This window comes from Schistocerca nitens, chromosome 2 (genome assembly GCF_023898315.1).
Source record: "Schistocerca nitens isolate TAMUIC-IGC-003100 chromosome 2, iqSchNite1.1, whole genome shotgun sequence".
Lineage (NCBI taxonomy): Eukaryota > Metazoa > Arthropoda > Insecta > Orthoptera > Acrididae > Schistocerca > Schistocerca nitens.
Genome location: NC_064615.1, coordinates 39,400,638 through 39,472,726, shown reverse-complemented (window position 1 = coordinate 39,472,726; position 72,089 = coordinate 39,400,638). Strand labels below are relative to the sequence as shown.

The following is a 72,089-nucleotide window of genomic DNA, read 5'->3' as shown; positions in this document are numbered from 1 at the left end:
GCCAAACACGGATGTGACCATCATGATGCTGTAAACAGAACCTGGATTCATCCGAAAAAAATGACGTTTTGCCATACGTGTACCCAGGTTCGTCGTCGAGTACACCATCGCAGGCGCTCCTGCCTGTGATGCAGCGTCAAGGGTAACCGTAGCCATGGTCTCCAAGCTGATAGTCCTTGCTGCTGCAAACGTCGTCGAACTGTTCATGCAGATGGTTGTTGTTCTGCAACCGTCCTCATCTGTTGACTCAGGGATCAGGACGTGGCTGCACGATCCGTTACAGCCATGTGGATAACATACCTGTCATCTCGACTGCTAGTGATGCGAGGCCGTTGGGATCCAGCAAGGCGTTCCGTATTAACCTCCTGAACCCACCGATTCCATGTTCTGCTAACAGTCATTGGATCTCGGCCAACGGGAGTAGCAATGTCGCGATACGATAAACTGGAATCGCGATAGGCTACAATCCAACCTTTATCATAGTCGGAAACGTGATGGTACTCATTTCTCCTCCTTACACGAGGCATCACAACAACCTTTCATCAGGCAACGCCGATCAACTGCTGTTTGTGTATGAGAAATCGATTGGAAACTTTCCTCATGTCAGCACGTTGTAGGTGTCTCCACCGGGGCCAACCTCGAGCGAATGCTCTGAAAAGCTAATCATTTGCATATCACAGCATCTTCTTCCTGTCGGTTAAATTTCGCGTCTGTAGCACGTCATCTTCGTGGTGTAGGAATTTTAATGGCCAGTAGTGTATTAATAGCGGTCGGTACATTTTATGCAGTACAGTAACCAGAACGTTCCGGAAGAAAGCCGTGTTTGTGCGACAAGACGATGGCTCGTTTGGTGAAAGAATAGCTAAACTGGAGGTATTACAGTAGTTGAACAACATAGTCCTGTTGGGTCGCTTGTCCTTGAATTCAGCATGGGTTGCTTGGAACTCAGGTCACCCGCCATTATTACCTGTTCGTTAAGTCTACCCAACACACTACCGACTTCAGCCAGTATCAGTTTTCTTTGAGGCAGCTGATACACTGATAAATACGTCGTAGGGGCCACGAGAGCTGCGTGAATATACCGGCCGACGGAGGAAGTCGCCGTATAGAAATGGGTAAACGTGCGGAGTCAACAGAGGCTGTGGTATAGGAAGGCGAATGCTTTAACGTGAGACATAAATGATTTTGACATCGCAAGCATTTTTAACGTCGTGACTAACCAGAAGGTGAGCTTGTTTCTTTGGAAACGCACCAATCTGTAAGGTGGCGCAAAATTACACTCCTGGAAATGGAAAAAAGAACACATTGACACCGGTGTGTCAGACCCACCATACTTGCTCCGGACACTGCGAGAGGGCTGTACAAGCAATGATCACACGCACGGCACAGCGGACACACCAGGAACCGCGGTGTTGGCCGTCGAATGGCGCTAGCTGCGCAGCATTTGTGCACCGCCGCCGTCAGTGTCAGCCAGTTTGCCGTGGCATACGGAGCTCCATCGCAGTCTTTAACACTGGTAGCATGCCGCGACAGCGTGGACGTGAACCGTATGTGCAGTTGACGGACTTTGAGCGAGGGCGTATAGTGGGCATGCGGGAGGCCGAGTGGACGTACCGCCGGATTGCTCAACACGTGGGGCGTGAGGTCTCCACAGTACATCGATGTTGTCGCCAGTGGTCGGCGGAAGGTGCACGTGCCCGTCGACCTGGGACCGGACCGCAGCGACGCACGGATGCACGCCAAGACCGTAGGATCCTACGCAGTGCCGTAGGGGACCGCACCGCCACTTCCCAGCAAATTAGGGACACTGTTGCTCCTGGGGTATCGGCGAGGACCATTCGCAACCGTCTCCATGAAGCTGGGCTACGGTCCCGCACACCGTTAGGCCGTCTTCCGCTCACGCCCCAACATCGTGCAGCCCGCCTCCAGTGGTGTCGCGACAGGCGTGAATGGAGGGACGAATGGAGACGTGTCGTCTTCAGCGATGAGAGTCGCTTCTGCCTTGGTGCCAATGATGGTCGTATGCGTGTTTGGCGCCGTGCAGGTGAGCGCCACAATCAGGACTGCATACGACCGAGGCACACAGGGCCAACACCCGGCATCATGGTGTGGGGAGCGATCTCCTACACTGGCCGTACTCCACTGGTGATCGTCGAGGGGACACTGAATAGTGCACGGTACATCCAAACCGTCATCGAACCCATCGTTCTACCATTCCTAGACCGGCAAGGGAACTTGCTGTTCCAACAGGACAATGCACGTCCGCATGTATCCCGTGCCACCCAACGTGCTCTAGAAGGTGTAAGTCAACTACCCTGGCCAGCAAGATCTCCGGATCTGTCCCCCATTGAGCATGTTTGGGACTGGATGAAGCGTCGTCTCACGCGGTCTGCACGTCCAGCACGAACGCTGGTCCAACTGAGGCGCCAGGTGGAAATGGCATGGCAAGCCGTTCCACAGGACTACATCCAGCATCTCTACGATCGTCTCCATGGGAGAATAGCAGCCTGCATTGCTGCGATAGGTGGATATACACTGTACTAGTGCCGACATTGTGCATGCTCTGTTGCCTGTGTCTATGTGCCTGTGGTTCTGTCAGTGTGATCATGTGATGTATCTGACCCCAGGAATGTGTCAATAAAGTTTCCCCTTCCTGGGACAATGAATTCACGGTGTTCTTATTTCAATTTCCAGGAGTGTATATTTCACATGGGAAATCCTGTGTGTAGAATATAAAATTATGCACCTTCACATAGAATGTACATTGTGATCAACGACAAGAGAGTATGCTGTCAACTGGTTAGAACACTGTGCTAGTCTGAGTCGCTGGATCCTGCTGCTCTACACAACCTGGGCGTGGTCCCGCCTGCAAAGGTCACTCAAGCTGCCGTAGTGTTTCAGAGAATCTAACAGACTCAGGAACACATTTATAACCTCATTTCTGAATTAATGTGATGGATAGCGGGCAGCCCCAGTCTTTGTGCGTCACTGGCAGGTCTGTTCGTATAGCGTCAAGTCCAGAGTGTGTAGGGTGACAAGTTCAGATCCGCCGAGGCACAGATGTGAAGAAAGAACGACACAATTGAAGATTTTTTTATTTTGTTACAGTGACTGGTCTTACATACTAAATCGATACTTATTAATACCGCACGCTTCTGTAGAGCAAATACACTTCTTTGACTCCAGCTGCTCTGCCCCAGAAGGGTATGCCACAGGACAGTATTGAGTGGAAGTATACAGGGTGTTACAAAAAGGAACGGCCAAACCTTCAGGAAACATTCCTCACACACAAAGAAAGAAAATATGTTATGTGGACATGTGTCCGGAAACGCTTACTTTCCATGTTAGAGCTCATTTTATTACTTCTCTTCAAATCACATTAATCATGAAATGGAAACACGCAGCAACAGAACGTACCAGCGTGACTTCAAACACTTTGTTGCAGGAAATCTTCAAAATGTCCTCCGTTAGCGAGGATACATGCATCCACCCTCCGTCGCATGGAATCCCTGATGCGCTGATGCAGCCCTGGAGAATGGCGTATTGTATCACAACCGTCCACAATACGAGCACGAAGAGTCTCTACATTTGGTACCGGGGTTGCGTAGACAAGAGCTTTCAAATACCCCCATAAATGAAAGTCAAGAGGGTTGAGGTCAGGAGAGCGTGGAGGCCATGGAATTGGTCCGCCTCTACCAATCCATCGGTCACCGAATCTGTTCTTGAGAAGCGTACGAACACTTCGACTCGTGCATCAACCACATGTTGTGTCGTACTTGTAAAGGCACATGTTCTAGCAGCACAGGTAGAGTATCCCGTATGAAATGATGATAACGTGCTCCATTGAGCGTAGGTGGAAGAACATGGGGCCCAATCAAAGCATCACCAACAATGCCTGCCCAAACGTTCACAGAAAATCTGTGTTGATGACGTGATTGCACTATTACGTGCGGATTCTCGTCAGTCCACACATGTTGATTGTGAAAATTTACAATTTGATCACGTTGGAATGAAGCCTCATCCGTAAAGAGAACATTTGCACTGAAATGAGAATTGACACATTGTCGGATGAACCATTCGCAGAAGTGTACCCGTGGAGGCCAATCAGCTGCTGATAGTGCCTGCACACCCTGTACATGGTACGGAAACAACTGGTTCTCCCTTAGCACTCTCAATACAGTGATGTGGTCAGCGTTACCTTGTACAGCAGCAACTTCTCTGACGCTGACATTAGGGTTATCGTCAACTGCACGAAGAATTGTCTCGTCCATTGCAGGTGTCCTCGTCGTTCTAGGTCTTCCCCAGTCGCGAGCCATAGGCTGGAATGTTCCGTGCTCCCTAAGACGCCGATCAATTGCTTCGAATGTCTTCCTGTAGGGACGCCTTCGTTCTGGAAATCTGTCTCGATACAAACGTACCGCGCCACGGCTGTTGCCCCGTGCTAATCCATACATCAAATGGGCATCTGCCGACTCCACATTTGTAAACATTGCACTGACTGCAAAACCACATTCGTGATGAACACTAACCTGTTGATGCTACGTACTGATGTGCTTGATGCTAGTACTGTAGAGCAATGAGTCGCATGTCAACACAAGCACCGAAGTCAACATTACCTTCCTTCAATTTGGCAACTGGCGGTGAATCGAGGAAGTACAGTACATACTGACGAAACTAAAATGAGCTCTAACATATAAATTAAGCGTTTCCGGACACATGTCCACACAACATCTTTTCTTTATTTGTGTGTGAGGAATGTATCCTGAAAGTTTGGCCGTACCTTTTTGTAACACGCTGTATATAGTTTTCCAGCAATCTTATTTGTAATTCAGTGCAAAGAGAGACATTCCTAAGTGCAAAGCAGGTGGAGTTGACGTTTTAGTTAACTTGTTCACATGCCGGTGACATCTCTGTTTAACCATCTGGATATCTCACAGTCTCACTGGTCTCTGTTTTTGCTGTTCTTTGATTTGGAATTGCATAATAAAAATGTTTGCAAGATTTGGAACAGGTAAGCCTTTTGACCTCTTCCATCGTTCGAGGGACACAAAGCCGTAATTTTATGTTGCCTGACGTAGTTGGCTCAGACAATGTATTCATTTTACGTTACCGACTTGGTGACATCCTATCCCACCATCAGAGGTATTTGAATACTCATGTACGCCAGTCGAAAATAATGTGCGAATAGTCTATAGTTATAGGTCAGACAGCACTGATAGTCCTCATCGACACCATCAGTGGATTATGCTTCGTGGTCTACTGGCAAGGCACGTGCTTGGAAAGGAAAGTTCGAAGTATCGAATTCCGGCCGGGTCACGGAGATTTTTCGTCTGCCTTTAACGTAGCCTTAAGTTTTCAACGAGGTGAACTGTAGCCAGAGGCAACTCGTTGCTCGGATGCCCAGTTTAAATATAGGTAATCATTTCTCTGTTGGATAACTGGGATGGATTAGGGACACACTATCGTCGAAGTGGCGTCCAATTGAAAGACTTACACTCAGCCATTGAGCCATATGCGGTTATTATACCAACAGACTGATAGCCCAGTGCAGGCAGAGACTTGTTCATTGTATTACTAGTTTAGGTACACCATCCACTTTTTGTATGCAGCCACTCTCCTCCCTATGTTATGCCTGGAGAATTGTGATGCAAATTTTTATTCTTTTTAGTGCATCTGTGCTGTTTCTATGACTTCCATTATATATATATATATATATATATATATATATATATATATATATATATATATATATATATATATATATACGAATGGAAAGACTGGTAGAAGCCGACCTCGGGGAAGATCAGTTTTGATTCCGTAGAAATATGGGGACACGTGAGGCAATACTGACCCTACGACTTATTTTAGAAGCTAGATTAAGAAAAGGCAAACCAACGTTTCTACCATTTGTAGACTTAGAGAAAGCTTTTGACAATGTTGTCTGGAATACTCTCTTTCAAATTCTGAAGGTGGCAGGGGTAAAATACAGGGAGCGAAAGGCTATTTACAATTTGTACAGAAACCAGATGGCAGTTGTAAGAGTCGAGGGACATGACAGGGGAGCAGTGGTTGGGAAGGGAGTGAGACAGGGTTGTAGCCTCTCCCCGATGTTGTTCGATCTGTATATTGAGCAAGCAGTAAAGGAAACAAAAGAAAAATTCGGAGTAGGTATTAAAATCCATGGAGAAGAATAAAAACTTTAAGGTTAGCCGACGACATTGTAATTCTGTCAGAGACAGCAAAGGACTTGGAAGAGCAGTTGAACGGAATGGACAGTGTCTTGAAAGGAGGGTATAAGATGAACATCAACAAAAGCAAAACGAGGATAATGGAATGTAGTCGAATTAAGTCGGGAGATGTTGAGGGAATTAGATTAGGAAATGAGACACTTAAAGTAGTAAAGAAGTTTTGCTATTTGTGGAGCAAAATAAGTAATGATGGTCGAAGTAGAGAGGATATGAAATGTAGACTGGCAATGGCACGGAAAGAGTTTCTGAAGAAGAGAAATTTGTTAACATCGAGTATAGATTTAAGTGTCAGGAAGTCGTTTCTGAAAGTATTTGTATGGAGTGTAGCCACGTATAGAAGTAAAACATGGACAATAAATAGTTTGGACAAGAAGAGGATAGAAGCTTTCGAAATGTGGTGCTACAGAAGAATTCTGATGATTAGATGGGTAGATCACATAACTAATGAGGAGGTACTGAACAGGATTGGGGAGAAGAGGAGTTTGTGGCACAACTTGACTAGAAGAAGGGATCGGTTGGTAGGACATGTTCTGAGGCATCAAGGGATCACCAATTCAGTATTGGAGGGAAGCGTGGAGGGTAAAAGTCGTAGAGGGAGACCAAGAGATGAATACACTAAACAGATTCAGAAGGATGTAGGCTGCAGTAGGTACTGGGAGATGAAGAAGCTTGCACAGGATTTAGTAGCATGGAGAGCTGCATCAAACCAGCCTGAGGACTGAAGACCATAACTATATATATATATATATATATATATATATATATATATATATATATATATATATATATATATATATATATGGCAACGAACTTGCCGCAGTGGATACACCGGTTCCATTGAGATCACCGAAGTTAAGCGCTGTTGTATATATACGCTCCTGGAAATGGAAAAAAGAACACATTGACACCGGTGTGTCAGACCCACCATACTTGCTCCGGACACTGCGAGAGGGCTGTACAAGCAATGATCACACGCACGGCACAGCGGACACACCAGGAACCGCGGTGTTGGCCGTCGAATGGCGCTAGCTGCGCAGCATTTGTGCACCGCCGCCGTCAGTGTCAGCCAGTTTGCCGTGGCATACGGAGCTCCATCGCAGTCTTTAACACTGGTAGCATGCCGCGACAGCGTGGACGTGAACCGTATGTGCAGTTGACGGACTTTGAGCGAGGGCGTATAGTGGGCATGCGGGAGGCCGGGTGGACGTACCGCCGAATTGCTCAACACGTGGGGCGTGAGGTCTCCACAGTACATCGATGTTGTCGCCAGTGATCGGCGGAAGGTGGACGTGCCCCCCGACCTGGGACCGGACCGCAGCGACGCACGGATGCACGCCAAGACCGTAGGATCCTACGCAGTGCCGTAGGGGACCGCACCGCCACTTCCCAGCAAATTAGGGACACTGTTGCTCCTGGGGTATCGGCGAGGACCATTCGCAACCGTCTCCATGAAGCTGGGCTACGGTCCCGAACACCGTTAGGCCGTCTTCCGCTCACGCCCCAACATCGTGCAGCCCGCCTCCAGTGGTGTCGCGACAGGCGTGAATGGAGGGACGAATGGAGACGTGTCGTCTTCAGCGATGAGAGTCGCTTCTGCCTTGGTGCCAATGATGGTCGTATGCGTGTTTGGCGCCGTGCAGGTGAGCGCCACAATCAGGACTGCATACGACCGAGGCACACAGGGCCAACACCCGGCATCATGGTGTGGGGAGCGATCTCCTACACTGGCCGTACACCACTGGTGATCGTCGAGGGGACACTGAATAGTGCACGGTACATCCAAACCGTCATCGAACCCATCGTTCTACCATTCCTAGACCGGCAAGGGAACTTGCTGTTCCAACAGGACAATGCACGTCCGCATGTATCCCGTGCCACCCAACGTGCTCTAGAAGGTGTAAGTCAACTACCCCGGCCAGCAAGATCTCCGGATCTGTCCCCCATTGAGCATGTTTGGGACTGGATGAAGCGTCGTCTCACGCGGTCTGCACGTCCAGCACGAACGCTGGTCCAACTGAGGCGCCAGGTGGAAATGGCATGGCAAGCCGTTCCACAGGACTACATCCAGCATCTCTACGATCGTCTCCATGGGAGAATAGCAGCCTGCATTGCTGCGAAAGGTGGATATACACTGTACTAGTGCCGACATTGTGCATGCTCTGTTGCCTGTGTCTATGTGCCTGTGGTTCTGTCAGTGTGATCATGTGATGTATCTGACCCCAGGAATGTGTCAATAAAGTTTCCGCTTCCTGGGACAATGAATTCACGGTGTTCTTATTTCAATTTCCAGGAGTATATATATATATATATATATATATATATAGGGCAACGACCTTGCCGCAGTGGATACACCGGTTCCATTGAGATCACCGAAGTTAAGCGCTGTTGGGCGTGGTCGGCACTTGGGTGGGTGACCATCCAGGCCGCCATGCGCTGTTACCATTTTTCGGGGTGCACTCAGCCTCTTGATGCCAAGTGAGGAACTACTCGACCGAATAGTAGCGGCTTCGGTCAAGAATACCATCTTACGACCGGGAGAGCGGTGTGCTGACCCCACGCCTCTCCTATCCGCATCTTCCACCGAGGACGACACGGCGGTCGGATGGTCACAACATGTTGTCTGAAGTCGCAGCACAGTACGTCTTAAGTGCGAGCTCATAACACCCTTTAGAAACCACAGAATCACTTACGCAGATGGAAAAGACCATTTTACAACATTAGCCCCTGATAATGATAAAGAATGGCAATACCTGCTATTGAAAATTGTGTAGGAGAAAGACACTATTACGTTTTGTGGGATGCTGGATACAGTTCTGTGATAACTGCTAGAGGACGTCCTTCAAAGTATAGGCATGGCCGTCAGAAAGGTGATACATGGCTAACATCGACTCCCGAATCTCGACTAGTTTGTTAAGGACAATGCCGATCGTAACTACAAAAAACGTTTTCATCGGTGAACAGTTTCAGAGAAGGAAAATAAAGGCTGCTAGGTGTCCTTCTCGACCGAATACATACCTGCAACTCATATTGCGATATCAGTCTTAGAATGGGGCTCGATAGCTTTACACAGACTTTGAATGAGTCACAGCAAAGATAGTTGGTTTGATAATTCCAAGTACACTGTTAAGATCCCATCACTACGACCGCTACGTGTGAGAGAGCAGTCTGTTCTCGTCACTACTACCCACGCTAACTATTGTGTAACAGTGCTTCGTATAATATAAACTTGGTATGTTACTGTTCTGGTTATTCTTCACTCCTGGTAATAAACGCGATAGAATTAAAAGAGTGTATTCTTTTACTGTACTTGATCTGGGTAATTTACGGAAACAATGCACATCACTTGTACAAGCTGTAAATTACTTCCGTTATCATTAATACACTTACTAAAATGACACCAATCGTGAAAGTATATGTTTAAGAAATTGAGTATTCTATTTCTTAATCTGAAAGTATATTCAGCATTTATCGAAACATAGCGTCAACGTGTAGCAGCACTACAGTACTGAAGGCATTCTTACCCACTTTGGATACCGAATTTGTTGCTCACAACTATTACAAATTTGTCATCTAGGATGTTGACTAACTCTAGGGAATGCAACATCAGAATTCTGACCTGTAGCCGATAGCGGATTAAGACAGTCGTTTATGTTCCCTGACAAACAGCTTGGACATGTTAGGGTCTCATGAGACAGTCTCCAACTACCCTCATGAACGTTACCATTGAAAGATATGGAACGAGAAACATGAATGTTCGCATATTAAGTGCCATTACCTCCAGCTGACTGTAAAATTCGAGTTTGGTACAGACCACCTGAATCTTTCTCGTTTGACAGTGACTTGAAACACTTACGTTTGAGTTTTGGATGTACAGGGCTACGTTTAGTACTGGTACAGTAGCCAATCATAACAAAACAAACGCAACACTACCGAGTAGAAACATGCATGGGACATACATAAACGCCATGATGCAGCTACTCATAACTCGTGATACATAGATGGAAAAAATACTGACAAAGAATATCCGCTCTCACCACAACCAAACAATATGTGTGGTATCTTTCCGATACTACGTCACCATACACAGGATTGAGTAGAATGTTCCAGTGGATTACGTGAGACAAAAATTACTGACTAGTTTAAGAGTGTCTTTGCTGCTAATTGGTGTTTGTGTGTTACATATACGGTACCGTACCGATTTCCAATTATTATCTGCTTTTTCCCACTTTTATTCCATACACGCAGTCGACATTCCACCTAAAGCAAATGTGGTCTCATCAAGTAATCTAAATTGTTTTGTGGTCAGTAGTACGAAATTACGAACGGTGACCCATTATATGTGTAGTCTGGAAAGAGTATTTGTACACTGTACCAAAGCAGGAGCCACGCCAGATTTTAATGTACCCTTCGGAAGTATCTTCCAGGTTGTAATATTGCAGATGCAAATATTTTCTAATGTCAAACATTTTGGGCTGCATATGAAAGAAAACGAACAAAAATGTGGATGTAACAGAAGTTCATCATTCTTACGATCATGTTCAAAAAAATAAGAAATCGATTATCTAGAAAGATGTATTCCATGGAAGGGTTATCGCTGACTTCCTGCCATTCGAAATTTAGTTGAACGCCGACACCTTACGTCGTGAAGTACAATAATTTAAAAGCACACCATTTCAGTCACGATAGTACGACTGTGACCTGATCACGGTTGGTGAATTACACCTTCATTTTCAGAGCCGGGGTGACCTTTGCGCGAGGAGTGAGAAAGTGAGTTTTTCCTGTTGACCTCTGCCGACACTAAGCACAACAGCTGACGTCAAGGGTCACCATTTCATAATACGGAACACCCCAAGGTTCACGGACGGCACACCCAGCAGCCTGAACGAAATGGAATACATTTTGTGGTTCCTGATGTTAATAAAGATAGAGAGTGCTTTTAACTAGTCCTAACGACTTATACGGTCAATGTACGATCGTAGACTATGCGCATTTATTGTCACTAAAAAGATTTTTCGGATATAATAATCATAACTAAAATTGGTTTCACACCTTTTTCATTGTCGCACATCATACGGCTGAAACGTTATCCTCGTAAAAGATAAAGCACTGTACCGAGTACCATTAATGTAGAAATAGCCTATGAATCAATAGTCAGTCAGGCTGTTAGACGTCGCTAACTACGATAGCATTCGCAACTGTCGCCTCTCATTGTCACAGCACCAACTCTTCTACTCGCAAATCAGCTTTATGATATCTACGGAGGTTCCAACTAGACGGCCGGGGTGGCCGAGCGGTTCTAGGCGCTACAGTCTGGAACCGCGTGACTGCTACGGTCGCAGGTTCGAATCCTGCCTCGGGCATGGATGTGTGTCATGTCCTTAGGTTAGTTAGGTTTAAGTAGTTCTACGTTCTAGGGGACTGATGACCTCAGATGTTAAGTCCCATAGTGCTCGGAGCCATTTGAACCATTTTTGAAAGGTTCCAACTACATAAAATTTTCGCTTTCATTGTTCTTTCACTTTCACACGAGGTGCTGGCTACCTGAGAGAAAAAAAAAACAGTCTTCATTCAGTATCGGATGCTGTTAAAATGGATGCATTAAAAAATAGCTGAGGTAGTAATTACGTCCTTAAAAGTTTGCATGGATGATAAATTTCCAATTTTTTAAAAATCTGGCAAGTCGTTGCACAACCCTTAAATCCTTCGATATGCTTCCAATCAACCATCATCAATTGTACCTAAATACTGGAATGGGAGTTAATTCCGAAGCAGATAAGCCGAAATGGGGTAGGAAAGCGTACAACTAATAGTTACTATGACACGTGAATATCTACCCTAATAATGGCTGTATAACCTGCGAAATTACGTACACTAATTTTGCTTAGTTAGTCGAATTTGTTACTGGTTAATAAATTGCAGTTTAGTGAAAGTACAATTATTGCGTGGACTAACTACGTAGTAGACAGTTCACTCTATTTTTTTTGTCTTCTGTGCAATTTTTTAATCCAAATTAATTGTATATTGTCAATACTAGAACACACCTGCAGCTAGAAAGATTGACACAAATATATTATCTGTAGTTGTAAAAATTTAGCCGACCATTGTGGCCGAGCGGTTCCAGGCGCTTCAGTCTGGCACCGCGCTGCTGCTACGGTCGCAGGTTCGAATCCTGTCTCGGGCATGGATGTGTGTGATGTCCTTAGGTTAGTTAGGTTTAAGTAGTTCTAAGTTCTAGGGGACTGATGACCTCAGATGTTAAGTCCCATAATGCTCGGAGCCATTTGTAACAATTTATTTTGTAATACACTGCATCTGAAGCCAAATATGATGATGTAGCAACGTGTTATATATATTGCGTACATATTATTTGCATTTACACCCAGTGTTTGCATTCTGTGAATAAGAGTGAAACCAAGCGCAGCTAAATACTGTACATATGTGTGTGTACACCTGATAATGCACTATAAGACGAGGGATTTGCTATTGATACCACGATGAAGTGCATTATAAGTACCCAAAATGTAACATCATTTCCGTTTCATAAACGTTTCCTAAACGATTACTAAATGTCCGTCATTTTTGCCAGCCCCATCGCCACCACTGGAAAAGGGCCGCCTTCCAACAAGACGCGATCTATAGCTACACTTGGTCCACGACATAATGTTCCTGTAACACCTCCAGCTGATGACGAGCCTGCAGGGCCTCGAAAACTAGTTAATGATACAATGAATCGTATCAGAGACCCAAAAAAGCGACTGGCTGCATATTTATGCCCAGATAAAAAGCCGACTTAAGAATTTCTGCTTTTGCTTTGTTACCCTCAGCTTCACTTCCTGCCTCCTCTGGACACTTAAGTTTCGTGAACTAACAGCGTACTTGTACGACAAGAATTTATTTGGGTTTTGTGAAAGATCATTTGAGAAAATTCCGCCACGGTAGTCATTGAAGTCTTCACGCATTGCTCTCTAAACAGCCCAGTGCGTCTCATTCAGCATCTCTCAATCTGCACCGCTATGATTTTTTTTCAGCTATTATGCAGTTGTCTCTGTTTCTTTTGAGTGACTATATGCCACGGAGTGTCCCTCGTAATACGAACTGTTCTACTGCGTACATACCTATCCAGTGCATGATCAACTATTCTTTTACATTTGAGCTCCCCTACATGTTTCTATCCTGTGCGAAGAGTGTCATTGGGATATGAACACTGCTGCTTTGTTATCTAGTTCACTGAACATATATAACTTTCTGCTAGTTTTAGTTGAACTTTGTACTTTAGTAATCATTGTTGCCAAAACCGTGTTATGGTCACCGGCACTAGTTTTGATGTGGACATCCTTAAAATAGGTCAGGTCTGTTTGTTGCCAATGTATCTAAAATATCTCCATCTTGAGTGGGGTTCCAATCCATTTGGCCTAGGTAGTCTTCAGAGAAGGCGCTTAGCAGTGTTTCACAGGTTGTATTGTCATTCCATGATAATTACAATAGATCATGACTGGCAAGGAAACAACGAAAATATTTACTTTCAAGATTAAACAACAACATTGAAAATAGAAAATAGAAGAGTGTACTGAAGGTGGCATAGTGTATGGTGTAGTGTTATGAGACGATATAGATACTGCTGTATTATAACTGCTGTGGTGGGGGTGAAGATGACCCTGCTTAAGATTGAGACGAAAGTTGGCGTGTCTTGATGCAGCCCTGAAAAACCAAAAAAGAGTGTAATGATTTGGGAAGTGACAGGGAAAGGGCGGGACGGTTGGGGGAGCGGGGTGGAGAATTAAGGAGATACGAGGATTCCCTGAAGTGGGCTCCTCTGAATGGGGTAGTCGTGTTCAGGTCTACTGCGATAAAAACATACTACCCTTTTTCGCAAGAGTGTGTTTTGCTTAGTTGTTGGTGCTTTTGTGATTTTCCATAGTCGAAAGGAAGAAAAGGATTGTTCACACCTTTGTAAGGACAGCAGGGACTAATGAGATAGCTTGTGATACATTTACGAGCTACTTCTGTGATGCCACGTTCTCCAGGGTTGGTGAACTATTATCGCCGCATCAGAATTTGATCAATTGGAGAATAACCAGTCCGTTACACTAGCAATGATATTCCTATTCCGCCGCTAAGAAAATATGCCACAGTCTACTGCCATTTGCCATCAGTAGACAGTATGTCTCTCGCTCGCTGTCAATTACGTCAATTAGATTTCACTGGTTATTTATGTGTGTGATTTTTCTTGACTGTCGCAGCGTTCTCTCGGCGCAGTGATAACTGTCTCGATTTCAGGCACCTTTTTATCTTGCTCAGTCGTTTGAGAATCATTATTAATGTACTGACGTCCACCTCATTTCCCCCAACCAAGGGCTTCTCCATCTATGTAAACCCAACCATCCTAAGGACATCACACACATCCATGCCCGAGGCAGGACTCGAACCTGCAGCCGTAGCTGTCGCACAGTTCCAGACTGTAGCGCCTAGAAACGCTCGGCCACCCCGGCCGGCATGCACTTTTTCTCTGTTCATCTTCTCCTCCCCTTCCTTCTGTCCACTTCCTTCTCCCCACTTCTCTGTCCATCTGCTACCACCTGTCTTTGTCCGTCACCTCCTCCAATCTCTTTCTGTCAATTTCCCTTCCTCCTCTCTCGTTGCATCTCCACTTCCCTCTCTCAGTCCATCTCCTCCTCCCTCTCTCTCTCTCTCTGTCCATCTCCTCCTTCTCCCTTTCTCTGTCTATCTCTTCCTCATCGCTCTTTCTCATCATGTCCTCTTCCACTATCTGTGCTTTCTCTCCTTCCCTCTCTCTGTCCATCTTCTCCCCCTCTTTCGGTCCATCTCATCCTGCTCCTCTCTCTGTCCATCTCCTCGTTCCGACTTTCTCTGTGCATCTCCTCCTCTTCTCTGTCTTTCTTTTCCCTCTCTTTTCTTATAATAGCATCTCTCTGTGCATCTCATATCTCCTTCCATTTCTCCCTCCCACCTCTGTCGTCCTCTCCCATGTCCATATCTTCTTCCCCCTCTACCAATGCATCTGCTCCTCTCCCACTCTTTGTCCATCTCCATCTTGTCTTTCCTCCCCCTCTCTCTGCCCATCTCCTTCTAATAACCATATCTTTCCATGTCCTGCTCTCCCCCCTCCTACATTCGTCCATCTCCTACTCCCACTCTTTGTCCATCTCCACTACGCTTACCCTGTCAGTATCCACCTATTACCCCCACCCCCCTCCTCCCCCGGCTCTGCTATGCCCTGCACTTATACCCTGTGGAACGATTCCATTACTACGAGCACAACATGCCATTTGTGCATGGCAATCTAGATGTCATGTGTTACCAACCCTTCCTATATCTTCTGATACGGAAATTGGACCGTTCCACAGTATTTCTTTCTAGGCAATAAGTAGTATATGTACCGAATTTGGTTAAAATCGATTCTGTGATTTAGGAGGAGGTATGGAACACACACAGTGACCCACACATGTGAGTGGGTCTGTTATCAAAATATACATGTTTAACTGACCCTGTATTCGATGCTGTGCTACACCCTTTCATCCTTAACATCTCATCATATCTAATTTCCTCCACTATGATAGTGAAGACAAGATCGTGGAATGTTTGTAGTAGAAGATGAATTCGATGCTTTAGACATATTCATTGTAGGGAATAGGGTAGTGAGTGATCGTTTCCCGGCCACACAACATGGAATGTGCTGTCACCTTCTCACACTTTCGCATGGTGTTCGATACAAGTCGCTCTGCACGTTGGCTCAGCCACTGTGGAGTCCCTGCCATGGCGACGAGGGGAAGAGACGTAGGTCTGTCAGTAATGAATAGGAATGGAGAATGAAATCAGCAGTTTTAGTTTCAAAGGAAACACCCCGGGTTTTGGCTTTGGCTTTCTAAGGAAACATAAATCTGGATCATCAGACGAGGATTTTAACCACACTTCTCACGAATACAAGTCTAATGACTTAACCATTGCTTCACCATGAACAGTACCCCTCATAAAGCAATCACGTCTGCTACGAATAACATTTGGAGGGATTAATATCGGAAGCTTCCTTACTGATTCATTGGAATCGGGATATAAGTGAAGTCACGCAGTGGTGAAGTCATTTATTTGTGCATGTTTTTCCGATATGTCTGGAACATGTAGTTCAGAAATGATGAATAATATCAGTCTGGATTTATTGCGGGAGACAATGTGCTTCTTTGAAGGAAATAAATAAGTCGTCAAGAAATAGACTGCACTGGAAGTGAGAAAGAAGTGGGCGGGGAATGTAACTAGACGAGTGGATAATAGGCGGAGCAATGAGTTCTGTACTGGATTTCAAGAAGTGAAAAGTCGAGGTGAAAACTTAATGGATGGTGGGTAGATGACAGCTTCAGACGAGGGGGAGGGTGACATGATTCTGTTTACCTCAATACCGTAAAGCTTGTAGAAGTCTGCAGGAAACCATTATCCTGTAGTGGATCTGAAATAGATGAGAGTGTGGCAATGACCCCTGCGTTATCAGAACGCTGGGGGTCTTTGTATGCATGTTATGGCACTGTTTGCAAAATTAACTATCACGTACAGTGATTACAAGCAAGATGTGATAAAAAGTCGGCTAAAATGACGATCATGGAGCGCGAGTTTAATTTAACGAAAGAAGAAGAGTTTCTCCCAATGTAGATGGAAAGTAAGCGATGTGTACGTTTGTAAGTTCACGGTGAGTTTCAGATAGGTGTGACATTACCTTTATCTGCAAGTAACCGACTACTTAGCGCTCCAGAATATCCAGACAAGTTATTTTAGATCATTTAGTTGATGTCCTTAGACATCACTGAGGTTGGCTCTTCGGGTTTCACTTCACGCTATTGTTCGAGCGTTGTCCTCCATACGTGCAAGGCCTCGTTGATCTAGCTGAAGGCCGACACGGCACTTTATCGGGTACACAGCACTTAATGTTTGCAAGCGGGCAGTAATCATTCCCCTTGTACTCTAGAGGCCACCTACCGTTCTGCATTTGGTTGTTTATGCAAACATTACATTTATGTCTTGTATGTGGGTCATTAGAGCCCTTACTTCTTAGGAAACAAACTGTGAAATTTGTTAGAATTTGCGTACGTGTAAAAAAAAGGCTATCAGTTTTTAATGTTTTGCGTTTCTTTACATATGATGAGGCTGAACAAGTTCAGGCGCAGGTAACAGGAGTGTACGAAACGCCAAAATATCTCTCTCAGGCCGGTTTTCAAGTCAGTGGTTGGCGGGTCGTGGCATGCCCGTCTCGCCTTCCAACTCTGGCTGCACTACACGTAGCAGCGGCAGTGAAGGCAGCAACTCCAGACATGCTCACTAAAATGTAGGACGACTTTGACTATCGGCTGGATTTTTGTCGCGCGAACGGCAGAGGCCGCTTTCAATATATGTGTGAGGTACTTCATACTAAACGTAGTTGTGAAATGTATACCATGGTTAAACGTGCATGCTTATAAAAGATCTACTAAAGCAAAATTGGGCGGTTCTTTGAGACTAAAATCTTTGTAGTAACGTATGTACTGTGTGTAAGTTACAATTAACGCCAAGTTACAGTCGCCATTCATGTAGGGAACAGACGGATTCCCAAGAGGAATGGTCAATGTTCAGGGATACGCACACCGAATACTTTACGAGACAGAACACATTTAATGTACATTTGTTTTTGAGCTGCTAGCATGCGCGTATGCCTCGTACCCATTCAACATCTTTGACATATTATTCTAGACCAATCCAGCTCCTTGCTTTCAAACTCTTTGTCCGGGATGTCTTTCATCAATTAAGTTTTGTAACGCCATCATGCTGGTAGTCAACTTGCGATACTGATAGGTGATGCACATAACTCCAAACCCTGCATGAGCACTTTGTTCTTAATTTTGATATTTCTGATTATGGGTAAAACTCGAAACCTGTCAATAAAAAGCTTGTGAACAGCAAAGTGAATAATTATTTAGAGACCTTTTAAAGAGTAGATGCCGGCCGCGGTGGTCTCGCGGTTCTAGGCGCGCAGTCCGGAACCGTGCGACTGCTACGGTCGCAGGTTCGAATCCTGCCTCGGGCATGGATGTTTGTGATGTCCTTAGGTTAGTTAGGTTTAAGTAGTTCTAAGTTCTAGGGGACTAATGACCACAGCAGTTGAGTCCCATAGTGCTCAGAGCCATTTGAAGCCAAAGAGTAGATAATGATTCGAGTTTACACAGTGGTCGCCTCCTACGTGACATCATATCTTACCATAATATCCATCATGGATCAACCATGGCTGCAGGAGATGCCCACGAATCGGCTAGGAGGCTGGGTGGACGTGCTACGTGTGGTCTTCAAAAATGGTTCAAATGGCTCTGAGCACTATGGGACTCAACATCTTAGGACATAAGTCCCCTAGAACTTAGAACTACTTAAAACTAACTAACCTAAGGACATCACACACACCCATGCCCGAGGCAGGATTCGAACCTGCGACCGTAGCAGTCCCGCGGTTCCGGACTGCAGCGCCAGAATCGCTAGACCACCGCGGCCGGCTACGTGTGGTCTGCGTGGGGATGGCAGCTTGCAGACCATCCGCGATGACCCGCATTGGAAAAGGGCTGACCGTAGGCCAGTATTTTCATCCGCTGTGTCCCAGTAGACAGCAGTGGCACACCACGGATGTGTTATGCATCAGACTGGTTGTATCTGGTTGTTGAAGTCAACAAGTAGGTCTGCTTGTCGCAATTTCCTGAAACTCAATAGATTGTCATTCTATGTCGTTCTAGCGACACGAACAGAACGACAGAACGACTTATTGTATGATTGAGCTCCAAAAGCCTCATTATTTAAAGGGCTGAGTCTGCGCCTATGACGCGGTGGCTCTGGGTGTACGAGCACATATACTCTCATTTGTCGAACCAGTCAGCGCTCCTTGCCTCGCCGTGAAAATTAAATAATTATTCTGGGTCGCCGAGCTGGAGACTTTCTGCCCACCTCTGATTTTGCAGCAGTACTAGGGGGCTGAAGTATTGTTACTTCACACTGCTCTTTTATATAGCACTGCACTCTTTGCGTTTCTGCTATCCTCGCTATGAGGCTGTGTGACAGTGCTCACCTCTTCTGCTATCCTCGCTATGAGGCTGTGTGACAGTGCTCACCTCTTCCGCTATCCTCGCTACGAGGCTGTGTGACAGTGCTCACCTCTTCTGCTATCCTCGCTATGAGGCGGTGTGACAGTGCTCACCTCTTCTGCTATCCTCGCTATGAGGCTGTGTGACAGTGCTCACCTCTTCTGCTATCCTCGCTATGAGGCTGTGTGACAGTGCTCACCTCGTGCCCTGTCGCCTGTTACGCACCAGATACGCCTTGTTGACGTTCTGACTGGTACGCTGGCCTAAAGCTAGCCTTGTCTGTGATGTCTACGAACTGTCTGTTAGCTGTCGACGTATTCTAGCAACCAGCACCTTCGCCAGATGTATCCCCGATAGAAGATGTGTGGGATCAGCTCGGATGACCCTCGCAGTGCCATTACCCGGGATATCAAGGACCAGTTACCTCAGGAGGGGACGCCACGGCTGAATGACATCTTTCCTAATGGAATCGGTGCGTTTACCTAGGTCAGGGCTGATTCTCTAATCGCTGAAATAACACCACAAACCGACTCATGTCGTTTCGTCGTCCCCTTCCGGGTGCTTCATTTTTTTTGTGAAGCAGTATAGACAACCTCTCTGCTGGCTTGTAAGCGACTATTAGAGATCTAAATCGAGACCTTCCTTACGACGCAGTGTCCAGTCAAATGCAGTGCAAGAAATCATATTGAACTTGTGATTTAAATTTGCCATAAAGGATTTTTAAACCATATTAAATTTGGTTTCTACCACTAAACCATTACATATCTTGTAAAAGAATGTAAACAAAATTTTTATGTGATAAATTTATAGCTTTGAGTTATTAACTTTTCCAACTACAAATCTACATTAAAAAATAAATTGCATGCTCGACCTGTCCGATAATCTAGAATTAGCGCTTTCATACAAAAAGACTGATAACCTCTGAGTTAGACTAATAACAGCTCACATAGGGACGCAGAAGCAACCATTCCTACAACACTCCACCTGTGAAAGGATCAAAAACAATTATTAATGAGCTGTACAGTAAAGGTAACCTACGTTCCACTTAACCATACAAATGAAGAAGTATAAAACTTTACTATACATTTTAGGCAGGTAAAAGAGGCAGGTAATTTGTAACATCAACATCTGAAATCTCCTTTAACAGTTCCAGTATCAAAGTTTGTTAAATTGCAAACAAAAACCGTAGAAATGTGTTTCTTGTCTAGGATATGAGTGGAATGATTTAGCGATATATTAAACTTTCTCACAGTGGCTGTTTCCGAACACATCTTTGCATCGAAAAATATAATTTTATAACTTATAGTGGACAGGAGTCGAAATGTAATAGGTCAATCATTGGATATTTCGCCTCTAGGATTCTTGTAACGAGTCATTCTTTCTTTCAATGCAAGCAGGTTTTTAATGCAAGCAGGATTTTAATCTAAACAGTGGTTTGCCGATTACTTGCTCGTGTAAGCATTTGGATAAAAGTTTAAGCTTTCTGTACTTGGAAGAACTGCGCGGCTGTTCATATAATGGCACAAACGAGAACTAATAATTCTTGTGTACTAAATGTAATTCTTTACTTAAACCTTAATCTGAAGAAATTTAAACTTTATTTCTTCAAAACTTGCGGTGTTAGGATGACATGTTTGTTTTACAATTTCTCTGTAAGTTTTCTAAAACAGACTAAGACTCATTGTACATTTTCTATGCTCGGACTCGGGTTTAATTCTTCAGCATTATAAGTGTAACTTATAGGTGCAATTTTTCAAAACAAAGTTATTGCATTTGCATAACAGTGAAATCTTTAGACTTTCATTTGACCGTGTGAAGTAATGTAACTTTGTGCTCACTAGCGGCTGTATGTAACCATTACTTATATTGTACGTGAAGTTTCTGTGTTTAAGGTACCTACGTGCATTATTACAAGCATTACCTGAAATCCTCATGAACAAAACGCTCCTGGCCTATCACATGTGAATAATCTCTAATGCAAAAATTTTATATAGTCACTGAATTACGTTAACACAAGAATGTGAAAGTAATCTGAGCAGATAATCAATGTCCCGTAAATATGCAATACAATATTTAATTTTGCCCAAAATGATCACTTTGACAACGGATAAACACTTATGCCTTGCAACTCTTTGTCTGAAATAAATCACGTTGCTTTGCGATCATTTAAATAATATTGCAATGTGGAACGCATGATACTGCGTCAGCCTAAGACACAGTTTACAGTCGAATCTGACGAACTGGAACGCGGGCCCAACATACTTTTCCCAGAAAACTTTCGAACAGTAAATGGAATGTGGTGGCTTAATTTCGAATAATTTGAAGAACTATTTGTACTCAAAGGTGGTGCTTTAAACGGCGAAATTAAAAAAGTGCGAACAAGACTGCATTATTGACCATTGTTGCTACAATGTGACTACCAAAAACAGTGCTCTTCAAACTATTACTTTACGGAAAACCTGAAACATTTATAGAATTAATATTTACATTCTGTATTTAAATACGGAAACGGGTAAAGAGTGGTGTATTTCTTACCTGAGTTCATGCATTTACGAGATAACGGAACCTAGTAGCGTAATAGTGAAACAATGCAAGTTATGAAAATTTGCAAATCAAAACTGAAAATGTTCTCTAAACGCGATATCCCGCTTTGTGCAAAGCTCGAGGATAGGTATTACCTTCTTTAATAAATTCTAGGTTACAGCAACACCATTCCGAAATTAGACCTCCGTATCAATACACCAGTCTACTTCCAAATCTCTCTCTCCTGCAGACTGGCTGCGTGACAACACAGACTTTGGATTCCACAGATTTTCCTTTACATATGTACTCAGGAAAAGTGCATACTGTGGGCAGTGTCGCATACAAAACTGCCACTTCTCATTAATTTTATTGATATTGATAATTAACGTTAGTGTCATATGTGAAGTGAACATAATCAAGGTTACTTATCATAGTGTTACAACCTTTCCACTTGACATGAAGGAATTTGCCTCCGGTACGCGTGAGAATCCTACCCTTATATCCAATTTTCTATCTACGAAGACCGACAAAAAGATACACTCCTGGAAATGGAAAAAAGAACACATTGACACCGGTGTGTCAGACCCACCATACTTGCTCCGGACACTGCGTGAGGGCTGTACAAGCAATGATCACACGCACGGCACAGCGGGCACACCAGGAACCGCGGTGTTGGCCGTCGAATGGCGCTAGCTGCGCAGCATTTGTGCACCGCCGCCGTCAGTGTCAGCCAGTTTGCCGTGGCATACGGAGCTCCATCGCAGTCTTTAACACTGGTAGCATGCCGCGACAGCGTGGACGTGAACCGTATGTGCAGTTGACGGACTTTGAGCGAGGGCGTATAGTGGGCATGCGGGAGGCCGGGTGGACGTACCGCCGAATTGCTCAACACGTGGGGCGTGAGGTCTCCACAGTACATCGATGTTGTCGCCAGTGGTCGGCGGAAGGTGCACGTGCCCGTCGAACTGGGACCGGACCGCAGCGACGCACGGATGCACGCCAAGACCGCAGGATCCTACGCAGTGCCGTAGGGGACCGCACCGCCACTTCCCAGCAAATTAGGGACACTGTTGCTCCTGGGGTATCGGCGAGGACCATTCGCAACCGTCTCCATGAAGCTGGGCTACGGTCCCGCACACCGTTAGGCCGTCTTCCGCTCACGCCCCAACATCGTGCAGCCCGCCTCCAGTGGTGTCGCGACAGGCGTGAATGGAGGGACGAATTGAGACCTGTCGTCTTCAGCGATGAGAGTCGCTTCTGCCTTGGTGCCAATGATGGTCGTATGCGTGTTTGGCGCCGTGCAGGTGAGCGCCACAATCAGGACTGCATACGACCGAGGCACACAGGGCCAACACCCGGCATCATGGTGTGGGGAGCGATCTCCTACACTGGCCGTACACCACTGGTGATCGTCGAGGGGACACTGAATAGTGCACGGTACATCCAAACCGTCATCGAACCCATCGTTCTACCATTCCTAGACCGGCAAGGGAACTTGCTGTTCCAACAGGACAATGCACGTCCGCATGTATCCCGTGCCACCCAACGTGCTCTAGAAGGTGTAAGTCAACTACCCTGGCCAGCAAGATCTCCGGATCTGTCCCCCATTGAGCATGTTTGGGACTGGATGAAGCGTCGTCTCACGCGGTCTGCACGTCCAGCACGAACGCTGGTCCAACTGAGGCGCCAGGTGGAAATGGCATGGCAAGCCGTTCCACAGGACTACATCCAGCATCTCTACGATCGTCTCCATGGGAGAATAGCAGCCTGCATTGCTGCGAAAGGTGGATATACACTGTAATAGTGCCGACATTGTGCATGCTCTGTTGCCTGTGTCTATGTGCCTGTGGTTCTGTCAGTGTGATCATGTGATGTATCTGACCCCAGGAATGTGTCAATAAAGTTTCCCCTTCCTGGGACAATGAATTCACGGTGTTCTTATTTCAATTTCCAGGAGTGTATTTCCCGTATTGCTATGGAACACCCTTTTGTCGTCGTATAATAGTAAGAGACTTGTTTCGACCTTTTCTCAACTACGATGCGCTTCACAAACATTGACGAACTCTGTCAAAATTTTCTGTAAGACGTTCTCTTGCATTCCGTCGAAAGAAAAAAACAGTGTAGTTCCAATGCCACAAAGGGAAAGTTACATAGAGATATATTTTTGAGAGTGTATGGGGTAAAAGCACGCAAGTGTGGTCTCAGGCGTGTCTTATTTTGTATGCGGCCACTGCTGAGTTTTATTTGGTCAGTACAGTTCCGTACATGTGCTAGATCTCATACATGGCGTTCACTGATGGGATCTCTAGTAAACTTCTCGTACACTGAAACTTCCTGGCAGATTAAAACTGTGTGCCCGACCGAGACTCGAACTCGGGACCTTTGCCTTTCGCGGGCAAGTGCTCTACCAACTGAGCTACCGAAGCACGACTCACGCCCGGTCTCACAGCTTTACTTCTGCCAGTATCTCGTCTCCTACCTTCCAAACTTTACAGAAGCTCTCCTGCGAACCTTGCAGAACTAGCACACTGCTACCGAGATGCTCGATTCTTATACAACTTGTCACAGCGATGGGGCACAGTTCAATAAATACCACGCGTTAATTCTCTTTTGTAAGAGGTTACATATACTTTATTTAGTGGCTGCCGATGTTTCCTTCCAAAGAAATAAAACGTCTCGATGAATTTGAATTTCTGGTCAGCAAGATTGCTTTTGTGACTTGGATCGCCGCGCGTGACGCACGGCAGTGACAGGCACCCACCGCCTTTGTCCTTGGTTAGCTGCGGCCTCCATGAAGGTAACCGACTTCCTTCCGCCGGTGCTTTGTGACTGCTGACCAACTCTGCCTGCTGGCCACGTCTGGAGGAATACTTTGGCCTGACTCTTAACTGACACTGTCGTGTGTTCTACTGGCCGTCTGCCACACAGGATGAACAAGAGACAAGACGTCATGTATTTTACTGCAGGGAGATCATCGGAGGAGGATACAATGAGCATCCCAATTCTCTTCTCACTGTAGAGGCCATTCTATCGGAGTCACGCAGCACGGTGCGCAACGAATATGTCGTTTTGAAAGAGGTAGCAGCAGCTAGAGTAGGGCGTTTGTTCTATTGTTTGAATGACAGTGGCTACAGTGGCCCATCTCGGATTGTAACAGATAAATGGGTCATAGAGCACTGAATCGATTGTTGTTTCAATTGTAAGTGGGCTGCTTCTGTGTTGGCAGCGCTGTGTAGCGCTTTGCATTGGATCTCTGACTGTGCTTTCTTTGTAAGAGGCTCTGTGGCTGGTTGGACTCGTTGTTGGAAGTTAATCGCCAGTAGTGTTGGGATGAAGTGTTAGTGTAGGCTAACGATCTGGAAGTATCCGACTTGGAGACTGAAAATTATTCATGATTATATATCTTTGTCCTGGATGTCACTGACGATTTATATTCGTGTTTGAACTGGATATCACATTATTAACGTAAAAAATACATTATTTGCTTTGCAACAAAATCTTTCCTTTGTTAACCACATGCCTATTAGCAGTGAGTGGCTTTAGTAGTTAGAATATTTTATTTAGCTGGCAGTAGCGACGCTCGCTGCATTACAGTAGTTCGCGTAATAAAGATTTTTGTGAGGTAAGTGCTTAATGAAATATATAGGTTATTGTCAGGATTGCTTCTTATTCAGGGTCATTCTTTTGTATTAATTATTTGAAGCCAGGTTGTGATTTTTTTTGAGCAGTCAGATCGCGCTACAGTTGTATATTGACAGTAATTAATGAATACGAAAAGTTTCAGTTCTGTTTGCCAGGGCGAAATCAGTAGGTCAGTGTTGTAAGGATAAAGACTAGCAAAGTGACACTTGCATTCAGTTTCAGTCAGCAGCTTAGGCAAATATTTTATTAAGAAGTTTTACAGTGGTGAACAACAGTAATGGCTGCAGACCCATAGCATACAGACCAATACGCTTTTAACGTAATATGGGAGCCACCGCCCTCACGAATATCTCTGCTGATCCTACAAAAAAGTGCACAGATATCGCTGTTGGTCGCTGGGAGCTTGGACACAGGTCACCTGTGCCGAATCGTCGTCTTTCACCCGTGGTTTTGTGATAGAGTGTCTGTATCTCTTCGATTGTAAACTGTAGTCAGCATCAGACTTGTGAATTGACCGAGACTTCTATTGCTGAATAATTTTTCCCTATAGTTGTTTGAAAAGTATTCTGACGTGAGGACCCTCCTCTGCTTTTTGGTGTCATCTGATCTAAGTGTGCCGGCCGGAGTGGCCGACCGGTTCTAGTCGCTAAAGTCCGGAACCGCGTGACCGCTACGGTCGCAGGTTCGAATCCTGCTTCGGGCATGGATGTGTGTGACGTCCTTAGGTTAGTTAGGTTTAAGTAGTTCTAAGTTCTAGGGGACTGATGACCATAGATGTTAAGTCCCATAGTGCTGAGAGCCATTTGAACCAATTTTCTAAGCATTAACTGCATAAAGATAACAGATATTTTGTGAGAATATTGACCGAAAATGCTACTTGAATGTTATAATCAGTCAGCATAACAACAATCCGAACCACATCTTTAACACAGGAAAATAGCGTGTTGGCTTGCCTGTGCACAACTATCTGGCCGGGAGAAAAGCGGGATGGGGCTGGGGGGAGCAGCATAATGCATGTAGTCATCACTGGTCGGCAACTTCTCATTGTTCTCAATAAATAAATGTGGAAGGTAGTGTATAGCAGAGCTTCTGAAGGTTCTTGGTGTCAGTTTTTTAATATAAAACTTAATATATGTCCTCAGTGCCAGTACATATTGTGAGCTGTTTGTGTCATTTTGACCTTTTCTTCACATTTCTTATCAACATAGAATTGCATCACGCGTAAATGATTTGATCTGGCATTCCGGTTTTAACGAGTATATGAAACATTAGTATTTATGAGATTCGATGGATGGTGTAGTTAGCTATTATCTGCATTGTAACCTTCTTCAACTTGTTTTCAGTGATGCATTTTTTCTACGTAATATTTCTGTACGTGAAAACGGTTTCTGGAGCTACGTGTGGGCGTCTCTGAACTCGTGGTGCTCGTGGGTCTGACACATGTTGTCCTTCATAGCATCCTTTCAGCAGGCTAACTCCGGGCGAGGCATAAAGAGTCTGGCGCTCATCAGACCATGTCTAAACCACTTATACCGCAAACAAACTTGGACCTGTGGTGCCAGTTTCGTCGAAACGTGGTTCGCACATTACTGTACCCGAACACGAGGGCAGGGCGAGGCAAGCCATCCCCGTTACCCTGAGCAAAAATGGGAGTGGGTAGCAGCTGGCCTGAAGAGCAAGCAAACATTCTGCTAAGAGACAGCTGGACTCCACTAGCTACTCACTACAATAATTGTCTTGAGGATACTCCGCGGAACGCAGACTCAGAGACTTCCACGGGAACACAGACCTTTAAAATTTTCCTTTCTTGTTTCCATAAATTTTACAAGTACGGCGAACTACCGCCACATCACGGGAATCGGGCCAGCTGTCCGCTGGTTCGTGCAGGAGTTGCTGATTGGTTGGTCCACAGTTAACACTATTGTGGAAGGCAAAAGCTTGTAATAATTTGCTGTAATTACAAGAGCATTTCGGGACTGCCCGCGAGGCAGAGATGTGAGTGCTGTTTCAAGTTTCGGTGGGCAGCCAGAGAGGCGAAGACTAGGCATCCTTATTTCCGGACATCAAGTAACTCGGCCATTCGTGTTGTGAGTCTTAAGGTTTTCCTCTCGGAATGGCATCTGCTACAATGGATCGTGGAGTCTGCGAGCTCCGCCGCTATAGGGACAGTCCTCCGCAAGCCTACTGCGACACCCTGAAGAAGTTTCCAGCCTCACCGTCGGTCCCTACACACGCAGTCCAACGGGGCTAAGACGGCTCTACAATGCGAGAGATTAGCGCAGAAGCGTCGAATACTCTGGAGAGGAATCTTTCTGGCAGAACGATTAAATTCACGGAGATTCCTGCTATCTGTCCAGTGTGGAAGTTCAGTATGAGCATTCCGTTCCTGTTCTTGTGAGATTCACGTCGAATAATAACTCATGTTATTAATTAATGATGGAAGTAGCCACGAAATTATTGTTGCTAAACGTAGGCGTCCTTTTACATAAAGTTCCAGTTGTGGGTTTTGTTCTCTGTGTTTATTTTGTACTCAAATATCAGTTTATAACATTAACGTAGTGCCATTTGTTTGGTGACTGAAATTTCTATATTAACTGTCCAGCGACTTACGCTGGTGGTGACCCGGTACCATTCTGTGTTAACTCAATCTTTCGTTGTCAAATAATTAATTTCACTTAATGTCTTATTGAATACATTATGTTGTTGTTGTTGTGGTCTTCATTCCTGAGACTGGTTTGATGCAGCTCTCCATGCTACTCTATCCTGTGCAAGCCTCTTCATCTCCCAGTACCTACTGCAGCCTAAATCCTTCTGAATCTGCTTAGTTTATTCATCTCTTGGTCTCCCTCTATGATTTTTACCCTCCATGCTGCCCTCCAGTACTAAATTGGTGATCCCTTGATGCCTCAGAACATGTCCTACCAACCGATCCCTTCTTCTAGTCAAGTTGTGCCACAAACTCCTCTTCTCCCCAATTCTATTCAATACCTCCTCATTAGTTATGTGATCTACCCATCTAATCTTCAGCATTCTTCTGTAGCACCACATTTCGAAAGCTTATATTCTCGTCTAGTCTAAACTATTTATCGTCCATGTTTCACTTCCATACATGGCTACACTCCATACAAATACTTTCAGAAACGACTTCCTGACACTTATATCTATACTCGATGTTAACAAATTCTTCTTCTTCGGAAACGCTTTCCTTGTCATTGCCAGTCTACATTTTATATCGTCTCTACTTCGACCATCATCAGTTATTTTGCTCCCCAAATAACAAAACTCCTTTCCTACTATACGTGTCTCAATTCCTAATCTAACTCCCTCAGCATCACCCGACTTAATTCGACTACATTCCATTATCCTCGTTTTCCATTGTTGATGTTCATCTTATACCCTCCTTTCAAGACTCTGTCCATTCCGTTCAACTGGTCTTCCAAGTCCTTTGCTGTCTCTGACAGAATGACAATGTCATCGGCGAACATCAAAGTTTTTATTTTGGAATTTAATACCTACTACGAACTTTTCTTTCGTTTCCTTTACTGCTTGCTCGATATACAGATTGAATAGCATCGGGGAGAGGCTACAACCCTGTCTCACTCCCTTCCCAACCACTGCTTCCCTTTCATGTCCCTCGACTCTTATAACTGCCATCTGGTTTCTGTACAAATTGTAAATAGCCTTTCGCTGCCTGTATTTTACCCCTGCCACCTTCAGAATTCGAAAGAGAGTATTCCAGTCAACATTGTCAAAAGCTTTTTCTAAGTCTACAAATGCTAGAAACGTAGGTTTGCCTTTCCTTAATCTATTTTCTAAGACAAGTCGTAGGGTCAGTATTGCCTCACGTGTTCCAACATTTCTACGGAATCCAAAGTCATCTTCCCCGAGGTCGGCTTCTACCAGTTTTTCCAATCGTCTGTAAAGAATTCGCGTTAGTATTTTGCAGCTGTGACTTATTAAACTGATAGTTCGGTAATTTTTGCATCCGTCAACACCTGCTTTCTTTGGGATTGGAATTATTACATTCTTCTTGAAGTATGAGGGAATTTCGCCTGTCTGATACATCTTGCTCAGCAGATGGTAGAGTTTTGTCAGGACTGGCTCTCCCAAGGCTGTCAGTAGTTCTAATGGAATGTTGTCTACTCCCGGGGCCTAGTTTCGACTCAGGTCTTTCAGTGCTCTGTCAAACTCTTCACGCAGTATCATATCTCCCATTTCATCTTCATCTACCTCCTCTTCCATTTCCATAATATTTTCATCAAGAACATAGCCTCTGTATAGACCCTTTATATACTCCTTCCACCTTTCTGCTTTCCCTTCTTTGTTTAGAACTGGGTTTCCATCTGAGCTCTTGATATTCATGCAAGTGGTTCTCTTTTCTCCTAAGGTCTCTTTAATTTTCCTGTAGGCAGCATCTATCTTACCCCTCATGAGATGATCCTCTGCATCCTTACATTTGTCCTCTAGCCATCCCTGCTTAGGCATTCTCCACTTCCTGTCGATCTCATTTTTGAGACGTTTGTATTCAAAAATGGTTCAAATGGCTCTGAGCACTATGGGACTCAACTGCTGAGGTCATTAGTCCCCTAGAACTTAGAACTACTTAAACCTAACTAACCTAAGGACATCACAAACATCCATGCCCGAGGCAGGATTCGAACCTGCGACCGTAGCGGTCTTGCGGTTCCAGACTGCAGCGCCTTTAACCGTACGGCCACTTCGGCCGGCCGTTTGTATTCCTTTTTGCCTTCTTCACTTGCTGCATTTTTGTATTTTCTGCTTACATCAATTAAATTCAGTATCTCTTCTGTTACCCTAGGATTTCTACTAGCCCTCGTCTTTTTACCTACTTGATCCTCTGCTGCCTTCACTATTTCATCTCTCAAAGCTACCCATTCTTCTTCTACTATATTTCTTTCCCCCATTCTTGTCAATTGTTCCTTTATGCTCTCCCTCAAACTCTGTACAACCTCTGGTTCTTTCAGTTTATCCAGGTCGCATCCCCTTAAATTCCCACCTTTACGTTAAACATTTCATTTCATTCGGTAGTTGAAACGTTCTTTCACCATAAGCTAGGGATTAGGGCCACGATAAATCTCGTACGATAACAGACGTTTCCTTCATGCTCACAGCTGGTTCATGAATATGACTCCTGGTTTCATGGGGGCTCCCTGCAGCACTTGATCTGGCGTCACAGTGTAAAGGCGAAGTTACCTTGTCAGGCCAGGAAACACTCGCAGAGGGCGTCGTTAATTCGCAAAACACCAGCTTCTTGCATTGTTTAACAGTATTTATGAAAATCAGGTCATTTCGAATCATACAGAATTTCTCCAGACACACTTATATAAGAAACGGTCCAGGTCTGGACGTATCTGGTGAACTCGGCCGTTCAGCGGGCCTAGCCACACTGGAGGTCAAGAAACGGGAACAGCTACACCATTTGGCTATGAACTGGGTACCGCTGCCAATGCACCTCATACATCAAAATACCTTGTAAATTATGGCTAAAGTAAATCTTTTCTAGTGTCCACGATCAGCACAAATACAGAGCTCTATCACGAACATTGCTTTTCATGAATCAACGCCCCGGGAGTAGAAAACATTCCATAGAACTATTGACGGCCTTAGGAGAGCCAGTCCTGACAAAACTCTACCATCTGGTGAGCAAGATGTATGAGACAGGCGAAATACCCTCATACTTCAAGATGAATATGTTGTTGTTGTTGTTGTGGTCTTCAGTCCTGAGACTGGTTTGATGCAGCTCTCCATGCTACTCTATCCTGTGCAAGCTTCTTCATCTCCCAGTACCTACTGCAACCTACATCCTTCTGAATCTGCTTAGTGTATTGATCTCTTGGTCTCCCTCTACGATTTTTACCCTCCACGCTGCCCTCCAATGCTAAATTTGTGATCCCTTGATGCCTCAAAACATGTCCTACCAACCGATCCCTTCTTCTAGTCAAGTTGTGCCACAAACTTCTATTCTCCCCAATCGTATTCAATACCTCCTCATTAGTTACGTGATCTACCCACCTTATCTTCAGCATTCTTCTGTAGCACCACATTTCGAAAGCTTCTATTCTCTTCTTGTCCAAACTGGTTATCGTCCATGTTTCACTTCCATACATGGCTACACTCCATACAAATACTTTCAGAAACGACTTCCTGACACTTAAATCTATACTCGATGTTAACAAATTTCTCTTCTTCAGAAACGATTTCCTTGCCATTGCCAGTCTACATTTTATATCCTCTCTACTTCGACCATCATCAGTTATTTTACTCCCTAAATAGCAAAACTCCTTTACTACTTTAAGTGTCTCATTTCCTAATCTAATCCCCTCAGCATCACCCGATTTAATCTGACTACATTCCATTATCCTCGTTTTGCTTTTGTTGATGTTCATCTTATATCCTCCTTTCAAGACACTGTCCATTCCGTTCAACTGCTCTTCCAAGTCCTTTGCTGTCTCTGACAGAATTACAATGTCATCGGCGAACCTCAAAGTTTTTACTTCTTTTCCATGAATTTTAATACCTACTCCCAATTTTTCTTTTGTTTCCTTTACTGCTTGCTCAATATACAGATTGAATAACATCGGGGAGAGGCTACAACCCTGTCTCACTCCTTTCCCAACCACTGCTTCCCTTTCATGCCCCTCGACTCTTATAACTGCCATCTGGTTTCTGTACAAATTGTAAATAGCCTTTCGCTCCCTGTATTTTACCCCTGCCACCTTCAGAATTTGAAAGAGAGTATTCCAGTTAACGTTGTCAAAAGCTTTCTCTAAGTCTACAAATGCTAGAAACGTAGGTTTGCCTTTTCTTAATCTTTCTTCTAAGATAAGTTGTAAGGTTAGTATTGCCTCACGTGTTCCAACATTTTTACGGAATCCAAACTGATCTTCCCCGAGGTCCGCTTCTACTAGTTTTTCCATTCGTCTGTAAAGAATTCGCGTTAGTATTTTGCAGCTGTGACTTATTAAACTGATAGTTCGGTAATTTTCACATCTGTCAACACCGGCTTTCTTTGGTATTGGAATTATTATATTCTTCTTGAAGTCTGTGGGTATTTCGCCTGTCTCATAAATCTTGCTCACCAGATGGTAGAGTTTTGTCAGGGTTGGCTCTCCCAAGGCCATCAGTAGTTCTAATGGAATGTTGTCTACTCCCGGGGCCTTGTTTCGACTCAGGTCTTTCAGTGCTCTGTCAAACTCTTCACGCAGTATCTTGTCTCCCGTTTCATCTTCATCTACATCCTCTTCCATTTCCATAATACTGTCCTCAAGTACATCGCCCTTGTATAAACCCTCTATATACTCCTTCCACCTTTCTGCCTTCCCTTCTTTGCTTAGAACTGGGTTGCCATCTGAGCTCTTGATATTCATACAAGTGGTTTTCTTTTCTCCAAAGGTCTCTTTAATTTTCCTGTAGGCAGTATCTATCTTACCCCTAGTGAGACAAGCCTCTACATCCTTACATTTGTCCTCTAGCCATCCCTGCTTAGCCATTTTGCACTTCCTGTCGATCTCATTTTTGAGACGTTTGTATTCCTTTTTGCCTGTTTCATTTACTGCGTTTTTATATTTTCTCCTTACATCAATTAAATTCAATATTTCTTCTGTTACCCAAGGGGTTCTACTAGCCCTCGTCGTTTTACCTACTTGATCCTCTGCTGCCTTCACTACTTCATCCCTCAAAGTTACCCACTCTTCTTCTACTGTATTTCTTTCCCCCATTCCTGTCAATTGTTCCCTTATGCTCTCCCTGAAACTCTGTACAACCTCTGGTTCTTTCAGTTTATCCAGGTCCCATCTCCTTAAATTCCCACCTTTTTGCAGTTTCTTCAGTTTCAATCTGCAGTTCATAACCAATAGATTGTGTTCAGAATCCACATCTGCCCCTGGAAATGTCTTACAATTTAAAACCTGGTTCCTAAATCTCTGTCTTACCATTATATAATCTACCTGATTCCTATTAGTATCTCCAGGATTCTTCCAGGTATACAACCTTCTTTTATGATTCTTGAATGAATATAATAATTCCAATCCCAAAGAAAGCAGGTGATGACAGATGTGAAAATTACCGAACTATCAGTTTAATAAGCCACAGCTGCAAAATACTAAAACGAATTGTTTACAGACGAATGGAAAAACTAGTGTAAGCCGACCTCGGGGAAGATCAGTTTGGATTCCGTAGTAATGTTGGAACACGTGAGGCAATACTGACCCTACCACGTATAATGGAAAATAGATTAAGGAAATACAAAGCTACATTTCTAGCATTTGTACACTTAGAGAAAGCTTTTGACAATGTTGACTCGAATACTGTCTTTCAAATTCTGAAGGTGGCAGGGGTAAAATACAGGCAGCGAAAGTCTATTTACAATTTGTACAGAAACCAGATGGCAGTTATAAGAGTCGAAGGGCATGAAAGGGAAGTAATGGTTGCGAAGGGAGTGAGACAGTGGTGTAGCCCATCGCCGATGTTATTCAATCTGTATATTGAGCAAGCAGTAAAGGAAACAAAAGAAAAATTCGAAGTATGAAGTAAAATCCATGGAGAAGAAACAAAAACTTTGACGTTCGTCGATGACATTGTATTTCTGTCAGACACAGCAAAGGACTTGGAAGAGCAGTCGAACTGAATGGACAGTGTCTTGAAAGGAGGATATAATATGAACATCAACAAAAGCAAAACGAGGATATTGGAATGTAGTCGAATTAAATCGGGTGATGCTGCGGGAATTAGATTAGGAAATGAGATGCTTAAAGTAGTAAATGAGTTTTGTTATTTGGGGAGCAAAATAACTGATGATGGTAGAAGTAGAGAGGATATAAAATGTAGACTGGTAATGGCAAAGAAAGCGTTACTGAAGAAGAGAAATTTGTTAACATCGAGTATAGATTTAAGTGTCAGGAAGCCTTTTCTGAAAGTATTTGTATGGAGTGTAGCCATGTATGGAAGTGAAACGTGGACGATAAATAGTTTAGACAAGAAGAAAGTAGAAGCTTCCGAAATGTGGTGCTACAGAAGAATGCTGAAGATTAGATGGGTAGATCACATAACGAATGAGGAGGTATTGAATAGAATTGGGGAGAAGAGGAGTTTGTAGCACAACTTGACTAGAAGAAGGGATCGGTTGGTAGGACATGTTCTGAGGCATCAATGGATCACCAATTTAGTATTGGAGGGCAGCATGGAGTAAAAATCGTAGAGGGAGACCAAGAGATGAATACACTAAGCAGATTCAGAAGGATTTAGGCTGCAGTAGGTATTGGGAGATGAAGAAACTTGCACAGGATAGTGTAGGATGGAGAGCTGCATCAAACCAGTCTCAGGACTGAAGACCACAACAACAACAACATTTCGGTTAGGTGTTCAGCACTTCCACCTGCAGAGCATACCATTGCCCTAATCTTCTATTTCTTTGCGTGCATGATATAGTCATCAACTGTCAAATGTAGTGTTTGCTTAAGTACGTGATGCAATTCTTATTTACTTCTCTACCGCTGTGTCATCAGCAAACACTGTCGTGCTGATTTTATGCGCGTAAAATGGCAAAATACCGGTGACAGTTCTGTACATTATATAATGTAGCATCCTTTACGTGCTTGATGTACAGGTTTTCTCGTTTTGTTTACTTCGAGCGGGTCGGTCACGAGATGATGAGAAGCCTTGAAATCGTAGTGTTACAGAAAACGAAGGCTGTAGCGACATTAAACGGTGAAGACGTTCTCTAAAGAGTCAAGGAGAAAAAATGCCTAATAAGACCATTATGAAGATATTGAAAGGTTGGACAAATATTAGATCAGTCGTTACTGAAAGGATGATGAAAGGGAAGAATCGCATTGGAAGCTCTCGGTATTTGAGACAGATGTTCGTTAATGTCGGCTGCGGCAGTCATGCTGGAATCAATAGAGTAAGTGGTAAGCGATAGGAAGGAGAACCTTTGGTTTGATGAACGAAATATCAGTGTATCGACCCTTAGAGAATAAACTCAATGACAAACTGTTGATCAGAGCATACTCATTGGCATAGTACCCCTACATACACACAACTGCTTCACGCCAGCAACATTTATGAGACTATTTAGGGATTTTAAGGGATTCGGAACGGAGTAGCTAGTAACTATTATGCGTTTCCGTTAAATGAGACTACTCAAGGGCGCAGAGATGGATATACATGTGGCCTTTATTGTAAAGTATACTGCTGAATTACGTTGCTATATTAGCACCATGTTTCCGTCCACTGTTAGAGGGTGTTAAAAATCAGCAGAGTGTTGCTTTATAGCACAGCAGACCAAGTGTAATCACGTGACGTACTGTTAGGTAACGTAACGTAACGTAACGTGTAACGCCAAGGCGTGACTGAGGTCACGAGTGAGGCTGGTTTCCGGTTGGGCCACCCGCTGTGATATCTCGCCGTCGGCCAAGTGCGGATCTGTTAACTACACAGGGCCTAATCTTACATAAGTTTCGAAGACTTTGATAAGAAGGAAATGTAACTGATCCACGAAAGAAGTATTCTTGAATATTGTTCATCAACCCGGGAATCTACCAGACAGGACTGATAGAAGAGACAGAGAAGATCCATCGAAGAGCGACGCGTTTCGTCACGGGTTCGTCTGGTCGGCGCTATAGCGTTACAGGGATTCCCAACAAACTCCAGCGGCAGACATTACAAGAGAGGCATTGTGCGCCACGAAGAGATTCACTTCTCGAAATTTCGAAAGTGTACTTTCCGCGAAGAGATGGACAACAAATTACTTCCTCCCATCTTAGAGCTTATACAGTGGCTTGCCAACAATCGTTCCTGAAACGCGCTATTTGCGACTGGAGCAGGGAAGATGGGATCAATTAGTGGTACCAGATGCATCCTCTGACAGACACCATCAAGCAGCTTGCGCAGTATTTATGTATAATTAGTTTATTGACATCGGTGTTGGTAATAGAAATGTTACGAATTTGGAGGCCTAAATTTTACATCAGTCTCTTGCCAAAAATCTTACGTTATGGTGTCCAGGTTAATGGAAACAATGGAACCGGTATATGAAATTTTCTTCTAATTTTTTTACGTTGTCTCTCTTAATGTTCTTTCCGTGAATTGAAGGTATTCGACACTGAGTTGATCGATGTTCAGTGCTTGAAACATTTTCTTACACGACCTTCTTTTTCTGGATAGGTACCAATTGTGTCGTGTAACCGCGTAACTTTTAGCGCACGGAATTTCGTGACCCTTCTTGACGCTGTCATTCATGTGCTACAGTAAACGGATGGAACACATACACTTCTTCCATTCCACTAGTCGGTGTCTTCTTTTCACAGTGAGTATATTCTGCATTTTAATCTACAATAATTGATCAAAAGTATCCGAACACTCCTACGTATTGCGGAACTAATGGTTCAAATGGCTCTGAGCACTATGGGACTCAACTGCTGTGGTCATCAGTCCCCTAGAACTTAGAACTACTTAAACCTAACTAACCTAAGGACATCACACACATCCATGCCCGAGGCAGGATTCGAACCTGCGACCGTAGCAGTCGCACGGTTCCGGACTGCGCGCCTAGAACCGCGAGACCACCGCGGCCGTCATTGCGGAACTGGCCACAAGATTTTTTTTGGTGGGGGAGGGGGGGTTAGAGGGGGGGGGGGGGCGGTCGTCAGTATAACGGCGAGTATTGTGTTGTCATTGGAAAAGAAATAACAGCAAACTGAGTCAGTCAAAACAGCTCAGTGGCTTCGAATGTGGACTTTACACTGGATATTACCTGAGTAACAAATCTGCCACACACATGTCAATTCCTCTAAAGCCACCGAAGTCGACTGTTGATTACGTTACAGCAAAGTGAAAACGATAAAGAACAACCATAGCTAACCCAAGACAAGGCAGCTCCGTATGCTGAAGAACAGAAATAGACGGGCATTGTAGAAAGGGCAAGCAAAACATCGCATGACATCAGCAGAAGAAATCACTCGTGAGTTCCTGAGTGCTACGAGCGGTTCACCTAGCACGATGACTGTGCTTATAGCCAGTTAAAGAGAGTGGAGTACAGTGCTCAAGCAGTTCATTATAAGTCACACATTCAAGGCAGTACTAAGCGGCGCTTGAGGCGATGACAAGAGCGACGCCACTGGCCTGTGTATGACTGGAAACGATTGACTCGGAGTTGCGAATCACGCCATACCCCGTGACAATCCGATGAATGGGTTAGTGTTTGCTGAACTCTTGGAGATCGTTAATTGCCTTCAAGTGTAGCGCCAACAATGAACTATGGAGGATTTGGTGTTACACTACGGAGATATTTTCCGTGGTTAGAACATGCTCTTACTGCTGCACTTAAGTAAACGCTAAATGCGGAAGGATATTTCACAACACTGTGCCCCGTGCACAGTAGAGGAACAGTTGAGATGCGATGATTCTTTGTACCAGCATGATAATGCAACCTGTCATAAAACAGCATCTTTGAAGAAATGTTTTATGGAAAGTAACATTCTCAAAATAAGACTGGCCTGCCTAGGGTCCTGACTGAAACCCTATGGAACATCTTTGAGATGAATTAGAACGTCGAGTTCGCTCCAGGCGCCAGCATCTCACTTCACTGTTGCTCTGGTTTCGGCTCTTGAGGAAGAATGGGCTGCCATGCCTCCACAGACACTTTAAGTGTACTGTAACATTCCAATTATAGAACCCATAATGAACACCCTTTTCCTACAGAAAGAAATAGAAAAGTCAGTCATCCTGACAGTCATGAAAGTTACTGACAACAAAATATACGCTCTTGCCAGTTTGATTAACAAGAATTTTGTGTAAACACTAATGCATATGAAAGAATACCATCTGATACGAAACAGAAACTTTGAAGAAAGAATTAAAAAAAAATTATTTACGAAGGTTAAAGCCCAGCCCATAAACTGACCAAAGATAACGTTTATCCTATAAGAGATTTGTAGCCGGATCGAGCTGTAAGTTCGATTGTTTTAAAACCCATGTGAAGTTTAAAAATTTGACGGTTGGAAGTATTAGTCAGAAGTCTGCCAGAAGTAAAATCACAGACTTGAGCAGGCAACAGATAAACGCAATCTCTCCGTGTTGTCAGAAGTTATTGGTCAAAGTCATAATTTCTGATGCTAACAGACGCAATTCCCTCACTGAAAAATCGGTGTGTGTGCTCATTCTAGGGACAAATAATTACGAAGAACAATAAACTTTAATGCAACTTTAATTCTTCGTGTCGCATACATCATTTAATGGACAGTTAAAGTGTATTTGTAGAATTAACTGCCCGCATCTCGTGGTCGTGCGGTAGCGTTCTCGCTTCCCACGCCCGGGTTCCCGGGTTCGATTCCCGGCGGGGTCAGGGATTTTCTCTGCCTCGTGATGGCTGGGTGTTGTGTGCTGTCCTTAGGTTAGTTAGGTTTAAGTAGTTCTAAGTTCTAGGGGACTTATGACCACAGCAGTTGAGTCCCATAGTGCTCAGAGCCATTTGAACCATTTTGGAATTAACTGATTCTTCGGATAACATTAAAGTGAAAAGTGATTTAGTGACAATTTAACTGTAAACAGCAATAAGTTTACAGCGAAATACGACCAATTCTGAACATTTCTCAAGGATATGTTATCTCTGGAATTACGTCGTGTAGTTGAATAGGCGACGTAGCGATGCCTTGACGACGGAATACTAATTAATAACTCAATATTCTCGCAAAAATCATGATGTGACATCGGCTTGGGTGATGGATTGATGATTCAAGACATTATATTTTCAACGTTTGAATACCCATTCTCGAAACGGGCGTAAGAACTACAGTCAGCAAGTTCGCGTGAACTGAAAAGTCAGTCGCGAACACCCAAAGGACTTTTGGTTATCATTTCAGATCAAGGGAGTCATTGCGTTATCGAGTGGTGCAGTCGCTATATTTATAAGTGGAGAAGATAGACAGACATCGAGCACCATTGTTTCAATTACAAGCAAGGACGGCGCACACACTCCGGCGTGCTGCTCCATCGAGACGTTGATATCAGTTTTGAGAGACAGTATCTGAAAAGTAACCAAACCGCGCGACGAGTTTGTTTTTATAATAGTTACAGATTGGCGTTGACGTGATCGACGGACGCCGTTCCACGTCATCTCGACTGGGACAACCATCACCATCTAGCCGAGACAAAACGAGACGTCACAGTACCCAGCAGACTTAAGACGTCATAAAGGTGAAGTGTGGACACTCCCCATATTAGTGTCTACCAGTAGATGTACGGATGTTTTTGATCAGATAACTCGTATTGAATTCGTACACAACGCTAAAAGTGTCGCAAACTGGTACTATATGGTCCATCTCAGGCCATCATGGTTTGAGATATTTGTCCCCTCAGTGCACTTACAAGGGAACCTCCCCATCGAATCCCCCTCAGATTTAGTTATAAATTGGTACAGTGGATAGGCCTTGAAAAACTGAACACAGATCAATCGAGAAAACAGGAAGAAGTTATGTGGAACTATGAAAAAAAAGCAAAATATAGAAACTGAGTAGCCCACGTGCAAGATAGGCAATATAAAGGAAGCGTGAGCTCAGGAGCACCGTGGTCCCGTGGTTAGCGTGAACAACTACGGAACGAGAAGTCCTTGGTTCAAATCTTTCCTCGTGTGAAAATTTTAATTTTTTATTTTCAGACAATTACTATCCGTCACTCCGATGCGAAGTAGCTGCGCCGTAGTATGGGGACGCTACACCTAAACAAGAAAACCTAAATCGGGCAAGGTAGAAGAATCTTTTTACCCATTCGCCAAGTTAGGTGGGTCGACAACATATTCCTGTCATGTGACGCACATGCTGTCACCAGTGTCGTATATAATATATCAGACGTGTTTTCCTTTGGAGGAATCGGTTGACCTATGACCTTGCGATCAAATGTTTTCGGTTGCCATTGGAGAGGCACGTCCTTTCGTCTACTAATCGCACGGTTTTGCGGTGCGGTCGCAAAACACATACACTAAACTTCTTACAGTGAACAGAGACGTCAATGAACGAACGGACAGATCATAACTTTGCCAAAATAAAGAAAGTAAAATTCTCATGCGCTGGGAGACTTGAACCAATAACCTCTCGTTCCGCAGCTGCTCACGCTAACCACGGGACCACGGTGCTCCTGAGTTCACTGTTCCTTAATGTTGCCTATCTTGCGCATGGACTACTCAGTTTGTATATTTTGCCTTTTTTTCATAGTTGCACATAACTTCTTCCTGTTTTCTCGATTGATCTGTGTTCAGTTTTTCAAGGCCTTTCCACTGTGCCAACTTATAAGTAAATCTGAGGGGGGTGCGATGGGGAGGTTCCCTTGTTAGAAGGGTAGGAGGGTTGTGTTAGAGTTTTCCTGTTCTTCGCTTAAGCCGGCCGAAGTGGCCGAGCTGTTCTAGGCGCTTCAGTCTGGAACCGCGCGACCGCTGCGGTCGCAGGTTCGAATCCTGCCTCGGGCATGGATGTGTGTGATGTCCTCAGGTTAGTTAGGTTTAATTAGTTCTAATTCTAGGGGACTGATGACCTCAGATGTTAGGTCCCATAGTGCTCAGAGCCATTTGAACCATTTCTTCGCTTATCCTTTTCAAAGGTATTGCGTTTCGCTTCAAATAAACAAACAACCATGTGGAAACTTTTGAATATTCTTTCCAAGTATTCAGGTTTATATCGGCCATCTTCATTATATGCTTACATTGGTTCTTGGAAATACCATAGGAGATGCACGAAGTTTTCAATCTGAGTGCAGTTCTCTGTAAAACGACTAACCAAAAAGCGTCGGGTTACTGAAAAGGACTAAAATGACCCAACTGTCTCGGCGTGTGCAAATCAGTACTGACTTCAGTGCTACCACATCTTGCGCATGTTTATCTAGTGGCAACGGTTACGCAATTCAGAAACGGTGCAGAGTACATTTCCGCCAGTTGGATCGCTACAAGCGTTTCTTTTCGTCTGAGCAGTCAGTTACAGTTGTAGAGCCCGGTAGCTGCTCATCCTCTCCCGTCTCGTCAGCGATCACATCGGAGCATATTGTTTCGCTTGTGTTTTGTAACTAGCTTTAATAACTAGAAGCGACTTACTTTTTCATTACTGTGCGCGTTTTAGTCTAAGTCTTTATACAGTATATCTTGTGTTTTTTGTGTATCTAGTAGCCACAGTTGCGCTTTTTGATTACGGTCTCTAGTTTCACCATCTTCAGGGTAGATAGGGACTCTGATTGCCGCGGTCAGATTTGAGCTTATAGTCCAGGCGGTGCGGGCTTCAGTCATAGACCTTGAGGCTGTTGCCAATGGGCATCTCTATGGGGCCGGACATGGGGATGCAGGATACGTCCAGCACGTGCCTCGTGTCCACGGATTGGTCCACTACTGTGACGACCCCGGTAACTGCACACATTGAGGATGACCCATCAGCCTTGGTCGAGTGGGAGGTCGTATCAAGGTGTGGTAGTCAGTGGATAACTTTCCAGAGGGCTGATCGAAGGGTCTTCCCTGTTCGCTTGGCGAACAGGTCTCCAGTGCTGTCTGCGGCTAACAAAGACCTTGAGCCAGTTGCCCTGTTCCAGAAGAAGCGTCGCGGCTCTCAAGATTTGGGCATTCACACAGGGTGGGATTACTGATAGGAGCTCCAATGTCAGGCACGTAATAGTGCCCCCTAACAGTCTGCCAAGGATTGGAAGAAATACGGTGTGTACTTTGTGCGTATCGGAAGCAACCATTCCAGATGTGGAACGAGTGCTTTCGAATGCCATGAAGAGCACAAGGTGCAACCAGCTGCATATGGTCGCTCATGTCGTTACAAACGAGTGTGACTCTTTGGATCGGACAGAATATCTATGGTTTCGGATGGCTAGCTGAAATAGTAAAGACTGCCAGTCTTGCTTTTGATATGAGGGCAGAACTCACCGTCTGTAGAGTATCTGAATCTGTGGCGCAGACGGTTCAGATTTCTCGACTTGCGTCATAGGGTGGTGGGGTTTCGGGTTCCGCTCAATATGTCAGGAGTCCACTACACACAGGAGGCGGCTAGACGGGTAGCAGCGGCTGTGTGGAATGGACTGGCCGGGTTTTTAGGCTGGGGGGTACCGGGAAAGTTCAGAAAGGCCTTCAGTCTCAAAGGGTGCAGGGCGGATGCAAGAAGGGGGTAGATATAACGATCAGTGTAGTACAATATTCTCGTCGCTGTACTGATTCACAACCAGAGCTCCAAACGCTAATACAAAGCGCGGACTCTCAAATCGTTATAGCTACCGAATGCTGGCCAAGGCCGGAGATAAGTTCAGCGAAAATTTTTGCAAAGGACCTAACCGTAGATTAAATGCAGTTGGCTGCGGCGTGTTTGTTGCTGTTAGGAGTATCTTTATCTTTTAGCCAAATTGAAGTAGATAGTTTCTATGAGTTAACTTGAGTATACGTTATATATTACAACAGAAACAAATAAATTTATTCATTTTATTTAGTTAGTGGCAAACAGAATTATCGCTATTTTGTCGAAAATTGACATGTGGAGAACCGTGGCTGTAATTTTATTAAAAAGCAACCAGCCACAAATATGGTTTTTAAGTGTTTTTGTGGAGCAAACCATGACCGGTTACGGATTTTTTACAAATTCGTCTTCAGATGGTTGTGAATCTTGCCGTGTGTGCTTTTATTAAATCATTAAACAAAGAATGGTGTGGTGTAAAGTGTTTTTCAAGGAAGTGAACAGAACTCGGATAGTGCGCGTCCACACGTGTTAACTTCAAAATTCACAGCAAAAACGCATGGCGATTTCGTCACACAGAAGCAAACAGCACTTAAATTTTCACCGCATTTCACGTTTTAATAACTTTAAAACCTTTTCATAAATGGTTTGATAGGGTCACGAGAAATAAATCTATTGTAAACGTTACCAAATATTGAACACAAAAATTTCTGTCCATCCTAGTGCAAAAAACCAATAACGGATACAAAACGAGGGTCCAGCAAGAAAACAAAACAAAACGTATTTGCAAAAAATCCGAAACCGTTCCTGGTTTGAGCCAAACAAACCTTGTTAACCATACTTGTGGCTGGTTGCTGTTTCGGTGATAAACCATACAGAGTTATATTTTACAAGTACATACAGCTAAGTTGATACAAGATAAATGATATGAATCAATACAAGCAGACATATGTTTGTATATGTAGGTAATAATGAAAGCTGGAGAACGGGCAAGAGATAAAAGAATCTGAGAAATTTCCCATCATAGTTCAATATCCAATGACTCCAGACAGTTAATTGCTGCAGGTGTTGCGTCTGCGGAGTATTTCCAGGTACCCATGAATCTTCTGTTTGGACAGTCGTTCAAAAAGCCTCCAATGCTAGTTCTGATTTTCCGCGGTCGCATTGGTCGACGTCGGTAGTTCCCCACTTGTGTAGCGTTGCTTTGTTCACTGCGTGGCCGGTTCTGGTACGGTTGAGGGAGCTCCATATTTTTCTTGGATGGTTCGCATACAGGTGTTCGATGGTCGGATCTATATTAATTAATTGCTAATTTATATTTTATGCTACCAGTCATTTAATTTAACATGTTGCAACAGTTTCGAGGATGTTCTGTTTATCTTCAGGCGGTTATATTACCTTACTTTTTATGACCATGGAAGAATGTCCACTCATCCCTCCATTCAGATAGTTCAGTTGCTGAACAGTTCAAAGAAAACTTGGATATCATCTTCAAAAAGGTACTCCACTCATACATTTCTAGTTGGTGATGACTTCAATTACCCTCGATGTGTTAGTGAAAATACATGTTCGATGCTGGTGGGAGGCAAAATATCGTCTGAAAATGCACTGAACGATTTCTCTGGAAATTATTTTAAGCAGTTAGTTCAGGAGACCACTCGAAGTGTAAATGCATACCAAAACGTACTTACCCTCTCAGCAATAAATAATCCTTAGCAAATAGGGAACATCATGACAAATACAGTGATTAGTGACCACAACTGACAGAAAATCCAAGGGGGTCTGGTCGTTGGCAAAGTACGTCAACGGCAAGACACAATCAATACCTCCACTGTGCGGTATTGATGGTAATATTACCCAAGACAGTGCCCCACTGAAGCGGAGTTACTAAACACAGTTTTCCGAAATTCCTTCACCGAAGAAGATGAAATAAATGTTCCAGAATTCGAATCAAGAACATCTGCCAACATGAATAAATTATAAGAAGATATACTCGGTGTATCGAAGCAGTTTAAATCTCTTAATAAATTTAAGTCTTCCGGTCCAGATCGTGTACGAGTTTATCAGAATATGCTGATAAAATAGCCCCGTACTTGTCAGTACTATGCGACCTCACGCTTCACGAAAGACTCGTACAAAAAAATTGGAAAGTTACACAGGTTACACCAATATGCAAGAAATGAAATAGGAGACATCTGATGAATTACAGACCATTATCACTAACGTCGATTTTCAGTAGGATTCTGGAACATACGCTGTGTTCGAACATTATGAATTGTCTCGAAGTTAACGGCTGATGACACATAGTCACCACGGGTTCAGAAACTATCGTTCTTGTGAAACACAACAAGCTCTTTATTTGCAGGGAGTAATGATTGTTATCTACAGGGGATCTCAAACTGATTCCATATTTCTAGGTTTCCAGAAGGTTTTTGACACGTTCCTCAGAAGAGACTTCTAATCACATTGCGTGATTGTATCGGTCTACTTGTGCGACTAGGTTTGTGATTTATTGTCATAAAAGTCTCATTACGGTATTTAGTAATTGACGGAATGTCACCGAGTGAATCAGAAGTGATGTATGGCGTTCCTCGGCTGTTCCTAATCTGTGTAAACGACATAGAAGGCAATCTGAGCAGCCCTCTTAGACTGTCTGCAGATGATGCTCACATTTAGAGTCTACTAAAGTCATCTGAAGTTCACAGAAATTGCAAAATGTCTTAGGCACGATATCTGCATTGTGCGAAATGTGGAAATTATCTCTCGATAAGGAAAAATAAGGTAATCCATAAGAATATGGAAATAAAGCCGTTAAATTTCGGTTGCACGAAACTAACACAAATTTAAAGGCTGTCCGAAGAAAACCTGGGAACTGTAGTTACCAACAGCCCAATTTGGGATGATAACGTAGGTAATGTTGCGGGGAAGGCAAAACAAAGGCGGCGTTTCATTGACAGAACACTCAGAAGATGCAACAGTTCTACTAAAGAGACTGCCTACAATACGGTTGTCCTTGCTCTAACAGGCTGTTATTGTATGGTATGGTATCCTTACCAGATAGGACTGACGGAGCTCATGGAAACAGTCCAAATAAAGGCAGGTAGTTTTGTATTATGGCTAAGTAGGAAAGAGAATGTCACGGACATGATAAGCTAGTTGGTGAGACAATCACTAAAACAAAGGTGGTTTTCGTTGTGGCGAGACCTTTTCACGAAATTTCAGCCACCGACTTTCCACTCTGGACTTGAAAATATTTTCTTGTCGACAACCTACACAGGGAGGAATGATCGTCGCAATAAAATAAGAGAGATCAGAGCTCGCACGAAAAGATTTAAACCGACTGAAGTGGCGCAGTGGTTAGCACACTGGACTCGTGCTCGGGGCGGCGACGGTTCAAACCCGCGTCCGACCATTCTGATTTGGTTTTCCGTAAATTTACCTAAATCGCTCCAGGCAAATTCGGGATGGTTTCTTTGAAAGAGCTCGGCCGGTTTCCTTACCTGTCCTTGACGCAATACGTGCATGCACTCCGTCTCTAACGAACTCGATGTCGACTAGACGTTGAACTCAACCTTCCCTCCTTCTTTCCAGAAGGAGATAAGTGTTCATTTCCCCCACGCGCTGTTAGAAAGTGAACGGTAGAGAAATAGTCAGTAGATGCTTCAGAGAACGCCCTGCCAGGCATTTAAATGTGATTTGCTGTGTAGTCATGTACATATAAATATGCCACTCTTTATAGGCTTCGGGTGTTGCTGGCATACTGGACAAATTAACTTTTTTGTTGCCATCAGAGTCTTTTGTAACGTTCCCATTTACATTTCTGGGCATTCCCTAGGCCTATTATGACATCTATAGTTCTGTTAACACATTACTCAAAAGGAGATCTGTCACTAGAAAATGTGACTTAAAAATTGTTTCTACTAAATATTGTATTCGGTAACGGCCTTGCCGCAGTGGATACACCGGTTCCCGTGAGATCACCGAAGTTAAGCGCTGTCGGGCACGGTCGGCAATTGGATGGGTGACCATCCAGACCGCCATGCGCTGTTGCCATTTTTCGCGGTGCACTCAGCCTCGTGATGCCAATTGAGGAGCTACTCGACCGAATAGTAGCGGCTTCGGTCAAGAATACCATCTTACGACCGGGATAGCGGTGTGTTGACATCACGACCCTCCTATCCGCATCCTCCACCGAAGATGACACGGCGGTCGGATGGTCCCGGTAAGCCACTCGTGGCCTGAAGACGGAGTGCTTTTAAATATTCTATTTACTTTAGGAGCTTGCAACGTTTCTTTATCCCGGAATTACATACTGGACGTTTTGCCTAGAAATCACTGCTGGCGTGCCCTTTACGTAACACCAGAGCGACAGTCGGATGTCTCGCGGAAGCCCACCGGGCCGTGTCGTGTTACCAGGGCGCGGCTGTGTGCTCACAGCACGCTTTCTCCTCCGGGTCCCCGTGCTGTCGCTACACGTAGTGCATTCGCTGCTCTTGATAACACCACACGTTGCCTTGTACCAATAATCTGAGTCTCCGTGACTTCGTGCTAATGTATGATACGGACCACCGCAGAAAATGGAAACGTTACCTCCCTCTCCTTTTTTCCCTGTTTCTTCAAACATATACTTGTTGTATCAAGTGAAACTTCGTACCAGCTGCTCCGCATTCCCATCCGGTATCCCCTTCACCTTGTCTCGCAATTACTGATTGCCGATAACATTAAATGTAGAGAAATCGACCGGCTGCCAGTCACCTACGCCTTGCGGTTAGATCTCACTGTAAGACAGCAATTTTGTTGATAGAAGTCGTCAAGTTGCACGACGTCAGCTATCTGCTGTAACAATCAGTCGTTGCTACTTGCGCTTTTCGCGAGAAGACGCTTACGTCTCCATCTATGCTGCTCGGAAACATCTACAATGATAGCATAACAACAATATAATGAAGAAATGATCGCGTGTGAATGAAGCTTTTTCAACAGATATGTTATCATACAAGTAAACTTTTTTAGATTCAGACCCAAACAGTGCAAATGCTTCAGCATCTAAATACACTCCTGGCAATTGAAATAAGAACACCGTGAATTCATTGTCCCAGGAAGGGGAAACTTTATTGACACATTCCTGGGGTCAGATACATCACATGATCACACTGACAGAACCACAGGCACATAGACACAGGCAACAGAGCATGCACAATGTCGGCACTAGTACAGTGTATATCCACCTTTCGCAGCAATGCAGGCTGCTATTCTCCCATGGAGACGATCGTAGAGATGCTGGATGTAGTCCTGTGGAACGGCTTGCCATGCCATTTCCACCTGGCGCCTCAGTTGGACCAGCGTTCGTGCTGGACGTGCAGACCGTGTGAGACGACGCTTCATCCAGTCCCAAACATGCTCAATGGGGGACAGATCCGGAGATCTTGCTGACCAGGGTAGTTGACTTACACCTTCTAGAGCACGTTGGGTGGCACGGGATACATGAGGACGAGCATTGTCCTGTTGGAACAGCAAGTTCCCTTGCCGGTCTAGGAATGGTAGAACGATGGGTTCGATGACGGTTTGGATGTACCGTGCACTATTCAGTGTCCCCTCGACGATCACCAGTGGTGTACGGCCAGTGTAGGAGATCGCTCCCCACACCATGATGCCGGGTGTTGGCCCTGTGTGCCTCGGTCGTATGCAGTCCTGATTGTGGCGCTCACCTGCACGGTGCCAAACACGCATACGACCATCATTGGCACCAAGGCAGAAGCGACTCTCATCGCTGAAGACGACACGTCTCCATTCGTCCCTCCATTCACGCCTGTCGCGACACTACTGGAGGCGGGCTGCACGATGTTGAGGCGTGAGCGGAAGACGGCCTAACGGTGTGCGGGACCGTAGCCCAGCTTCATGGAGACGGTTGCGAATGGTCCTCGCCGATACCCCAGGAGCAACAGTGTCCCTAATTTGCTGGGAAGTGGCGGTGCGGTCCCCTCCGGCACTGCGTAGGATCCTACGGTCTTGGCGTGCATCCGTGCGTCGCTGCGGTCCGGTCCCAGGTCGACGGGCACGTGCACCTTCCGCCGACCACTGGCGACAACATCGATGTACTGTGGAGACTTCACGCCCCACGTGTTGAGCAATTCGGCGGTACGTCCACCCGGCTTCCCGCATGCCCACTATACGCCCTCGCTCAAAGTCCGTCAACTGCACATACGGTTCACGTCCACGCTGTCGCGGCATGCTACCAGTGTTAAAGACTGCGATGGAGCTCCGTATGCCACGGCAAACTGGCTGACACTGACGGCGGCGGTGCACAAATGCTGCGCAGCTAGCGCCATTAGACGGCCAACACCGCGGTTCCTGGTGTGTCCGCTGTGCCGTGCGTGTGATCATTGCTTGTACAGCCCTTTCGCAGTGTCCGGAGCAAGTATGGTGGGTCTGACACACCGGTGTCAATGTGTTCTTTTTTCCATTTCCAGGAGTGTACATTGAAGCGCCATAGAAACAGGTATAGGCATGCATACTCAAAAATGCAGAGGCAGGTAAACGCAGAATACGGCGTAGGCGTTCGGCAACGCTATATAAGCAACAAGTGTCTGGCGTAGTAGTTAGATCGCTTACTGCTGCTACAATGGAAGGTTACAAATATTTAGGAGAGTTTGAACGTGGTATTCTAGTCGCCGCACGAGCGATGGGACACGACATCTCCGCGTTAGTGATGAAATGGGGATTTTCCCGTGCTACCATTTCACAAGTGTACAGTGGATATCGGGAATCAGACAAAACATCAAATGTCTGACATCGCTGTGGCCGGAGAAAGAGCCTGCAAGAACTGAACCAACGACGACTGAACAGAATCGTTTGTTGTGACAGAAGTGCAACCCTTTCACAAATTGCTGCAGATTTCAATGCTGGGTCATCAATAAGTGTCAGCATGCGAACCATTCAACGAAACATCATCGATATGGGCTTTCGGAGCCGAAGGCCCACTCGTGTACCCGTGATGATAGCACGATACAAGTCTTTATTTCTGGCCTGGGCCCGTCAACATCGACATTGGACTGTTGATGACTGGAAACACGTTGCCTGGTCGAACGAGTCTTGTTTCAGATTGTATCGAGCGGCTGGACGTGTACGGATATGGAGACAACCTCATAAATCCATGGACCTCGCATGTCAACAGGGGACTGTTGAAGCTCGTGGAGACTCTATAATGGTGTGGGGCGTGTGCAGTTGGAGTGATACAGGACCCCTGATATGTCTAGATACGACTCTCACAGGTGACACGTACGTAAGCATCCTGTCTGATCACCTGCATCCATTCATGTCCCTTGTGCATTCCGACGGACTTGGACAATTTCAACAGTACAATGCGATTCTTCAAACGTCTATATTTGCTACAGAGTGGCTCCAGAAACACTCTTCCGAGATTAAACACTTCCGTGGGCCACCAAACTCCCCAGACACGAATATCATTGAGGATATCTGGGATGCCTTGCAACGTGATATTCAAAAGAGATCTCAACCCCCTCGTACTATTACGGATTTGCGGACAGCCCTGCAGGATTCATGGTGTCAACTGCCTCCAGGACTACTACTTCAGACATTAGTCGAGTCCATGCCCCGTCGTGTTGCGACACTTCTTCGTGCTCCTGGGGGCCCTACACGATATTAGGCAGGTGTACCAGTTTCTTCGGCTCTTCAGCGTATAAGACCGTTTTTTAATTCAAGTTCCCATTTTCTTGGAACTTACGATATACACGTTTGCTAATGTCCGAATACGACTATCCTGCCTTAACAACTGCACATCCACATTTGCTAGAAGCAATTATGAGCAGAGATGTTCGATACGTGTTTGCCCTGTGACATTAATCTTCAGAACTGAAACGAAGTAAACGCTTTCAAAGTATAGTAAAGGAAGATAAAAAAATCTCGTTAACACTTACTTTCATTAATATGAAATTTTATTTTTAAAAGTAAAAGAATTCCAAGCTGATGTATGTATGCATATGAAACTGTTTGAAACAGGTCATAAATTTATATTGCATTATCTTCTTGACTATGGGGATTGAAGAGAGGATATGAAAGACATCTAAGAATCCCTTTTTTCAATTAAAAAAGGCGTTTTCAGTGCGTTATGTTCTCGGTGCTCTGTTCCACGTCTCAAACTTGATCCAGGTGTCAAGTCATAGCAAAAAGTCTCATGCATGGTCTTTGTGCGAAGCTGTGCTTCCTTCTGGAGTTTCAAAATTTAAAAGGTGTGACATGTGATTTTTGTTGACTACAGTTTCTGAGCCGTGCTGGGCTCATGTATGCGTTGGTTTAAACCTTGGTTCCTATTCTGTGTTTGATTTTCCCGCAGTTATTGCGATTATGCTGTTGTTCGCTCTCTCTGTGAGAGGCAGCAGTGGTGTGTATCGATATTTGCACCTTGTACTATCTTTGGGCTGGTGCTAATAGTTTCCAGCTGTGCCGTGTGCGAGCGGTCGGTCGGTTGGCTTGGAGCAGCGAGGTAATCTCCGCAGGGCGTAGTTTGGCCTGGCCTGCTGGTGGTCTCTACGCAGTGACAGAGTGTCTGGGGCTGTTCCCATTGCTACGAGGTCTGCGGCTCACCGACCCTGGACACGAAAGTCGAGTCTGGATTTAATTTACCAGCAAGTCAAGATTGTTCACACTGTGCCGTTTGGTTCTTGTTGTTGGCTGTTGGGACATTCCCACAAGCAGCAGCGTGTGTGTTCGAGTTGGCGAAGGTTTAGCCAACGTCCGGTGGAGTGTAACTGTATTTGGTTATTTGAAATTGAAGTGCTCCAGCGGATTTTCTGCCTTGTGGCCGTTAACGTCCCAATTACCTGCCCTGGCCGTTGACGTAAATTTAGGCAGTGTCCTTTCCTCACCGTGTTGTCGCTGTCCAGCACGTTGGGTAGTTCGACAGCTTAAGGTATGCTTGGTTGTGGGCGTCTATGCCCTTTACGTTTGCATTGAACTCCTGGTTGTGTGCTGGTAGAGTAGAGCGCAAGTTAGCTTGTCGGTGGGTCCGTGGACTCTCTGTTGGTTGGGTTGTCGTCGGATCGAGAATGGTTGGGTTCAAAAATGGTTCAAATGGCTCTGAGCACTATGGGACTTAACATCTGTAGTCATCAGTCCCCTAGAACTTAGAACTACTTAAACCTAACTAACCTAAGAACATCACACACATCCATGCCCGAGGCAGGATTCGAACCTGCTACCGTAGCAGTCGCGCGGTTCCGGACTGATACCTTTTGTGCGGTGGCCAGGAGAGAATGGTTGGGCCGACTGCCTGTCTCACCTAAGTGAACGTTAGTATTTCATGTGCTGGCCGACCCCCGAAACTTCTGAGCGCCGTTAGCTGCACTGCCATTTCCTATATTCTGTAGTGTGAGTTTGTATGGCTCATAGCCGATGGTTTTGAATTAAAGTTGAATTGTTTTTAGTGGTGTCATGGGCCTTCAGCCACTTTAAAATTAAGGTTCCTTGCTTTTCAAGTGTTATATTGTTTGGGCCTTCAGCCTGATTAATATATTGTTTAAAGATAAAGCCTTGGGCCTTCTGCCTAATAAAAATTATTTTAGTTGTGTTTTAAGTCATGGGCCTTAAGCCATTTTAAAATTAAAGTTCCTTGCTTGTCAAGTGTTAGATTTTTTGGGGCCTACAGCCTAATTTATGATGAGGCTTTGTTGTTTAAATTTATTTTACCTGGAGTTTTAAGTGATGGGGCCTTCAGCCGTTTTTAAATTAAGGATCTTTGTCTTTCGAGCATCAGTCTGTTTGGGGCCTTCAGCCTAATTGAAGATAAGGCCTTCTGCATTCTGTTTTTTTTTTTTTTTACCTTGAGTCTTAAATCATCAGCCTTCAGCCGTCTTTAAATTAAGCTTGTTGCTTTTCAAGTGTTAGATTTTTGGGCCTTCAGCTAAATTATATAACTTACTTAACGTGAGGTCTTCTGCCTTCTAAATATTCTTTTTGGCGTCTGAATTTTGAGTTAATAGCTTTAAGCGTATTCTGCCGATAACTAAATGCAAGAATTTGTACTGTAATGTGCGGTCAAATTAATAAAGTTATGTGTGTTCGAGAGTAACTGACAGCCGCGCATTTTCGCCCCTTTCGACAGTTCCAACTACCTGTCCTGTCCTGCGGGTTGAGCAGGGCATTTCAGTTTTACTACTTCAAACCTTAATGCTGTTTTTCTGTACCTGTATCATCGCAACTAAAACGTAGTGCCTCAGTATTAATGGCACTTGAAACAAAAACTTTCTTCCCGCTACTTTCTCGAAAACTGACATTTTTAGGAGTATGGCTGCGTACGAAATACAAGTTGATTCTTTCAAGAAGAAAATAACAACCAGCTACCGTTAACAACGTTATTTATTTACACAAATAGCGCCGCTGCCGGTTTAGAACTAACAGGTTCACCTCGAGTCGGCCGTTCACGAGTATATTACATTTATTTTTGTTTACATTAGGTTGTTGTTGTTGTGGTCTTCAGTCCTGAGACTGGTTTGATGCAGCTCTCCATGCTACTCTATCCTGTGCAAGCTTCTCCATCTCCCAGTACCTACTGCAACCTACATCCTTCTGAATCTGCTTAGTGTATTCATCTCTTGGTCTCCCCCTACGATTTTTACCCTCCACGATGCCCTCCAATACTAAACTGGTGATCCCTTGATGCCTCAGAACATGTCCTACCAACCGATCCCTTCTTCTGGTCAAGTTGTGCCACAAACTCCTCTTCTCCCCAATCCTATTCAGTACCTCCTCATTAGTTATGTGATCTATCCATCTAATCTTCAGCATTCTTCTGTAGCACCACATTTCGAAAGCTTCTATTCTCTTCTTGTCCAAACTATTTAACGTCCATGTTTCACTTCCATACGTGGCTACACTCCATACAAATACTTTCAGAAATGACTTCCTGACACTTAAAACTATATTCGATGTTAACAAATTTCTCTTCTTCAGAAACACTTTCCTTGACATTACCAGTCTACATTTTATATCCTCTCTACTTCTACCATCATCAGTTATTTTGCTCCCCAAATAGCAAAACTCCTTTGCTACTTTAAGTGTCTCATTTCCTAATCTAATACCCTCAACATCACCCGACTTAATTCGACTACATTCCATTATCCTCGTTTTGCTTTTGTTGATGTTCATCTTATATCCTTCCTTCAAGACACCATCCATTCCGTTCAACTGCTCTTTCAAGTCCTTTGCTGTCTCTGACAGAATTACAATGTCATCGGCGAACCTCAAGGTTTTTATTTCTTCTCCCTCGATTTTAATACCTATTCCGAATTTTCTTTTGTTTCCTTTACTGCTTGCTCAATACACAGATTGAATAAGATCGGGGAGAGGCTACAACCCTGTCTTACTCCCTTCCAACCACTGCTTCCCTTTCATGTCCCTCGACTCTTATAACTGCCATCTGGTCTCTGTACAAATTGTAAATAGCCTTTCGCTCCCTGTATTTTACCCCTGCCACCGTCAGAATTTGAAAGAGAGTATTCCAGTCAACATTGTCAAAAGCTTTCTCTAAATGTACAAATGCTAGAAACGTAGGTTTTCCTTTCCTTAATCTTTCTTCTAAGATAAGTCGTAAGGTCAGTATTGCCTCACGTGTTCCAGTATTTCTACGGAATCCAAACTGATCTTCCCCGAGGTCGGCTTCTACTAGTTTTTCCATTCGTCTGTAAAGAATTCGTGTTAGTATTTTGCAGCTGTGGCTTATTAAACTGATTGTTCGGTAATTCTCACATCTGTCAACACCTGCTTTCTTTGGGATTGGAATTATTATATTCTTCTTGAAGTCTGAGGGTATTTCGCCTGTTTCATACATCTTGCTCACCAGATGGTAGAGTTTTGTCCGGACTGGCTCTTCCAAGGCCGTCAGTAGTTCCAATGGAATGTTGTCTACTCCGGGGGCCTTGTATCGACTCAGGTCTTTCAGTGCTCTGTCAAACTCTTCACGCAGTATCGTATCTCCCATTTCATCTTCATCTACATCCTCTTCCATTTCCATGATACTGTCCTCAAGTGCACCGCCCTTGTATAGACCCTCTGTATACTCCTTCCACCTTTCTGCTTTCCCTTCTTTGCTTAGAACTGGGTTTCCATGTGAGCTCTTGATGTTCATTCAAGTGGTTCTCTTATCTCCAAAGGTCTCTTTAATTTTCCTGTAGGCAGTATCTATCTTACCCCTAGTGAGATAAGCCTGTACATCCTTACATTTGTCCTCTAGCCATCCCTGCTTAGCCATTTTGCACTTCCTGTCGATCTCATTTTTGAGACGTTTGTATTCCTTTTTGCCTGCTTCATTTACTGCATTTTTATATTTTCTCCTTTCATGAATTAAATTCATATTTCTTCTGTTACCCAAGGATTTCTACTAGTCCTCGTCTTTTTACCTACTTGATCCTCTGCTGCCTTCACTACTTCATCCCTCAAAGCTACCCATTCTTCTTCTACTGTATTTCTTTCCCCCATTCCTGTCAATTGTTCCCTTATGCTCTCTCTGAAACTCTGTACAACCTCTGGTTCTTTCAGTTTATCCAGGTCCCATCTCCTTAAATTCCCACCTTTTTGCAGTTTCTTCAGTTTTAATCTACAGGTCATAACAAAATAGATTGTGGTCAGAGTTCACATCTGCCCCTGGAAATGTCTTACAATTTAAAACCTGGTTCCTAAATCTCTGTCTTACCATTATATAATCTATCTGATAGCTTTTAGTATCTCCAGGGTTCTTCCATGTATACAACCTTCTATCATGATTCTTAAACCAAGTGTTAGCTATGATTAAGTTGTGCTCTGTGCAAAATTCTACCAGAGGGCTTCCTCTTTCATTTCTTAGCCCCAATCCATATTCACCAACTACGTTTCCTTCTCTCCCTTTTCCTACACTCGAATTCCAGTCACCCATGACTATTAAATTATCGTCTCCCTTCACTATCTGAATAATTTCTTTTATTTCATCATACATTTCTTCAATTTCTTCGTCATCTGCAGAACTAGTTGGCATATAAACTTGTACTACTGTAGTAGGTGTGGGCTTCGTATCTATCTTGGCCACAATAATGCGTTCACTAAGCTGTTTGTAGTAGCTTACCCGCGTTCCTATTTTCCTATTCATTATTAAACCTACTCCTGCATTATCCCTATTTGACTTTGTGTTTATAACCCTGTAGTCACCTGACCAGAAGTCTTGTTCCTCCTGCCACCGAACTTCACGAATTCCCACTATATCTAACTTTAACCTATCCATTTCCCTTTACAAATTTTCTAACCTACCTGCCCGATTAAGGGACCTTATAACGACATCCTCTTGAGTAGTCCCCGCCCGGAGATCCGAATGGGGGACTATTTTACCTCCGGAATATTTTACCCAAGAGGACGCCATCATCATTTAATCATACAGTAAAGCTGCATGCCCTCGGGAAAAATTACGGCCGTAGTTTCCCCTTGCTTTCAGCCGTTCGCAGTACCAGCACAGCAAGGCCGTTTTGGTTATTGTTAGAAGGCCAGATCAGTCAATCATCCAGACTGTTGCCCTTGCAACTACTGAAAAGGCTGGTGCCCCTCTTCAGGAACCACACGTTTGTCTGGCCTGTCAACAGATACCCCTCCGTTGTGGTTGTACCTACATTAGGTAATGGAAAAAAAAAACACTTTTTTTCCAAGAATCAGCTTGGAAAAACTTTATTGGCACGTAGTACTAGTCGGTTTCCTGGTATGACACTTATCAAATTCTGAATAATGTATATATTTTACGATTCGTCTTATTTTTTTGCGGTGATTCGGTGAGCAGCATAATAATTCTGTGGCCCCAGAATGCGCTCTTAATATCTTGGATACAAATCAGATATGTGCAAAGAGAGGTAGATTGGTTTTTCGTTCTCCTGGTTTGGCACTTAGAAACTTTTCAGTTCCACTCTTCAGTCGGATTACTTCTATTTCTGCAGTAAACATCAATAAACCCCTGAAGAGCCAAATAACAAAGAATAAATAGAAAGTATTCGTTTTTTATTGTAATCTTTTACGTCATTTACTCTCATTGCTTCTCGTATCAGTCTTACTTTACTCGTCATCGGGAGTTCCTTACTGCTTGCGTATGAAAATTAGTTATCGAAATGATTTAAAAACTATTCGTTAATTTGCAACTATCTGTAATTTAATCTTGGCGCAGTTGCTGATCGTGAGAAAATGGGGGACGCGGGGGCCGGGGGGAGGGGGCAGGGGGGAGGGGTAAGGGGTGAGAAACTGACGTCCGCAGTTCTTGTGTACTGATGATGCGTGTTGGGTTGCATCTTGTTGATTGTGAAACTGCAATTTAGGTTTTAAATAATTGATACGACTGGTAATAATGAAAAACAAGTACATTACTCATGATAGTCACGGTATCAACTCTTAGTCGGTTAATACCGATCAATAAATTTCACTGTACGCAGCTCGTGGTCGTGCGGTAGCGTTCTCGCTTCCCGCGCCCGGGTTCCCGGGTTCGATTCCCGGCGGGGTCAGGGATTTTCTCTGCCTCGTGATGACTGGGTCTTGTGTGATGTCCTTAGGTTTAAGTAGTTCTAAGTTCTAGGGGACTGATGACCATAGATGCTAAGTCCCATAGTGCTCAGAGCCATTTGAACCATTTAGAGCCAATAAATTTCACTGTCACAATAAGCGCTCATGTTTCAGATCGCCGGCGGACTCTTAATGCGAAATCCATTTCAAAAACTGATGGCTGCTCAGTGAGCAGATATACATTTTGGGTATACTACGAAAAAGAGTAAAATAAACAAATTGTAACGAAGACGTCATTATGACTCTAATGAAAATGTAGACGAGCAGGAAATGTAGCCAGCGAAATGACTGAATGAAAGATAGTCCAAGAAAGTGCTTTTCTGGATGACAAGAAATAAAAAAAAATCGACACGACGACTCAGCTGAAGATAACAGTGGAAAAGATGTTGAAGCAACAAGACTGCGTACAGCTCTGGCGAACGTAATTAGCGGGAAAGTCTCTAAGATTACGGTACTTTATCTCGCAGTAGATGTCAATTGGTTGAGGATGATGATCGTGGTAATGACCATAATAAATAACACGTATCAGACACTTATTGACAGATTAAGACTGTGCGGAGCCGGAACTAGGACCCTGAACCTAGTGGTTTATTAAGAGTGTGTATGTTGGGTTGTTGTGGGGGAGGAGACCAGACAGCGAGGTCATCGGTCTCATCGGATTAGGGAAGGACGGAGAAGGAAGTCGGCCGTGCCCTTTCAAAGGAACCATCCCAGCATTTGCCTGGAGCGATTTAGGGAAATCACGGAAAACCCAAATCAGGATGGCCGGACGCGGGATTGAACCATCGCCCTCCCGAATTATTAACAGTAGTCTTACCGACTGAGCTACACCGCCCCTCACAGTTTCTATTCGACCAATATTTCTCTCGCAGTTGCATACGGAGCTAATACTACTGGAAGAAAGAATGTCGAGGAGAAATAGCTTATCCATAATCTATGGTTTGTTGGCAGAATGAATCTATTGCTCCTCTGACAGATTAAAGTCGCTGTGAAGTTTGGAAAATAAGAGAGGGGTACTAACCGATAGAATTGAGGCAGTTCAGTCGGTAGTAGTGTTACCAGTGGACGGAAAGATTCTGCATTGAGTTTTAGAGGGCAGACAATTTTCATACTTCCGTAAGCTACGAAACAGCGTACAATCCGTCGCAGAAAGAAATATTCTCTCTAGTAACTTTTATCAGATTTTAGAAATCAAATGAGGTAACATTTACACGAGAAGAGTAGTATGATGTAGTACTGCACACAGCTGATACAGAAAACTTTTTAAACATTCTCATTATTATGATTATTATTATGACTTTCCGATGCTTTTATGTTTCCAGATTTACTAAGGAAAAGTTGACAACGACGGCGTCAAATGTTTCGCTTCGACTGTGATCTCCAAGTCCATGACCGGATGAGTAGCTAGGATTTTACAGTTCGGAACTTCAGACAACTGGGAGACCAGACGGCGCAATGTGCCTGTGAAACCGCTACTAGATTTTGTTACTACACCACAAAATTTCTTTAGGACGACTTGGAAGCTGTAGAGAAGAAAAAAAGGCATATTTTCTTTTCAGTGTTATCGGGTCTGTATTACAACACGACAACGCCCAGTAACTGATTTCCCGGAATATCAAGAAGTTGTTTACAGCACGACAGACACACTTCTTCTCCAGCACACCTGCTGGTCCAACTCATTAACAGTGATGGATTTGGGAAACGTAAACTTGGAAACAGAAATTAATGTTCTTAGAAAACCACTCCGTTTGTTATTAAGGGTCGAAAGCGTGTGCACAAGCAACATTTTACTTTCCTGCTATCTGATGTACAAAATGTGAAATGATGGTTCAAATGGCTCTGGGCACTATGGGACTTAATATCTGAGCTCATCAGTCCCCTAGAACTTAGAACTACTTAAACCTAACTAACCTAGGGACATCACACACATCCATGCCCGAGGCAGGATTCGAACCTGCGACCGTAGCGGTCGCGCGGTTCCAGACTGAAGCGCCTAGAACCGATCAGTCACACAGGCCGGCTGTGAAATGATGTCCTTATGAAGAAATTTGGGAACCCTTGGAATCCCTAAATCTTGTTAACGGTTGGGGCTTTCCACTCTGCCCTTTCCAAGTGTGGATTTACAGTCTCAACCACAACAAGCCGCGTGGCACACTCTGACAGCAGTTCCGTAATGCAAGTGAACGCAACCCTTTCTAGTGACGCGTCTCCAGTCCCGCGACTGCTCGGCAGAGAATTTGCTTTCCGCTATGCTGGCGCGACTACAGACACGCCATTGAAAACAGCAGTTGCCGGCCGCGGTGGCCGAGCGATTCTAGGCGCTTCAGTCTGAAGCCGGCCGACCGCTACTGTCGCAGGTTCCAATGCTGCCTCGGGCATGGATGTGTGTGATGTCCTTAGGTTAGTTAGGTTTAAGTAGTTCTAAGTTCTAGTGGACTGACGACCTCAGATGTTAAGTCCTATAGTGCTCAGAACCATTTGAACCATTTTTTGAAAACAGTTGCACTCGGTTGCATTAAACAAGTGCTACGAGACAGGCGGACGGCTGGGCCTCACGGCTTGCGTTGGCACAGTTGGCGGAATGTAATCGCCCTTTTAGAGGTAGACGTCTTGTCAACTACGTGATTATTAGAGAAAGAGTACTGCAAGGCCAAGTCACATTAACGCGAGCACCTCCTATGTTCCTCGCCAACGTGCGATGACCAGTCACAGACGGCACGTGGCAGCACTAGCAGTGGAGGGAATATAAAGAGTGTCGTGGAGATGCAGAAAACAGCGCAGTTGTTGTCGTAATGTGGAAACGGAGTCATTTATCTGACGTCCAAAAGGGCTTGATCATCGGCTTTCGAGCCATGGGTGAAAGCATTTCAGAAACGGCTACGTTTGTAAGCTGTACACATGCCGCCGTGGTCAATATATGTAGTGTGTGCCAAAATGGCGCCGAGACAACTGTGTGACACCATGGGCCATAGACGTTGGGGATGAACGACGGCTTCGAAAATGTGTACAGGCGAGTAGATGTGCCGCTGTCGAGGAACTGGTCGCCCAGATGAACCAAGGTGCTACGAACAGTGTCTCGTTAATGACAGTTAACCGAATGTAGCTGCATATGGGACTCTGCAGTAGGCGCGTCTCGTTTATGCACCTGTACTGACTGCTGTTCACAGGCGACGAAGGCTGGAATTTTCACGCCAGTAGCGCAACTGGATCTCCACTGAGTGGCGATATGTGGCTTTTTCAAATGAATGGCGATCGGACTGATGGCTGTAGGCGTCTACGGCGTCGGAAGATTCCAGGCCGGCGGAGGGAGCGTCATGATCTGCATAATGTTTTCATGGCATTCCCTGGGTGATCTCGTCATTCTTGAAGGCACACTGGATCGACAGAAGTATGCATGTATCATTGGGGACTGTATCCACCCTTAGATGAAGTTGGTTTTTCCTCGGCACGATGGTATCTACCAGCAGGACAATGCAATGTGTCAGACTGCTTGCAGCGCAGCCGCGGGGGATTAGCCGAGCGGTCTTGGGCGCCGTAATAATGGACCGTGCGGCTGGTCCCGGCGTAGGTTCGAGTCCTCCCTCGGGCATGGGTGTGTGTGTGTTTGTCCTTAGGATAATTTAGGTTAAATAGTGTGTGCCCTTAGGGACTGATGACCTTAGTAGTTAAGTCCCATTAGATTTCACACACACACAGCTTGCAGTGCACGTGCTTGGTTCGCCGGATGTAAACGCAGTCTAGGGAACCAATTCGATCGAGCAGTTCGTGCCATGGATCCTCAACCGAGAAACCTGACGCAGCTGGACAGGGCGCTGCAGTCGGCATGGTTCCACACCGGCGCCTTCCAGAGCCTCGCTGACTCTTTTCCTGCAAGTTCGCTCTGCAAAAGGTGACCGTTCAGCCCTTACACAGTTGTTGATTTTAATGTGAGTGGACAGTGTATTTCTGTACAATAAGGTTCAAATGGCTCTAACCGCTATGGGACTTAACATCTGAGGTCATCAGTCCTCTAGACATAAAACTACTTAAATCTAACTAAGCTAAGGACATCACACACATCCATGTAGCAGCAGCGCGGTTCCGGACTGAACCTCCTAGAACCGCTCGGCCATAGCGGCCGGCTTACAACAAGGAAGGAAGGAAGGTTGCTGTTTGAACTTCGAGGTTCAGTTGGAACACAAAACTGGTTTCGGCAAATATTCGCCTACAATTCGAGAGCAGTCTTTTCAAGAGAAATATGTTAGCAGTCACTATAATGGAATTAGGGGTTGACGAGATTGGGGGACTTGGACCTTTCTTCTTCTTAATGAATCCGTAATCCGCTGGTTGTAGTCACATAGGTACAGGAGATGGAAACCGATAAGTAAGACCAAAAAACACAATACGTCGTCATGCCTAATACTATGGAGGACCACCGTTGGCATCAAAAACAGCTTCCAGTCATCACGGAATGCTCGAATACAGATCTTGTATACTCTTTAATGGCATCTTATGCCGTTATTCCTGCGAAATATCGTGGTATCAAGTTAGTGTAACGACGATGGAGGCGGTTAGCGATCCCGCACCCTTCCCTCCAAAGTAGACCAGAAATTCACAATAAAATTGAGATCTTGTGAGTATGGTGGCCATGGTAGATGTGAAAATCCATCCGCGCGCTCACAAAACCTGACCTGGACGATGCGAGCCACCCTGTAGTTCTGGAACACAGCGTCACGATTGATGAATTACCATTGTACTTATGGGATGGTCCTGATCAGACAAAATGGTCACGTAATCTTTGGCAGTTATGCAACCTTCCATACCAACCGCGAGGCCCGTGGAATGCTACAATGCGGCTAACCAAATCATCACCAAACATCTGCTATGTTTCACTCTGCCAGAAGTTGGAGATAGAGCGAAACAAAAGTCATCCGACTAAATCACTTTTTCCACTGCTCCAAGGTCCAGGTTTTGGGGCGCCGGTACCACATTTTTGTATTTGGACATTTGCAAACTTATGACTCGTTGCTGAATTCCAGTTCTCCCTGCAATTCGTAGCTTAAAGAGCACCCATCGTGTTATTTTGCTGCTGAAACTGTTCGCGAGCGCGACATTCAGTACTGCAGTGACTTTTTCAGCTGTTTTCCTCTCATTTCGTAGCAATACTCTTTAATGACCGTCCGTCACAGCTGTTCAATACACACTTTCGTCCGCGTTGTGACACAGCGAATGATTGTTCAAACAAATTTCGGGCTTGCAGCCGGTCGTCGTTCAATACTTCGCACGATATTTCAACTGGGCACCTCCCAGTCATCTTCATGTGAGCCGTCGCAGACTGGCGATAAAGTTCTCCGCTCCGCAGTATATAGCGTACTGTAACTATTCTGCGCATGCGTCGAAAACTTGATAGTTGAACCAACACTGCCCGCCGGCAGCGCCCTCGCTGGTGGAATAGCGGAACTCAGTCACCCTCTGCGTTGCTGTTTGCCACGGCCGTCGACGCACTCTGTTGTCTTTGATTTGAGCAAATCGTGGAGATAATGGGATTCCATGCACTGTCCAGCTGGTAGCCGCTGTCACGGTTTAACAGATTTTCCGCCAGTCGTATTTCTACGGATTCTTTAATAACGGAGTCCCAGAAAGACGTTGCTGTAGACAAAATCTGTTACTACGAAAGGCCGGAATTTACAAGATTCCGTGCCAATGTGGTATGGCTTACATAGGTCAAACCACACGCACCGTGAAAGAACGCTGCACTGTACATCAACGTTACACCCGCCTTTTGCAGCCAAGCAAGTCCGCTATTGCTGAACATTGTATTTCTACTGGGCATTCAATGGAGTATGAGAAAACAATGATTTTGTCTACAGCAACGTCTTTCTGGGACTCCATTATTAAAGAATCCGTAGAAATACAACTGGCGGAAAATCTGTTAAACCGTGACAGCGGCTACCAGCTGGACAGTGCATGGAATCCCATCATCTCCACGATTTGCTCAAATCGAAGACGACAGAGTGCGTCGGCGGCCGTGGCAAACAGCAACGCAGAGGGCGACTGAGTTCCGCTATTCCACCAGCGAGGGCGCTGCCGGCGGGCAGTGTTGGTTCAACTATCAAGTTTTCGACGCATGCGCAGAATAGTTACAGTACGCTATATATTGCGGAGCGGAGAACTTTATCGCCAGTCTGCGACGGCTCACCTGAAGATGACTGGCAGGTGCCCAGTTGAAATATCGTGCGAAGTATTGAACGACGACCGGCTGCAAGCCCGAAATTTGTTTGAACAGTCAATTCGCCGGAAAAATTTTAAAATTCACACAGCGAATGATGTTTGTTTCCTATTTCCCTGCATGCTGCACAGGACTTCGAGACGGTGTCCCTTGAAACACCAGCTACCTCCGCTACGTGGTCACGGAAGTACTCATCATACGAGCACCAACAAATATACCCATGTTCTAATTCATTTAGCTCTACTTCAGTTTACTCACAGCTACACAAAACGCTGTTCTAAACCCAACTAAGATTTGCAACTCATTGAGGACATAGCATACGTGCAGGCCGGCCGGAGTGGCCGAGCGGTTCTAGGCGCTAAAGTCTGAAACCGCGCGACCCCTACGGTCGCAGGTTCGAATCCTGCCTCGGGCATGGATGTGTGTGATGTCCTTAGGTTAGTTAGGCTTAAGTAGTTCTAAGTTCTAGGGGACTGATGACCTCAGCAGTGAAGTCCTATAGTGCTCAGAGCCATTTGAACCATTTTTAGCATACATGCAGCTCGTGGTCAAATACAACACCCCAACATGCAGGCTTTGCTAGTATGTGCATTTCTGTTCAAGCATGCGTTTCTAGCTGCGTTTCCGTATTTGTGACCGACCCCAGTTGCCGTCAAATGCTGGCTGTGTGAATACTGCTGCTTTCTGTTGGCGCATGTGGCTGCTTATTTTTCGTGAAAGAAGTCAATATATTATCGTTGGTTTTCTTTCACATTCAGGATGTTTTCGTCATCCTCCATCGTATCTGCATGTCTAGCCTTTCCAATTTATTTATTTTCTGTTTACTAGTAGTTCGCTACTCACATTCTTAATTTGAAACCCTCAAGACAAATTCGTTGTCTTTGTGGCATCACTTTTGTTTCTTCAGAATGAAATACATTTCCTCCTCATGAATTACTTTGGCGCCGTGATTCTTCTTTCTGTTTTCGTGCACTCCAACTTTGATTATTTACTTTCATATAAACACAGTATTGTTTGCGTTTTTCATTGGTTATGTTTCAGTCAGTAGTCAATGTCTCTAGAATAATTTTTTTTAATTTCATTAAATTTAACTGGTCCTTGGAAGAATGATATGTTAAATATCTTTAAAATTTGTGACAAATCAATTTCAGACCATGCCAAGGGTAAAATATCATCAGCAAGTTTAATGCAATGAAGTTTAATGTAATGCGCTCAATGAGTATTAATTTCCATAGTATGACTAACACTCGGAAATGTTAAACTCATTCGAATCTGACATTCCTGAAAGCTACAACCGGCCTTGCACACATCGTCCCCACATGAGAACGAAACTTTGGGTTTCTCCAAAAAAATTCATTCGACCACAGTAAAATTGACAGCAATATTTTAATAGTGTGGTATCATTAAAAGATAGCAGTGCCATACCAAACAGGGCAACTCGCATCGATACCATAGAAGCTTACAATGTCTCACTGCAATCCGCACTGCCGAATGGGAGGCGCTGGCGGACGCACACCTTCACTGCCAACGCTGCAGCGCCACAACAGGGAGGCCGATGTGGAGCTGGGCAGAGGAGCAGTCCGTGACCTCCGATCAGGAACACAACATCCAACTAGTTAAGACACAAGAGTGACTCATGTCGTAGATGGAATGGCACTATTAAGACACTGAGAACTTTGATACTGTGGTCGTCAAGTGTTGCTCTAATATTCAAAGACAGTTGAAAATGTTCAGCACATTCCTGCGGCAATGGATTGTATAAAGTTATGTACATATTTATACCATTCTGGTAATGAAGTTAACTAATAATCCATAATATAGTTCCGATCAACCATCTACTAGAGCAGGGCTTCACAACATACGTGCTCGCGGAGCAAGCTGTGAGCAGCGAGGCGCGAGCACGGAGCAGCGCGAGCACGCTACCCCAGACTACCGGACCATAGCGGCGAGGGGGGAGAGTCACGTGGGGCACACAACAGCTGCCGCCAGTCAATGTAAATCCGCGGCCACCTGCAGGGATATCGCTCACGAATTATTACTGCGACAAATGAAACAAATAAAGGAGAATGTACACGTGCCACATAATTTTATTAGCTTAGTGTATGCCTCTACATTCCCATTAATTTGTGAACTGTTACACAATAAAAGGTGTCACTAAAGTGTGGGATTGTCGGTTATCTTGTACTTTTTGTCCTTTACAATTGCGTCTATGTTCGGAGTAATTGTTCTTGTGCATTTTAGGCGCAGCGTGCAGTTTAAATTTCGATCAGACAGTGCGTTTCTCAGGCGCGTCTTGTTACACTTCATTGCAGATAACAGTTGTTCACAAACATACGTGGAACCGAACATTGATATTATTGTAGCCGCCAGTTTGTGCAAACGAGGAAATCTATCCTGAGGGAAGTGTCTGAAGAATTCCAAAATGTTTTTATTGTTCTGAAATTTGTCTCCGTATTCTCTGTCACACTCCAGGTCAATAATTTCTTGCTGCAGCTCAGGACGAATCTATTAAATATTCGCTGAATATGGAGAGAACAGATCAAAATCATTGTCTACTGCTGTCAGATCTTGAAAGCGCTGATCAACTAAACTATGTGAATAACGTTCACAGTCTTTGTGAACATCTTGCATGAATGATAATTTAGGAAAATGAGCTAGGTTTCCTGTTTCCAGCTGACTCACCCAAAGTGTCAATTTCATTTTAAAAGCTCGTATTCGATCTATGAAATGAGTAATTAGCAGATCTTTACCTTGTAGTAAAATGTTCAAAGCATTCAGATGGCTAGTTAAATCTGCTAAGAACGCGAGATCACATTCAAACGTGCGCGCGCATTTCCCCTCCCTCCCCTCCCTCCCTACTCCGCGACCTTGCACTTGCTCGCGAGCACGTGCCTGAGCAGACGCGAGTACTCGCGCTCAAAACCGGCCAGTTGTTAAGCCCTGTACTAGAGCAATCGACGAACCTGCACTTATAAGCAGACGACTGTAGTTTCGTCAGGTCATAACAAATAGGCATCATTTTTTTCTGTTACGCAACATTATCTGATACCTGTACCTGTAGTGTTGTTTTTGCTCTGGTTTTGCTTTTATTCATTCATATTAAAATTGAGATCAAGCTACGGAACGACTTTTTAAAATGGAAGAACAATCCGTTTAGCAGCTAACAAGTTAGTTATAAGTAACTTTCTGGGAGATTAGAGCTGTGTGCTGGACCGAGACTCGAACTCGTGATCTGTGCCTTCCACGGACAAATGCCCGACCAACTGATCTACTCTAGCACGACGCACGACGCGACCTCACAGCTGTATTTCCGCCAGTACCTCGTCTCCTACCTTCCAAACTTCACAGAAGCTCTCCTGCGAAACCTGCGGAACTAGCATCCTGGAAGAAAGGATATTGCGGAGGCATGGCTTTACCACGGCGTGGGGGATGTTTCCGTCCGGCATATAGCTTTAATCTGCCGGGAAGTTTCATATCAGCGCACATTCCGCTGCAGAGTGAAAGTATCATTCTAGTTATAAGTATTTAATACATTTTAAAGCAGAAGCTATGTGTATGAGACCACAAGGACAGAAGTTACATCTAACATAAATCTCGGTTTTTATATTTTTTTGGAACACGCTTCTGATGTTATGTTTGAGGAGAATTCTGCTGATACTGGCAGATATCGGCCCAACATACGGCAAACGCCCAAACTTTTGCGGGTTTTCTTGTATCTCTTCAGGAACCGCGGGTGGGGAAACAGGGCGCCATATGTTGGGCCGATATCTGCCAGAATCAGCAGAATTCTCCTCAAACATAACATTGAAAGCGTGTTCCATCCACCCGCCAAGATACCATTTGCTTGGCTAGGGAGTGTGAAGTACGACCTGCGTCTACAGAAACAGGGTGTTTACCACGTACCATGTGTATGTGGTATGGCATACAACGGCCATACGACGAGGACCGTTGACACCAGACTGAGACAGGCAACCAAGTCAGCGATTGCCGTGTATTGTTTAGAACTCAATCATTCTGTGAAGTATTATGGTGCCAAGGTTTTTACACAAACATCGAGATACTAGGACAGCGTCATCAAAGAATCTATTGACATTAAGGTCGCGGAGAATCTCATTAACCGGGACACCGGTTTCCAGCTGAGCTCGGCTTGGAACCCAGCACTCGATCTTCTCAAGACGCAACGTAGGCAACATCCAGACCCCAAGGGACACAAGTACATTGCTGGCCACCGTAAATGCAACACCCTGAAGGAAGCGTCCGAATCAAGTGGAATTTACACCATGAGTTTGCAGCGATGAGATATGCAACTGATTAGAATTTCAGCGCAGACGCACATCACGCGCGCCTGTGGCGCCACCTCATAGCGCCATTTAAGGCTTGGCGATTTCGACGAGTGTACGTTCGGCACGTGTGTTTACCTTGTGGTTGTTTCACAAGACGATCAGTTATGCCTCGTAGACAACAGCGAACATCTTTTGATCAAGTATCCGAGTTCGACAGAGGAAGGATAGTGGCTTACCCAGATTGTGGATTATCATACAGAGAAATCGCTAGTCGTGTTGGACGAAACCAAACAACTGTAATGCGGATATGTGACCGTTGGATGCAGGAGGGTACGACGGACCGACGTGGTCGGTCGCATTCACCTCGGTGCACCACTGCACGTGCTGATAGGCAAGTTGTGCGCATGGCAGTGACGGATCGCTCAGTGACATCCCGAACCATAGCACAGCACATTGCGTCTGTAACGCATCATCCAGTGTCTGCGCGTACCATTCGACGCCGTTTACAGCAGAGTGGTCTGTCCGCAAGACGTCCATTGCTTCGTCTACCATTTCCGCAGAACCACAGACGTCTCCGTCGCCAATGGTGTGATGACAGACGGATGTGGACGGCAGAATGGAATGACGTTGTCTTTACTGACGAGGCACGCTTCTGTCTGCAGCACCACGATGGTCGGATTCGAGTGTGGAGACACCGTGGAGAGACGATGCTGGACAGCTGCATTATGCACCGCCACACTGGTCTTGCACCGGGTATTATGGTATGGGGCGGTATTGGATATTACTCTCGCACGCCTCTAGTACGCATTGCCGGTACTTTAAATAGCCGGCGCTACATATCCGAGGTGCTGGAGCCAGTTGTCCTTCCTTACCTTCAGGGCTCGGCCACAGCCATATTTCAACAGGATAATGCGCGACCACACGTGGCACGCATTGTCCAAAGGTTCTTCGCCAATAACCAGATTGAATTGCTTCCCTGGCCGACTCGCTCTCCGGATCTTTCTCCGATAGAAAACATGTGGTCCATGGTTGCTCAACGAGTGACCCAGATTACATCCCCAGCTGCCACACCAGATGATCTTTGGCAACGTGTGGAAGCTGCTTGGGCTGCTGTACCCCAGGAACACATCCAACGTCTCTTTGACTCAATGCCGAGACGTGTGGCAGCGGTGATCTCCAACAATGGCGGCTACTCTGGCTACTGATTCTGGCAGGAACCACATGTCACAGACGTCTGTAAACGTAATCATTTGATACTTGGTCAACATGTTATCTACAAAATAAATTTTGTTGTGCTACCTCTTGTCTTTCTTGGTGTTGCATTTACGGTGGCCAGCAGTGTATAAAGACGGAATTATAGATAACAGCCCAATACTTGTAACACAGGACGTACGTGAAGTGGTACATCAGACAACAGACACAATACATGAGGAGGTTCTTCCGAGTCTCGAGCGACAATTTGAACACAATCAGCCTGAAAATAACACTGCAGCCGCTCCTGGGGGCAAGAACTTCGGACGGAACGCCTAACACGGCAAACCACAGTAACAGAACGTCCTAATTCACAGGACACAAATGACGACACTCGGAAGATAAAACGTCTAGGACAGTTGGATGCCATTCAGAACTTAATTCAGCTGATTGGCAACGGATAATAACCACAAGCCAACAGCGGCGGCAAGAAGGAAACGCTACAGCGTTTGGTATTGGTCGACGCACACCGCGGACAGAGCGCCAGAAACGGCGCGGACCGCAGAGGGAACGCCTAGCACAACGTTGGCATAAATACCGGACTCGTTCCACAATGGAATCAGTTTCGGACAGCACCTGGAGAAAACTGCGTGCTATTCACGCAGTTGAAATATCGTGCAGGAAAGACGCCAATAACCGGCAGAAACCCGATTAATCAACGTGACATCCCATATATGTTTCACACTTCGCAGTGATTGTATTTTGAATGATCTTGAGAAATATCTTCAGGGTATGGCTGATTAGGCTAACAGGTCTGCAATCTCCGTATTTTGTTGCATTGCTCTTCTTAGGCAAAGGGTGAAGTGCAACATCAGCCATTTGTTAGGAAATTTACATGCATTAAAAATCTGATTAAGTCTTTTCTTGGGAGAACTAAGGTACTGTTATCTTTTAATAGTCTTAGCGTTTCAACTGGTGTTTGATCTGGACCGACTACTTTCCTATCTTTTGCGTTCCTATTGCTCTTCTGATTTCGGCAGCTGTGATGACAGGTACTGACAGACCCTCGTCAATTTTATTTTCTGTTTTATGTCTTTCATCTGCAAAAAGATAGGTAATATAGTCCTCCTGCTGATCGTCCTGTGCTATTTACACTTCGTCATTTTCTATATTTGAGAAGGTTTTTTTTTTACGATATATACCAGCTGTTTCCTTGATCTTCTTATGTACTCTGAGGTATTGGCTGCAATCGTTCCAACTCTTCACATTGTTGTTTCAGACAGTTATTTTTTGCTGTTCTTATCTCCTTTCTTATGACTTTCTGGGTGTCCCTATATTTGTCCGGGTTTCTTTCGTTTTTACATTTTCTTCTTTTTTCAGATAACGCCAAAATTTCGTCCGTCATGCAATTTTGCTCTCGTGTCTTCTGCTTGTAAACTATTTCACTCTCCGCAACATCTGTCATAAATTTTTCCATTTCCTCCCCTACGCCGTGCATGCCTGTACCCTCTTCTAGCTGTGGCTTGATTGTATCTATAATTCTTTCCTTGACTCGTGATTACCTTCAGCTTTAAGTCTATCGTATTCTATTTTCCGCTGTTGTGTATATCTCTTGTCATTTGTAATTTTTATTTTTATTTCTTTTACTGGTATGACATGGTATGTGGAAACGTCGGCTCTCGGAAAGGTGCGTACCCTCGTTACCGAAGTTCCAGAGCGCTTGTTAATCAGGGTGTAATCTATTTGATTCCGTACTGTATTGTCAGGGTGGTCAGCTGGCGCTCACCATGTGAACAGACATCTAGATGGTAATTTCAACCAAGTGTTTGTTACCTTCATCTTTTCCTCTTGACAAAATTGATAGCGCCGTTCGCCCCAATCATTTCGCATTCCTAGTCCATATGGACCGGCTAGTTCTTCGAATCTTCCTTCTCCAATTTTAGAATCACCCGTTATTAAGTTTATGTCATGTTCTTTTACCAACCTCAACAGCTGTTTCAGTTCCTTATAGAACACCTAAATTTCATCTTCAGTTAAATCCGATGTGGGCGCGTATATTTGGATGATGTTGACATTAGTTGGAATGACATCAAGTTTAAGTAAAGCCATCCGGTCTGAATGTGGGATGAAATTTATTACAGATCTGCACGATTTTTCTCTTGATTGCCTGAGTAATACATTGTTCCTCAATGAACTTCAGACATTGCAGCATATGGCCACCATGTTGCTGCTACTCTTAGAATGTCTACCTTCAGTCTCTCCATATCCTGTATTAGGCTAGCTAATTTCCCAGCCTCATACAAACTCTGCACGTTCCAGGTATCAATCATTACTTTTTTGGAGATTCATCTTCCTTCTCTTAGAATCATTTAACGCAGTTCCCATGGAGACCCGGTTGGGCAACCATTTATACCTCCGGAAAATGTTGAGTTAAGCGTGCTTATCATTTTGGACTATGTGATTCTCTTGATAATAATTGTCGTAGGTGGTTTCCCGCTGCCTTCCACCCTGTATGGTAAACAGCCGCTCTTAACATAGACAGCAGACACTGTCGGGAAGCCGCTGTTCTGGAGTCATACGCTTCTATTTGTGCTGGTTTTGCTCTGCCCCGAGTGTTTCATTTCCTCGATACCACCCATTTCTGGGAGGCATTCCCCGAGCCGCCACCTACGGAGGCTCCCGATGGGAGACTAGCAAGCCCTAAACGAGCTGTCATCTACAAGCACAGTATTTCGACGTATTAAAATCGAAAAACCATACAGGCTGTATGAATGAACTGAGTCTGTTGCCATGTGGACAACGGAGACAAGCACTGCGTTAAGTCATGAATGATCTGCATGCAGGGGCTCAAGTTCTCTTCAGTGAGAAATACGCGTACCTGTCGGTACAAACCAGTGCACCGGAGTAAAGGAAAGAAAATTAGGGTTTTACGTCGCATCAGTATCAAGGTCGATAGCGACTGAGAACAAGCTCGGATCGTCTCAAGGATGGGAAAGGAAAAAAATAGACAGCACTCTTTCAAAGGGAACATCCCGGGATTTGCCTGGAACTGTTTAGAGAAATCACGAAAAACATAAATGTCGGAGACTGATTTGAACCGT

At 44.6% G+C, this 72,089-nt stretch overlaps 1 pseudogene; it reads left to right on the top strand.

Moving 5' to 3' along the window:
* The first annotated feature begins 46,667 nt into the window (after window positions 1-46,667).
* LOC126237993 (5S ribosomal RNA) lies at window positions 46,668-46,785 on the top strand (annotated as a pseudogene).
* Window positions 46,786-72,089: the final 25,304 nt, after the last annotated feature.